At 37.3% G+C, this 71,053-nt stretch overlaps 7 protein-coding genes, 1 long non-coding RNA gene and 1 pseudogene across 25 annotated transcripts in view; 5 read left to right on the top strand and 4 right to left on the bottom strand.

Moving 5' to 3' along the window:
• The window catches only part of LOC103929029 (protein MICRORCHIDIA 7), an 11,567-nt gene extending 10,198 nt beyond the window's left edge, over positions 1-1,369 (bottom strand). The window contains exon 1 of the mRNA XM_018642960.2: positions 1,147-1,369. The gene's annotated coding sequence lies outside the window, so the exon portion shown is untranslated. The remainder of the gene's footprint in view (positions 1-1,146) is intronic.
• An 11,432-nt stretch (positions 1,370-12,801) lies between these two features.
• On the top strand, positions 12,802-13,954 carry LOC103929026 (indole-3-acetic acid-induced protein ARG7). The gene has a single exon (XM_009338172.3). It carries the CDS (start codon positions 13,299-13,301, stop codon positions 13,758-13,760), a length of 462 nt encoding a protein of 153 aa, XP_009336447.1. The 5' UTR covers positions 12,802-13,298; the 3' UTR covers positions 13,761-13,954.
• A 3,440-nt stretch (positions 13,955-17,394) lies between these two features.
• Positions 17,395-28,450, bottom strand: LOC103929025. 18 transcript variants are annotated; one of them, XR_007253691.1, is made up of 14 exons: positions 28,096-28,450; positions 27,758-27,992; positions 27,354-27,563; positions 26,858-27,232; positions 25,765-26,737; positions 25,008-25,074; positions 24,797-24,865; positions 23,540-23,585; positions 22,630-22,698; positions 21,075-21,120; positions 19,127-19,338; positions 18,836-18,905; positions 18,511-18,575; positions 17,395-17,835 (listed from the first exon to the last, which is right to left on the bottom strand). It is a non-coding gene; the product is annotated as an uncharacterized LOC103929025 (long non-coding RNA). The 18 variants fall into 18 exon arrangements; XR_007253685.1 differs by having other exon boundaries at positions 27,354-27,992; XR_007253688.1 differs by having other exon boundaries at positions 26,103-26,737; positions 27,354-27,992.
• A 7,554-nt stretch (positions 28,451-36,004) lies between these two features.
• Positions 36,005-37,443, top strand: LOC125471402 (annotated as a pseudogene).
• Positions 37,444-38,248: 805 nt separating this feature from the next.
• LOC125471588 (BAG family molecular chaperone regulator 6-like) lies at positions 38,249-39,865 on the top strand. The gene has a single exon (XM_048572197.1). The coding sequence runs from the start codon at positions 38,569-38,571 to the stop codon at positions 39,583-39,585; it is 1,017 nt and encodes a 338-aa protein (XP_048428154.1). The 5' UTR covers positions 38,249-38,568; the 3' UTR covers positions 39,586-39,865.
• A 2,153-nt stretch (positions 39,866-42,018) lies between these two features.
• Positions 42,019-48,972, top strand: LOC103935125. The gene is made up of 11 exons (XM_048571724.1): positions 42,019-42,240; positions 42,875-42,937; positions 43,059-43,132; positions 43,421-44,269; positions 44,352-44,445; positions 44,526-44,651; positions 44,756-45,514; positions 45,609-47,783; positions 47,880-47,952; positions 48,058-48,200; positions 48,387-48,972. Exons 1-11 carry the CDS (start codon positions 42,165-42,167, stop codon positions 48,701-48,703), a joined length of 4,749 nt encoding a protein of 1,582 aa, XP_048427681.1. The 5' UTR covers positions 42,019-42,164; the 3' UTR covers positions 48,704-48,972.
• Positions 48,973-49,859: 887 nt separating this feature from the next.
• On the top strand, positions 49,860-52,586 carry LOC103935101 (photosynthetic NDH subunit of lumenal location 5, chloroplastic). The gene is made up of 7 exons (XM_009344851.3): positions 49,860-50,018; positions 50,119-50,340; positions 50,450-50,600; positions 50,711-50,799; positions 51,576-51,630; positions 51,874-51,959; positions 52,195-52,586. Exons 1-7 carry the CDS (start codon positions 49,995-49,997, stop codon positions 52,345-52,347), a joined length of 780 nt encoding a protein of 259 aa, XP_009343126.1. The 5' UTR covers positions 49,860-49,994; the 3' UTR covers positions 52,348-52,586.
• A 3,280-nt stretch (positions 52,587-55,866) lies between these two features.
• On the bottom strand, positions 55,867-58,602 carry LOC103935102 (ACT domain-containing protein ACR4). Its single transcript, XM_009344852.3, has 7 exons — positions 58,312-58,602; positions 58,102-58,147; positions 57,860-57,974; positions 57,680-57,747; positions 56,729-57,325; positions 56,522-56,626; positions 55,867-56,433 (listed from the first exon to the last, which is right to left on the bottom strand). The coding sequence occupies exons 1-7, from the start codon at positions 58,383-58,385 to the stop codon at positions 56,089-56,091; spliced, it is 1,350 nt and encodes a 449-aa protein (XP_009343127.1). The 5' UTR covers positions 58,386-58,602; the 3' UTR covers positions 55,867-56,088.
• Positions 58,603-66,987: 8,385 nt separating this feature from the next.
• LOC103935103 (transcription factor TCP20) lies at positions 66,988-68,480 on the bottom strand. Its single transcript, XM_009344853.3, has 2 exons — positions 67,638-68,480; positions 66,988-67,261 (listed from the first exon to the last, which is right to left on the bottom strand). The coding sequence occupies exon 1, from the start codon at positions 68,478-68,480 to the stop codon at positions 67,731-67,733; it is 750 nt and encodes a 249-aa protein (XP_009343128.1). The 3' UTR covers positions 66,988-67,261; positions 67,638-67,730.
• Between the last annotated feature and the right edge of the window lie 2,573 nt (positions 68,481-71,053).

The following is a 71,053-nucleotide window of genomic DNA, read 5'->3' as shown; positions in this document are numbered from 1 at the left end:
GTGAATTACATTTAATCGGTTACTGTGATGCAGATTGGGCACGTTGCCCCATTACCCGTCGATCAGTGACGGGTTATTGTATCTTCCTTGGAAAGTCACTTGTGTCCTGGAAAAGCAAGAAACAAGTTACAATAGCTCGTTCCTCTGCTGAAGCGGAGTATCGATCCATGGCTGCAACTACTTGTGAATTAAGTTGGCTGCGATATTTGTTGAAAGATTTACGTGTTGAGCATTCCCAACCAGCAAAGTTATTTTGTGACAACCAAGCGGCTTTACACATAGCTGCAAATCCTGTGTATCATGAACGCACAAAGCATATTGAGATCGATTGCCACACTGTTCGTGAGATGGTTGAAAGGGGAGAAATTAAAACTTCCTATGTCGGAACGGGAGAACAAGTCGCAGACTTGTTTACTAAGCCACTGCGTGCGCCTATTTTTCAAACGCATCTAGGCAAGTTAGGCGTCATTGACATTCACACTCCGACTTGAGGGGGAGTGTTAAAGATGCTCCACATGCAGTGCACTGTGCTTTACAGATTCCACTGTGCTTTACAGATTGGAATATGGTTCCCACGTTAAGGATGTATGATTATTCTAAACAACAAGGACACATACATAGTGGACAGCAAGGCCATTGCATGTGTATACTGACTGATGTTTCATAGACAGCAAGGATGCCACTTCCAGTTGTTTTGTTTATTTGCATGCGTGTGTAGTAAACTGTGTATAAAACTCTGCTGCAATTGCAGCAGATCATTATTCAAAAATATAGATTGGATCCAAGTTTAATACCTTTCACCGTCGCGTTTCGCCTTCTTTGCGGCCGGAGCATCATCCCCTCCATCCGCCAAATCGTGATCGTCGCCGTTCAACTTGCTCGTCACAGAATCGAACAAGGAATTGGTCTCAAGGTCTTCGATGTCGGAAGAATTGACGGAACTGGCGCTACTGCTACTGCTACTATCGCTGCTTAATGGGATTGGCAGAAGGTTGGGGATTTGGTAGGGTTTCTCGGAGGGTTCTTGCTTGACGTTAACGGCGCTGGAGGCCATGGTTTGAAGGGCAATGCGGGAAATTTACAGCGAAGGATTGTGGGTTTTTTTGGGTTAGGGTTTGTCTGGGGACTGGGAAAACGCGAGAAAATTTCAGAGGATTTTGAAATTGGAAGGAGAAATCGAAACGACGACGGAGAGGGAAGAAGAAGACGGACGGTTACGTCACTCTCGGAAGTTCGGGAACAAAAGTGGCGTGACTCTGTAGCAGAAGCAGAGATAAAATTAGGATGGAAGTTTTGCACGTGAGAGGCACGTGGATAATAACGGGCATTCACACGGCGTGTTACACCGTTGGTGGTGCATGGCCCTGGCGGTTACTCACTCAATTGGCGCTGCAGTTCGAAGCTAATTCCAGAATGGCTAAAAAAAGCAAAGCAGAAAAGCACTAGGAAAACATGCTCGGAGTTGCTTCTGGAATGACTGAAAGTCTAAAATAATTGTTGGTAGTTCGAGTGGGTGGACTCGATACAAGCCAAGAAGGATGTGAAGAGTAGTCTCACTTCAGAGAAGCACAACAATTATCTATCAAATCTACTCTTAATTGCACTGATATTCGTTTTGATAATATACTCATGAATTAACAGCTTCGATATCTACATTTCAATACAAATTTCTTGTGTTTTATTGCATTGATAAATAAGTACGCATTTTCTTAAAATTAGAGCTCATTAGTCTTGTTAAGGATAAATCTAGCAAGACAAAATTTACAAACTAATGATGTGTCATCAATAAGAAACGAGCATGTTTATTAACACTTAAGCAATAACTCAACTGTTAACTTCCATCTCATTTAATTTCCAAATTTTGTCTACAATTTTAATCTCTCTAGCATTACCCGTCTTGTTAATACTAGTCGGGGCAATTTTAAGATTAATGAAAATTTAACCAAACACATATACTAAATTGTCGTTTTAATTTTTGTTTGTACTTTTATTGAAATTGATTAAAAAAAAATGAAAACTACCTTTTATTGTTTTCAAAATTTGACTTTTAGTTTTTTTAGTTTTTATTTTTTTTAACTGAAAATATTACCAAAGTAGTTTTTTCATAAAATAATTAGATACTAAAAATTAAAAATTAAATATTTATCAAACGACCTCTAAATAAATTTTGAATCAGATCTGCCAATTTTGAATCAGATCTGCCGAACCTTGCTCTGCCAGATCTATCATAGTTTGTCTCTATCTGGAGCTCAATATGAGTCTTTTCTTTGTGCCAGACCTATAAACCTTGCTCAGGAATATTTGAGCTCTACATCAGGACCTCCAATTGTGATTTTTCTTGGCAAGGATTTTGCCAATAAGATATATATTAATTGAGCACTAGCATATGGGCACACATAAAGTGTGTGAGTAATTTTTTTTTTTTTTTTGAAATAGAAGGAGAGATGATGAGAGTGATAGAGAATGTGAGAGTGAGAATTTTATTTATTTATTTTTAATTAGAGATATGTTATGATTATATGCAGGTGAGGCTTAAAAAAAAACAGTAAAATTTGGTTGTGTGAAATTTCATTTCTGCCCCATATTTCTTATTCATGTTCTGTATTAAGTAGAGGAACTGATAATTTCATAGGATTTTGGTAGACAATGAGTGTTTTATTAATTAGTAGAGATATATATCGAAACTACTTATTAATAGAACCATCTTTGTTATCCAAAAGAGAATAAAAAAACTATTTAGTTTTCTATAACAAAAAAGGGCAATAGTGTAATTTCACATATCTAAATTTTACTATTTTTTATTGAAGCATCACCTTCAGTGATATTAAGATATATCTAATATTAAAATAAAATAAAAAACAAAAACCTCCCAGTCTCACCTACGCTCTCTCTCCTTCCCATTTTAAAAACAACAATAAAAAAGTGTTCATACATACAAAGTGTGTAGGCATACGCTAGTGTTAAATAATAAAAACTAAGTATGATATAAATTTAATAATATAAGAAAAAGAAAAAAAAAGAAACAAATTGATGAGGGGGAGTCTAAGCGAGTATTGTTTTCAAAATTTGACTTTTAGTTTTTATTTTTTTTAACTGAAAATATTACCAAAGTAGTTTTTTCATAAAATAATTAGATACTAAAAATTAAAAATAAAATATTTATCAAACGACCTCTAAATAAATTTTGAATCAGATCTGCCGAACCTTGCTCTGCCAGATCTATCATAGTTTGTTTCTATCTGGAGCTCAATGTGAGTCTTTTCTTTGTGCCAGGCCTATAAACCTTGCTCAGGAATATTTGAGTTCTACATCAGGATTCAGGACCTCCAATTGTGATTTTTCTTGGCAAGGATTTTGCAATAAGATATATATTAATTAAGCATTAGCATATGGGCACACACAAAGTGTGTGAGAAATTTTTTTTTTTTGAAATAGAAGGAGAGATGAAGAGAGTGATAGAGAATGTGGGAGTGAGAATTTTATTTATTGATTTTTTGAATTAGAAATATGTTAGGATTACATGTAGGTGAGACTTTAAAAAAAAAGTAAAATTTGGTTTTGTGAAATTACATTTCTGCCCCATATTTCTTATTCATGTTCTGTTTTAAGTAGAGGGTTAAACTGATAATTTCATAGGATTTTGGTAGACAATAAGTGTTTTATTAATTAGTAGAGATATATATCGAAACTACTTATTAATAGAACCATCTTTGTCATCCAAAAGAGGATAAAAAAACTATTTAGTTTTCTATCACAAAAAAAGGCAATAGTGTAATTTCACAGATCTAAATTTTACTGTTTTTTATTAAAGCATCACCTTCAGTGATATTAAGATATATCTAATATTAAAATAAAATAAAAAACAAAAACCTTCCAGTCCCACCCACGTTCTCTCTCCTTCCCATTTTAAAAACAATAATAAAAAAGTGTTCATACATACAAAGTATGTAGGCATACGCTAGTGTTAAATAATAAAAACTAAGTATGATATAAATTTAATAATATAAGAAAAAGAAAAAAAAGAAACAAATTGATGAGGGAGAGTCTAAGTGAGTAGGGTTCGCCAAAGTTCCAACCCGCTTTTATAATTTCCGTTTCTAGCCATCTAAAACAGTGAAATCCGTGCCATTCGAAGGTACTCCTTGAGCCCAATCAAAACCCCATGTTAATTTCACCATTTGTATTCTTGAAAAGATTGTAAAACCAGGCACTGACCTTATACCACCCAGGTTGGTTGGGCTGAGGTGTTTTTGCCACCGCTTTGCCCAAAACATGCCAAGGCTTATCCTAAAACTAGTTTTTTAAAAAAATTGATAATGGCAAAGCTAGAATTTCATCGCAATGAAAGAAAAATAAAAAAATTCTCAAATTTGTATAAATACTATGATTCACAAAGTTTTGCCAATTATATAGCACTTGTAGATTTATGTTTTATATCAAAATTAGTCTTCCATTTATAAATGCAAGGCCAATGTATTCCCAAGCATGTGTAAATCTCAATAAATAAGTTCCATAAACAACACAAGATATGAACCTGTAAATTTGTAATGATCAATACGCAGTAATCAAGCTCTTCCTCACTATTACAAATGGTGACTGCATAATCGTGGTGCGGCTGCTAATGAGAGGACCTCGCTTATATGTGTGTGTGTGTGTGTGTTATATTAGGTTTCCAACCTATTATGGAAAAAAAAAATCTAATTCAGCCCAAGCCCAAATTGTTCGGTTGTCAGACATATTATTGAGATTAATTTCATTCGAATAATTAAATACTTTACGAAAAATAATAAATAAATATATAACATTGTTGTAGCCTATTTTATTTGACAAGAGAAGGGGGTCGGCGGCACAGAGAGAGAAAATAGAGAGATGTGTTTGTAGTGTAGAGGAATGTGTGTGTTATTCCCTCTACGCAGTGCCTTTATTTATAGTAATAAGAGAGAGAAGAAATCCTTATCCTCCAAGCAATACAAGTCCATATAGGAAAGAATAACTATAATCAAGTCTAATCTAGGATTTACACAATCACACTTAAACTAGAAGTTTATAACACTCCCCCTTGAGTGTATAAATGCTCAAGTAGATTCAGCATCATGTAGAGATTAAGGAAGTCGACTCGTAGGCACTTATTCTGGGAACATGTTATTCTAAATAAGGTAGGAACTTGCATAAGGAAGTAAGTCTCATAGAAAACCATATGACTATGGTAAAAACCTGAGTAGGGACAAAACCCATAGTCTAAGAAAACTGCGTGAGAAATGCAAAGTCAAATGAAACGTCTACGAGACGTCATCGGGGATATGATCAACCCAAGGTGGGTGCCTCATTAAAACCTAGTGGGAAAAATGCTCCTAACTGTAGGAAAAAGAGTATATTAAGATCAAGCAAGTATACTTCAGGATACTCCCCTTGAGTTTGACATAATTCCAAAGAGAACTAGCAATGTTACAACTCAGAAAGTTTATGCATACCAATTCCTTGAACAAGCTTCTGAAACATCACCTTAGGTAGTGATTTGGTGAAAAGGTAGGCCAGATTGTCTTGTGAATGGATTTGCGTGACCTCAATCTTTTGATTCTCTTGTTGTTGATGTGAGAAGAAGAACATCGGCGCAATATGCTTGGTGTTGTCTCATTTGATGTAACTTTTCTTAAATTGTTCGATGCATGCTTCGTTGTCTTCATAGATCGTCCTCGGGACATCAACGACGGGGTAAAGATTGCAAGATCATATAAGTATCATGCGTCGGTAAAACCAATAAGGCAAGAATCGACTTGAGATAAGGGGGTGCGGTATCACTCGAGGATCCGTAGGGATAGAACAAGCCCAGATCCGTAGTACCCTTAAGGTAGCGGAAAATGTTTTTAACACCAGTCCAGTGTCTGCATGTTGGTACATTACTGTATCTTGTCAAAAGATTAACAATGAAGGAGATGTCGGGTCTAGTGCATTGAGCTAAGTACAATAAAGCGCTTATCGCACTTAGATAAGGAACTTCAGGCTTCAAAATCTCTTTATCATCCTCTTTTGGATGGAAGGGATCCCATTTTGCATCTAGTAATCGAAAAACCATATGAGTACTCGAAGGCTTCACTTTATCTTCATTAAAGCGGCACAACACATTCTGGGTGTAGTTCATTTGATGTATTAAGATTCCATCTGAACGGTGCTCTATCTCGAGACCGAGACAGTATTGAGTCTTTCCTAAATCTTTCATCTCAAATTCCAACTTTAAGTGTATAGCAATTCTCGCGAGTTCTTCAGGAGTTTCGATATGGTTCATGTCATCGACATATACTGTAACTATAGTAAAACTTGAATGTGACTTCTTAATGAACACACAAGGGCATAGTTCGTTGTTCATATATCCTTGGCTAGTCAAATACTCACTCATACGGTTTTTCAGAAACTACCAAACTGATAAGGTAGCAAAAAGTAATCACATCCATAATGGGTGAATAAGTTTCGTCATAATCAATCATAGGGCCTTGTGAGAAGCCTTGGTAACAAGATGAGCTTTGTAATGCATAATTTCGTTCTTCTCATTACGATTTCCAACGAAAACCTACTTGTAACCAACGAGCTTCATATGTGGAAGAGTAGGATTTACAGGTCCAAACACCTTACGTTTCGCAAACGAATAGAGTTTGACTTGGATTGCTTGTTTCCAGTTTGACCAATCGATTCTACATCGATATTCATCAACGAAACGAGGTTCAATGTCATTGCTCAACATGATCTTAGTAGCTACTGCATATGTTAATGCATCGTCGATGATCATCTCATTTCTACACCAAACATTATTGAAGCTAGCATAATAGATCGAAATCTCACGAATCTCGGGAGGTGGATTCGTCTCTTCAAGGACGCTTCCGTAATCTAGAATTTTCTCATGAGTTGGATAGAATGAGTAATTGATAGTCAGATTCACAATGGGCTCTTCAGGTGCCTGTGTCATGGGTTTCCTCTTCCGGGAGTGTGAATTTTTTGAACCAAGAGATCTGCCACGGTTTTGTGTAGGGGCAAATGATTGGCTAGCCATTAATGTACGTGGATCACCAAAGTTGGCTTCCCGGGCCTCCAGGAATGGAGTCTGTCGTACATTTGGTACATCCATCTTTGCAGGCACATTCACAGCTGGAATATGTGATATTGTCATTCACGCTAGATCAGTGAAAGCATCAGCATGCTTTGAGCTATGCTCTGGAGATCTAATATACGTTGCATTACCATCTCAAACTGAGCGGTGTAGGGATCTAAATGAGACAAAGTGGAAGTCATCCACGATAATTCGCGTAGTTCTTCAGGAATGTTGACGTTCTTATCTCCCTTTAATAACGGAAAGACTATCTCATAGAAGTGACAATCCGTGAAACGAGCAGTAAATAGTGCCTGTCAAAGGTTCTAAGTAACGAACGATCGAAAGAGAATCATATCCGAGGTAGATTCTCATCCTTTGCTGAAGGCCCATTTTTGTACGTAAAGGTGGTGAAATTAGCATATAGATTGCACGACCAAAAATGCGCAGATGCGATATGTCGAATTAGTATCTGGTAACCAACTGAATGGCTCTAGATGGTTAGGTCGCAAAGGCCTCAGGCGGACCTACATGGTTGCTTGCAATATTGCATGGCCCCAAGCAGCAATCGGGATCTTAGTATTATGACCAATGATCGAGCAATCAATTGTAAGCACTTAATGAATGCATCTGCCAGGCCATTTTGGGTGTGAACATGGGGTACAAGATGTTCAACTTAAACCCTAACCGACATGCAATAGTCATCAAAAGTTTTAGATGTGAATTCTCCAACATATCCAATCGAATAGATTTGATCGAATAATCAGGCTGTGAGCCCTGAGCTTGATAACCTGAGTGAACATTTTGGAAAATGCAGTTTTCCTTGTGGACAACAAGCACACGTGTGACCAATGTGTGGAAACGTTAACCAAAACCATAAAATATCTAAATGGTCCGCATAGAGAGTGAATCGGTCCACAAATGTCCCTCTGAATCCTTTGTGGAAAAATAGAAGGATTAGAATGAATCTTGTCATAAGAAGGCTTAAAATAAGTTTTCCCATGGAGCAAGTTTGACATGCGATTCCTTGAATCGAACCTAAACTTCGGGTTAGTGGATGCATGTGTGATGATTTGAGGATACAACGCATCGCTGTTTGTCCAGGGTATCCCAAAAGATCATACCAAAGTGTAATTTCGTGCGCGGTCCTAGAGGTAGGGCCGGCCACATAGTGGCTTTCTATAAGGCGTATAGTCGTAGTATACAGACTACTTGGGATACGCTCCATCTTCTCTAGAATACGATTCTGGCCATATTCGTAGGAAGTTATGCACATAAATTCAACTATGTTTTCTACATAGGCTTCAGTGTGGTAATTATTATCTCTAATGTCCTTGAAACTCAACGTCGTTCTTTCGGAAAGTGGAGAATAAAGTGCCTCATCAATGGTAAAAATTGTACCATTGGACAACATTATATGTGTCTTACTATATCATTCAATCAGGTTGGATGGGCCTGAGAGGATTGTCAGAGGTGCATTCTTAGGTATGAAGTTAGTGAAATAGATGCGTTCACGCAAAACGATGTGCGTGGTTGCACTATCTGCTAGACAACTAACTTCCCCACTAGTCATACCTTGAATGAAATTAATTTGAATCGGTCACATGCATAAAAGTTCTAAAAACAAATATTCATTCAAAATAATTTTAAGTTATCAAATATTTTAAGTATTTGGATCTAAACTAATATAACCTTGTGACTAATATGCATTTGATTCTCACAGGTCCTCAAAACGAGTCTATAGACCTGTTAACTTTATTAAATAATAATTTTACAGTGGAGGCATAAAAATCCAAAGACATGCATGCATCATACTATTAAAATAGTACCTCTACTTAACAGGCATGAATGTAACGTATTACCAAACTTATTCCCCCAAATTTAGGCCCTGCAATCTGTCTCTCAAATTATTTGTTTACTTAATGATAAATCATTTTGAATATGTCTGACTTAGCTAAAATTGAAGACGTAATATACTAGAAGATGTGGCAAGTATTTAATCATCTAACTCAATATGTGGCACTTTATCGTAAACTTATAAACGCGATAATGTTTGATACATTAGTTGTTATGATCACTTCAACAATCGTAATTAATTTGCTATTAAGTTGTCAAATCAATTTTTAAAGACAACAATTTGGCAATTCAGTTTTCAGACCGACAAATATATTTACGTACAAATTAATTTTAAGCTCTTGGTGATGTCGCATGGTAGAAGGATTTTCGACTTATTTTCTTTGGGAATATATTATAGGTACTTGAATCCTCACGGTTTTAAAGTCGACGGATTGACTTTTACTTGTGTTTGGAATTAAAAACCCGTAAGCTAATGGGTGATCCAGTTTGGAACATATTTATTGGTTATATTGGTCGTTTCATTTCTAATTCTTTTTGTTTTGGTGAAAATTCCTTTCTAATTCTAATACAGGTGAGTCTGCCTCTTTGCACGGTTGCTCTTAATGGTAGCTGAAGTAGACGGTGTCACATCCCGGTCCGGGGGGACCGTTTTCCGGGTCCGCTCCACCACCGTAGCACGATATTATCCGTTTTGGGTACCGACCACGCCCTCAGGGTTTTGTTTCTGGGAACTCACACGAGAAATTCCCAGTGGGTCACCCATCATGGGAGTGCTCCCAAAAGGCCTCGTGCTAGGTAGGGATGAGAATATACATATAAGGATCACTACCCTGGGCGATGTGAGATGTCACAAACGGCCCAAGGCCTCCTTTAGAATTTACATACATACATATATATATATATATATATATTAATATTACAAACCTTGTATCCGTTCAAATAAGAAGTCTAATACCTTATTTTTTTGAACAAATGAAGTCTAATACCTCAAGCCTTTGTCTAAATACAACGGCCTATTGGGTTGAGCAGCTGAATCCAACATTTGAAAGATTTAATTGTTTATTCTAATTAATTTAAATAAATAAATAAAAACATGTTTTGTATGTGAAAGGTGAAGCGTTAAGTGACTCAAACATGTTCTTATTGACTTGAAAAACAAACATGTTAATTTACTTCTTATGTCGCACTCCCCAGACCACCAAACATACCAAACTCTAAACGGCAGAATACTTTGGCCTTTTCCGCATATTCTAAGTGGTTCCTTTCTCAATAGAGAAAACACCAAAACTCTCAAGCACCTTTGTATATCTTTCTTATTTTGATATTAATTTTTAATGATATCTGAGGTAGAAATATAATTTTTCATGTATTTAGTGAAATTTTTTTTATATGTATCAATTTACAAAGAGTCGAAGTCAGAGATCAAAAAACTCTAAGATCCCACTTTGAAAACTCTCCTAAGGCTCCCAAATTCTTAAGGTTGGCCTTGCCTCTTTATCAGGGAGTTCATAGCAAAGTGCGATCACTAAATATGTACAAAATACAGTATTATTTAAATAAATTTAACGAGTTAAAGCGATCACATGAAACTTGTCCCAATTATCTATAGCACGAGGAATAAACTAGTATAATACTTGGTTCCTTATTAGTAAAAACATCATATATTTAACCAATGACATGGGCCAATAGTAATAAAATACACGTACTTTGGACAAAGCCACCAAATGACACTTATGATAATTAGATTAGGTATCGAAATTGTAATCTATAAAAGTCAAATTTGAGACTTATAAGTAAAGTTTGTAAAAATATATATCACTAATCTATAATACTAGTGACCACAAGTGTCCAACTATTTTTCGGTAACGATAGCAGAGAGCACACACTTTGTGTGTGTGAACAATTTCTCTTAATAAATACATATTACTGTTTTGTCCTCCTTATGTAAATATTGTGTATCAAAAGTGAGAGTAAAATTGGAAAAATAAGTATATAATTGTCATTTTCTAATAAAAAAGAGGGTAAAATAGGAAAATAGGGATATGATCCTCATTTTGTCAAAAGGTACAAAATTACTATTTTGCCCTCATTTTGTCAATAGTGTGTATCAAAAGTGAGAGCAAAATAAGAAAAAATGGGTAAAAAAGTTGGCAATGAGGGTTCACTTAATAATAGTATAGATAAGGGGTACATCACCCCAAAACTAACTTAATAATTATTACAAACTATTCGAATTCTAGCTTCAGCCTTCAATCATATCATCAAATAAATAAGTTTCAATTCATTTAGGTGAATTCTCAAAATAATAATACTCAAGATTCACATTGTATAAGTAAAAAAAAAAAAAAAAAAGATTCACATTGTAATTCCAATTAACAAGTATCCAATTTTTAGTAGACTGAATGATATATAACTTCTGTTGGGTAACCAATTAGAAAGCGCTGCATACGTATATAGTTCCGCTAAGTCGAGGCTAGGTTTGTATATTTATTTTTCACGTGATATATAGGATAGATTAGGTTCATCGAATGGAAGTGTATATCTTCTGCTCGAGCAAAGTTTATTCAGAGCCGTCATTATATATAGATTTACTAACTCAACTGCTAGCTTTCTTAAGTCAAATGATTATCTGCCATATATTTATTTTCAATACTGAATAGGTCAACCCAATAAGTTCATTGAGAATTAGATATTTAAAATGCAAGAAAAAGTCGACAAACAAACAAATTATTACTATCGTGGGATAGATTTTTCATTATGCCTGAAAACACAGACATATACTATATGTCATTACACAAGTAATGAGATACTTGGAAAACAAAATAGAATATGGTTCTCTCCCTTTGTATTCCCATCATCTTCCCTTCCTTCCTCTCACACATTGTCTTTTGTCTTATTGTCCTTATAAAAAAAATCAATATAAGATATTGATGTGGCTTAACCGTAACCATTCAAGTAGGAGGGGAAGAAAGGGGAGAAAGATTAGGAGGGGAGAGAATTATCTACCAAAAAAATTCCTCCACTTGTATAATAACTTATGACATACCACTTTATATTTCGACTACACTGAAAAATTTCTTTTACCGCAAGCCAATAATGGTATAAACTGTAACTAGCTCACACCCACACAATTTCAAGCGTATTTTGATGTAGACCACCATTAATTATCGAACAATGGAAGAAAGTCAAGAAAGTTGATGTTTCAACTTAACCAATTGGCGATATGATGTATAAGCTCATGGTCATTCCAATGTGGGATTTATTCTAAATATGCCTCCTCACGTGTGGTGAATTTTCATGCCTAACACGTGGACAACACAACTCCGATGACATGAAGCACGTGTGATCATTGGGTTTCACACATGGGATAACCTGCTCTAATACCATAAAGAAAATTGATGTTCCACCATAAAACCAATTGGCAATATAAAGGTAGTCAAATTTACTTATAAGTCCATACAAAGTCTTTCCTCTCATCAACGTGAGACTCATTCTCAAAATCTTAAATTCAAACTAGCCCATTGATATACGGTTACTTCTTTTAAAACAAATATATGTTTGCAACTACTCAAGATTTGCGATCACTTCTACAACTTGAACAATTCTTGTTAATAGTTAGAGATCTAATCTACGTGACAAATTATTATGTGTAACGACAATAATAATACTTTGAGTAAACTAGTATCTCTAAATCTGGATATCACGGGAATGAACTTCAACTTATAATGTCAACAAATTACATCACGCTATTGGCCCAAGATAGTAAATAAGTCCCCCTTTCCAACGTGTAATGATAAAATAATAGTTTTTATGGGCATTATCCTATTTATATACCACCTCCTCCATGCCAAGATTGCCCCATCAGAGACGCAAAGTGCAACCAGAGAGCTTATCTCGTCAGGCTTTTCTCTGCTTCCTATCCCCTTTATATCCTCACTTACCTCCTGGCATTCCTGAAAACCCTTCTCCCCCTCTCTCTCTCTCTCTCTCTCTCTCTCTCTCTCGATCTGATGCCCAACACAACCACCACTACTTGAATCCTTGATTCTTTTCCGAGCCCTTTATCCATATTTTGCATGATCCTTCACTCGTTTGTTCATTGAGAAAGTATGAGTAACACGATGATTCCACGAGTGAAAGTCATGGTTTATTTGGTCTACGACAGGGGTTAATTCCACACACATCTGATCTAATCCTTTCACAAATTTTTCGTGCCCTCTGTTTATCTTGTTCTAATTCTCCTTCAAACTAAATTGATGGAAGGTGGTGTTGTGTTTTGTTTTTAAAACCCATCATCCACAAATAAATCCTTTTTTTCTATCCGTTGTTTAGTTTCAGTAAGTCTTGTACACGAAAAGATAAGATGGGTTTGATAACCAAAACATGGAAGCGGTGCAAATCAATAGGCCGGGGTCGTCCTACTAATTTGCATGGAATGGTGCCTGCTCTGACCACCAAGAGCAAGTCATGCCCACATATCAAACTCGGGATGCTTGAGGAAAAGCGTGCGAGCAAGCGCCAAGTGGCTCCTGAAGGTTGCTTTACAGTCTATGTCGGACCCCAAAAGCAAAGGTTTGTGGTCAAAACGGAACACGCAAACCATCCTCTCTTCAAGATGCTGCTTGAAGAAGCCGAGTCTGAATTTGGGTATGACAGTCGAGGTCCCCTTGTGCTTCCTTGTAACGTTGAGATATTCTACAAGGTTTTGGTGGAAATGGATGATTGTGGCGAGCAAAAGGTTCCTCGAGGGTGGGGCTTGGCTAAGCGTTATGGTTCTTACAGTGTTCTTAGCCCGTCTCGGATAGTTGCTATCAATCAGTTCTAGTTATCATGCATGTGTAAAATTGATATAGCTTGCTTGGTTGATGATGATACATATGGGTTGATGTATAATTTCTGGGATTTAACAATAGCCTTGTTAAATATTAGGATCGGAGAGGATGAGGATGAAAGAAATTCAAGCTATGTTTGTAATATATAATTAGTTCTCATATATATAAATCTTGTTATGTTTTGTAATTTGGGTATCCATCTGTTAAATCATCTCTTGTCGTTCAACTGCTTAATTAGTTGCTTTATCTTAGCTCTTAATCAGCATGTAATCTCTTTGGTATGCTAAAATCTACAAACAACTAGTTTTACAAGTTGTTATCATGGAACTGGTGTAATAAGATCACTAAAAGTACAAACCATGCATCATTGGTGCGTAATATATCTGGTAAATTAATATTAACTAAGAATACTATAATTAGGGTTATAATCCAATGTATCTTGATAATATTGGTAGCAACTTGCAAACAAATTAAGCGGCGAATATGCTATAAAAGAACGTCATCATACATTGTGTGTGTATATATATATGTATGTATGATCTGAAAGGATAAGATGAGAACAACGAATTGAGGGGACCTAGCTACCTGAGTTGAACATCAGAATACTCGATGAACAAACAGAATATAAAACTATGAATAGAACTTTATTAATCGAAAGTAAAGAAACAGTACAGAATTGCTAACAAGGCTACAAAATTTGAAGAAACTACGTAACTAACTTATTACTCTATGAGTTGCAAAGCATCCTATTTATAGAAGTAAACGAAAGCAAACACTAATCTCTAACGGGTAAGAAATTATAAACTTAACAGGTAAAGAATCATAATCCCACGAGAAAACTGAAAAAAAAAAAAAAAAAAACTAATTTTCCAACATGCAAGTGGCCCTTTACTACAGTGGTGGAAATGAGTTGAGCTTTTGCATGACGGCGTGAGTTTGACCCCACCGGTGACTAATCTAGTATTTAATCTAACAGAATCTATCGTTTGAAAGAAAGATAAAAAATAAAAAATAAAAAAACTAATTTTCCAACATGGAGAGAGCTTAACCCTACGTCTTTCACTCCTTATTACCATCCAAATGATCAATTAATTAAATTCTAACTATGTAATACGAAAACAAAAGGCTGTTTTTAAATTTGATTAGCAACCTATGTAGACCGTGATTACAGCGGTTTAACCTCCGTAGATATATATGGGTGGCTTGGCTGACAGTAACATTTCTCTATCTTCTTTGGCTAATAGTCATGATACTATACACATGTGTACGCTTTTGATCACGTAATTAAGTAACAAAACATAATATATACATATATGTACGTAATTAATACTAAACTATGTTTTAAAGCATCAAAATACAAAACCGCATATGTAGTTAAGTAGTGCGTGACTCTTTTTATAGTGGAACCTCAACTTTCTTTGTGAAATTAAAGTCACATGTGAAATCTAACGGCCATACATACGTACTTCACGTTACTCAATTAGTATTAGAGCAGGTCATCCGCGTCAAAATATTAAACCATTTTTTATTAGTTTGTGAAGCGGCAGCTGGGAGAGCACTGAAAGGAAGGAACTGGGTATAGATAGGCAAATCATGTTCTGGTGTGGATGGGAGAAAAAAAAAATGGCCGCTATAAGACCACATAAGCTGCCGCTTTTACTGACCGCGCACCACCTTGTTTGGTTTGGGTACGTGAAACGAATGACAAATGCATGCGGGGATGGCACAAATGGAGTATACATGACTTTGTTCTAGAATTTGACTCAGCTCTCTTTTTTTATTTATTACGGAACTCTTCACCACGCCACAATAGTGTACCCTTTCACGGTTGAGCGATCTCCCGTTGGCCACATGTGCGTTTGCTACAATTCAGAATCATTAGCCACCAGCCCATAACCCATTTTCATCAAAGTTGACATTGGAGTCCTTTTTTCTATTTCCTGCTTCTCATTTTATTAATTCGTCAATGACTTGTTAAACTCGTTTATTATAATGCATTTGAATTAATTTACGGAACGAGATCCTCTCCGAATCTTTTCCTCCAAAACTAAGGGATCAAGTGATACATGCCTTTAAATTTGATCAAACGGTTAAAAATAAAGAAGTTAGTAAAAACTTTTAAAAGTTATAATAAATTTTTGCCGTTAGATCAAATTTTAAAGACACGGATCACTTGATCCCCTAGGCTTTGGAGGGAAATACCTGGAGAGGATCTCTTTCCTTTATTTACTAACTTTGTCAGCCCAGGAAAATAGACAACTGGTTTTGTTCATAAATTCCTTCGCTTGCTGAGCAATGACTGTTGAATTTTTTATGCCCTACCCGAAATGGCGGTGTACATCCGTTGATTATATTGATATTGATATCCAAGTTGAGATATGATAAATTGACACCTTCAGTGCAAAGTTCGTAAGCAACTTATCGACTGCATGCATTCAAGGCCAAGTCCGGAGTCGAATTCTTTGCAAGCCTCTCTCATATTTGTTTGAAGCAAACTTTGTTGCGAATAACATTGCCTCTACTGGTCATCCAAAGCCTGTACACTAATCCAAATCCTACTATTTTTCATTGCCTTGTGGAAAGGACTCCCCAAATAAGTGTAAAACCCTTGTAAAAATAGCTCTACATATTGAAGGTTAGTCACATTCCGGACTCGAAGTCGGTGGAAAAATTAACTCCGCATTTGGTACGCTAATAAATGTATAACAAAAGAAAAGTAAATAAAAAACAAACTTCTCTAATAAAATAAATCTGAAATTCGTTACAGATGTACATAAATAAAATAAAACTACTATCTTTCTCACTAACACAATCTCAGCTTGTCTAGTTCATGTCTTACCAAATAACTCATCTATAAAATAAAAGGGTGAGGGGTGAGCAACAATCACTGTCGTCCAGTACCAAGAAGAATATGCAATATGTTAGTTAAGCGATGGCGTTTTACACACTCTAAAAAATAGGATATTTGTATAAAATTATATATATCACATAGTTTCATATCACATCATCCTTCCCTTTGTGTTCATTATATCTTTCACCAAATTTAACTCACTACATGACCCATAATAGCCTTTCTACCCTAACTAATATCCCCGTGTGAAGTCCCTCAAAATAATGCATTACGTAAATCACTCACCTCAATAACTAGATCTTCACCAAGACACACTGTCTATTAATCTCCACACATCAAACTCCACAAACCCCAAAACTCTTCTTTTTTTCTTTTTTTTTTTCACTCAGTTTCTCTTGTTCTGTACGTGAGCACTATCCTATTTTTCATGCTGCAAAACCAATGGAGCAAACTCCTATTTATAGTGAAGTACGGAGGTTTTGATTTTTTTTTTTTTAAAAAAAAAACAAACGATATTATCTACATTAAAGGGAGTTGTTAGGCTTCGCTTCACAATGAGCTAGCAATAATGTGGTTCAAATTCATCTTTACAGATAATCGAACCTAAAACATCTTATTTACTGATGAAGAATACTGCTATAATAGTAATCACTAGAAAACGTGCCCGCACGTTGTTGCGGGACTTGAATGCATCACCTTGAACTACATGAATAAGATACATTTTACTTTAATAAATTCAACACAATCATAAAGGAAGAAAGGGATAGATGAGTGAATGAGGTCAGTACGATATGCAGCTTCGTTTTTATATACATTCAACTGAGTTGACATGAAAAGACATTGTATAATGAACAGGACGAAACTGAACGTTTTGGTTCCCTAATAAACAGAAGTAACATACAGTTCACACAAATCTTGCCCCTATAGTCAATGTGGCAAAATATATATCCTATAGGTTAGGCAACATAAAAACTGTTTCGTTCTTATTCTAGCATCAAAGTTTTCAAGCACAAACGTGCAAATCAAAAAACATGCAAGACGCCTGTTTCAGTAAGAAACGGAAGTAACATCCAGTCCACACGTATTTTGTCTTGCAGTTAAGATGGTGTTTCGTTCTTGTTCAAGCAGCAAAGTCTCGAAGCAAAAATGTTGAAAGCCAAAAACATGTAGAACGCCCTGCAGCAGTCGTTCTTGTTCAAGCAGCTAAGTCTTCTGCACTATAGCAAAGAATATAAATCATAGTTTAAAAGAATATCTCACGATGGTCCTGTTTAGAATCACAATTTACTCCCTCCCAATTTCCACCTAACTCCGAACAAACAATGTTGATAAATCTTTATCATCACCTTTAACAAAACAGATCACATCGAAAAGAAGCAAAAAAGTTCCTATGCAAACAAATTCTTCTGGATGTCCAACTTAACCCATCTATGGGAAGACAAGCAATCGGACGTGCATTTAGACCAATGAAAATAAATTATACAATTAAAAACATCAACCGATCCTCCTGAAGAGAACACACACACATGCCAACATATTATTCACTAGATTCTAAGCTTTCATTTTCGTTCTATCCCTTTCGTTATCAAAACAGCAAAAGAATCATAGAGCAACCTTCAATCATTTATCAAAACTGAATTAATTAAACTTCTGCTCAGCACTCCGTTAATTTTAATTGCAACTCTCATTCTAAAAATTAAAAATTTTGCAATTGAATAATCAAACTCACTTACACATTACATTCCTTTTATTGGTTTTTGACACAATACATTTTAGGATTTGATGTTACAATAATATCACTGCAAGCATGAATTGCGATAGATATAGAAACCAAACTTGCACACAAATGTTCGACTGAATTCAGAACCACTTAATTCAACACAAAAAATTACCTCACATGCTTGCTCCCCTTCTGCTCTCACATCGTTGGATGCGCTTCTAAACGATTAATGAAGTCCTAAAACCAGAACAACAAAGAACGTTTACCTATCCAACATTTCAACATAAGCATGATATAGAAAGACAGAAATCCACATGTTGCTTTGTTTTTTCAGAACCAACACCCTCTCCTCTCTCCCCCATATCACACACCCCCACCCCGTGAAGGCACTGACACCAGACCACCTCCCTAGAAACCGGCCCTAAAAACCCATACCCATACCTCCCTTACCCATTACCTTTCTCAAAGCAAAAAGTGTTATATATGATAGTACTCACCCCAATCTGGTTAATGACATTCACTGCATAACGCTCACCAGTAGGTATAGTCTCGCTCTTTAAGAAAGGCCTGAGGTCAAAATTGGCAACAACAAATTAACAAAGCAAAATGAAAGATTAAATCTAGTCACCACAAATATTTTCTAAAATGGAAGATAGACCAGAGTCAAACAGGAAAGGGATAGCAGACACGGTGAGCTTTGTCTTAGTTTGAAAAGAAAAAAGAATAGAAAATTGGGTAGTTTCAGGAGCAATAACTATGTTGAGTATAGTGAAGGGGGAAAGCCATACCTTCCTATGAATGAATTTAAAAGAGGAGATTTTTCTGCATTTTTAGGACAAAAAACGAAGCAGCTAACATTTCTTTCTGTTTTTTGCCTTTTATGATCTTCTGATCTTCTAGTAACATGGATAGCTGAAGCAGAACTGCCATTGTATCCAACATATATCAAATTCGCCAAACTTTGGTTTGGATATAACAGTGTCAAGAGGGCCCACTGGATCTGCAGATTCAGAAAAACTTTGTGAGCCATTCACATATACCTGTCAAAGTGCACAACACCATTAAATGCTAGAGTTGACATCTACCTGTTCATCCACAGAACAGATACAGTGAAGGAGACACAGAAAACAAACCAAGCTTCGAGTCCTGATGTCTAATCTAAATTAGAGAACGCTCACCCAGAAGACAAAGTAATACACATTTCTTAGGAAATTGTTTTGCAGTAGAGGCTATATAAGTGATCATTTCAGCAACCTGTTGCTGAACTTGCGTTTATCAAGACATAATAAAGTAAAGCAAACAAAAAAAGGCATTGTTAAATCTTCCTAACTAAAAATTCATAAAGTAACACCACCAAAACAAACAAAAAAATGCGTTGTTAAATCTTCCTCACTTTAAAGCAAAAATTAAGGAATATCCCCACCGTAAAAAGTAACACCACAAAAAAAAAAAAAAAAAAACAAAAAACAAAAAAGGCTTCGTAAAGACAACAATCTTGTTAAGATACCCCAACTAAATCAGTTAGCAGCAAGAGAACAACATGGCAATGGGAGTCTACAAAAAGGAAAAAGAACAGAAGATATAAAATAGTAGACAAATGGTCATAGTTATATTAATTGAAATTGTTCAAAAAAAAAAACAATGATGAATACATACTTCCTTAGAATAAAAAAATTGATTAATTCATTATAATGGTTTCTTGGAACCCAAGTAGAAAAGGATACAACTTAATAACAATGGAAGCCACAAACCTATGTCATTTCTTATTCGGGATCAAATAGAGCATAACATACTTCCAAAAGTATATAAACGATATATTATAGGTTAGAATCGTTGGATATTAATCTACAGTGAAGGAAGCTGTTAAACATATATGCTTAGGTAAATGATTTTCAGGCACCCTTATTTTTTCTTGCCACTGGACTGAACAAAAAAAATGAGAATGAAGGGCTAAATCACTTCCAGTTAGTCTTCTTATTAGGCTGTGACCAATCTACAGTACATGTAACATCATATTTGAAATCGAATTAACAGTTTTGAATCCTATTTGGATCACCAAATCTTATTTATTGATTCAGAATTGATTAACATCATATTTGGATAGATCAAAGTTAATTTAAAACCTAGAAAATATTAAAATATAATGAATGAGTAACCTCATTTTTATTATATTTTTCGATTTTAATTAAACTACCACTACAGAAAACCATAAGTAATATAAAGATCAAAGGATATGTTATATTAAGTCATACTATATCAAGTTGGACTGAATTAGCCTTGATTTATATAGATCCATTTATAATCGGATTATCAAATTGAGATCCTAGCAATTGCATATTCTTTATTCATGGTACTATAAAAATGGGTATATACTAAGTTGGAATCACTACAGCAAAATAAAAAAAAAAAAAAAAAAAAAAAAAAAAAAACAGAGAATGCAGCATTTTCTCATATTTTCGAATCAATTCTAAACCCTAAAATCATTACGGCTAGACCTTTTATTCACACCTCAGTTGCTGTATCCCTACATCTATGAATCCAATTTCATTCAAGAAACAATGCAGAGGATAAAATCGAAAAAGAAGTATGTACCCATGATTAGTTGTCTCGTTTATTCTTTACAAACTAATCACATATTTAAAATCTAAGTACAAAAGCTTTGCAAAGGTAATAAAAAAAAATGGTGTATAACTAATTAGGCTTTTGAACATGTAATCAGTGTGCAGAATTGTATACCTAAAGATGGCAATGCAGTGTATTCTTCCTCCCAGAATCAGGGTTCCTGAAATTTCCAAAGAAAGTAAATCCGTTAGGAAATCCGAGAAATTGGAGGAGCAAATATCATTAAATTTGAGTTAAATGAGGTAACATACAACAATTAAATGAGATAGTAAACAGATTTCAAATCTAGGAAATGTAATGGTTGAAATCCAACCAAACCTAATCCTTAAACCTATTCAAATTAAAACCATATGCCAATTGGCAAATTGGCATATCAGAGTTGAGTGGAAAATGGTTGACTTGACTAATAAGTGAGTGATGAGTTTAAAACTCATCACATTTTCTCACATGCATTCTCCTTGGTCTTGGGATGGCGCAAAACAAAACCACCATCCCACCACCTCCACCTCCACCTCCACCTCCACACCCACCTCTACACTCACACAGAGTCGCTAATACAACCCAACCCATGTGGCAGACACACATTTCAGACTCCCAATTTATTCACTCATAACTTCATAATTCAAATTAACAATGTGAAACCAAAGATGGTTACATCCTTGGCCTTCACAAATTTTGGTTAGAACTATAACGTTGTTTCAATTTTTAAAATTTGATAACAGCAAGCAACAGAGCAGATAGTATTAAGATCAAAAAAGCATTCCAGAAACCGTGGGAAAACTGTAAAAGCTAAAAAACTGTGATGGTGGAACGGATTAAATTTGTGAGAGTGCAACAAACAAAGGGTATATCTCAGAAGGGTTTAACTGACGACCAATCATTTAGACTTGATAATGTTCTGAATTATCAGCCAGATAAAGCTGTTAAGATGTATTTTGGAATCAGTCCTCTCACCGATCAATTAATTCAAATCGTAGTTAAATACTAATAGTGGCTTTAAAGAATGTAGGCTTGGTTTTAAAATAAAATAAATAAATAAATAAACCTAGAGCTTTCAGTTTAAGCACCACCCTCCAATGCCAATAGAAAACACACACAAACAGGACATGATTAACATGAAAATGAAGCTGAAACGAAAGTAAAGTTGAGCCTAAGTTGAAATGGATTAAAAGGATGATTTTTGCAGTTGAAGAACAACATTGTTACCATTCAAATACAAACATATAAGAGAATAACATATGTTTGAACTCTTTGTTCAGCGTTGAAATAGATTTGGATGACTAAGAACTCCCACTGTCAACCCTTTGGTACCACTAAAGAACTGTATATTTATTTGCAGATGATCAATTGAAACACCCCACAGATCAATTAATTCAAATCATAGTTAAATACTAATAGTGGCTTTGAAGAATGTAGGCTTGGTTTTAAAATAAAATAAATAAATAAATAAAGCCAGGAAATTAGTCTTACTCTTCTCAAATTGATGTTTCACACTTTTAGTTGCATGCCAAAAAACCAGGACATGTGTATGCTGGTGTTCTCAAATCCAAATAATACAAAATGATTCTCTCCAAGTTAGAAAAAGGACACTATATACTGTATCAATAAAAAAATAGAAGGAAAAAGTTTTCATGAATAAGGAGATGATAACGAAAGGTTTAGGATATACCTGCTGCTATGAATTACAGATTCCTGTGGATGAGGCTCTTTGTTTCTCAAAAACTTGCAGGTGGTTGAGCTGCAAGGATACATGACATGGTGAGCATCTGCCCCTCAAGTATTCATATCTACAAACCCTCCTCTAAAGAAAAATTCATCCAGAAATTAATCACTGAGTATGCAAGGTTGGCTTGCATATTCACGTTTAATCGTGGCCAGGATGATAGGAATTAAAAAAATACGAAAACAGGATGATGTAACTTTACTTAGATTTCAGGATTCTAAAACCTATTGCTGAGATTTGAGAAACATAGGAAATGTGTTTCATGATTTCAAATTAGATTTGCATAAGAGTTCAGAAACGCAGACATGCCTTCTTTGCATTCCCCTAAATGCTAAATGCTAAACCCTAAACCCTAAGCTTTCAACACCAAAACACCCAAATAGTACCAAAATTTTGCAATGTGCAGGGAATATACTAAAAAAACTTAAGCACCATCTATCTAAACAAAATCAAAGAACCCAAACCATATACAAAATCTCCAAAATCAATTTACCCAACCCCTAAATATATAATAATAATAATAATAATAATGATTCGAGTAGAAATTCCAATCCATTACAACAAAACACAGAATACCAGGTATTGATGGATGTAGATATCTAAAACAGCGGCACCCATCAATTGATCTAATTACGTATCCATTCCCTATCCATGGCATACAAAGTATGTACTCCCTGTTTACATGTTCTAAAACATTTAGTAGACCAGCAATCAAAATTAACAACCCTAATTGTTGAATACACCAAGCTCTCCAACTGAAAATGTTTAATTAAATTTTCCAACTTAAAACCCTAAATTAAATCCTACAAATTGAAATAGCAGAAACAGAATTAGAGAGAAGGAAGAAATCACTGACCTTCGAGTTGTTGAAAGCTCTGACGGGTGTTTCTTTTCATCCAGCCCTAAAAACAGAACCTACAATTGTAATATAATAACCAATCATTGGTCAAGAATCAAATTAACCCAGCCTGTGTATAGAAAAATTGAACAAATTTAAACATTTATATGTATGTATATTCCAGTAAATGCACTGAACCCTAAATTGCAAAACTACGTCAGACTGATTGAAGAAGAGAAACAGAGAGGGAGAGGGAGAGTGAGTGGGACGGAGAGAACCCTAAAAACAGAACCCTCTGGCAACCTAATACAAAATCAAGCCAACAAATTCCATTTCAATTTTGACAAAAGAAATCGAAAAAGAATAATGAAAACCGGAACAAATTACAGAGGAACTGATGGGTTTATGCATCAGCAACGTGATAAAACCCAGAAACACAAAACATAATATGTATCAGCTACAAAAACCCAAATAAATAAATAAAACACTCAAATTTCTATGTAAAAGCAAACATATTTTGACCCCAAAACGAAGATGTCATATATGGAGGAAGAGAGAAGCAATAGAGAGGGAGATACTAACTCAAACCCACCATCTCTTTACAGCCAACACACTTATTCCCTCAACCCTACCCTCAAATCTTGTACCCAATCAACTCTCTCTGTCCCCCTAATTGTGCACCCATCGTCACCTTCTCTCTGCAACCAAGGACATGATTAACATGAAAATGAAGCTGAAACGAAAGTAAAGTTGAGCCTAAGTTGAAATGGATTAAAAGGATGATTTTTGCAGCAGAAGAACAACATTGTTACCATTAAAATACAAATATATAAGAGAATAACATATGTTTGAACTCTTCGTCCAGCGTTGAAATAGATTTGGATGACTAAGAACTCCCACTGTCAACCCTTTGGTACCACTAAAGAGCTGTATATTTATTTGCAGATGATCAATTGAAACACCCCACAGATCAATTAATTCAAATCATAGTTAAATACTAATAGTGGCTTTAAAGAATGTAGGCTTGGTTTTAAAATAAAATAAATAAATAAATAAAGCCAGGAAATTAGTCTTACTCTTCTCAAATTGATGTTTCACACTTTTAGTTGCATGCCAAAAAACCAGGACATGTGTATGCTGGTGTTCTCAAATCCAAATAATACGAAATGATTCTCTCCCAGTTAGAAAAAGGACACTATATACTGTATCAACAAAAAAATAGAAGGAAAAAGTTTTCATGAATAAGGAGATGATAACGAAAGGTTTAGGATATACCTGCTGCTATGAATTACAGATTCCTGTGGATGAGGCTCTTTGTTTCTCAAAAACTTGCAGGTGGTTGAGCTGCAAGGATACATGACATGGCAAAAAATTAGAGGGAAAAAGAGTTTGTATCCAAACACAGTAAGGAGAATTATATTAGAAAATAGTTTGTATAAAAGTTAACAAAAGTTAACAAAAAATTTTTAAATGGATTAAGAAATACCTCAGTAATGGTCTCTTTGGTGGCTGTTGTGTGAATGAGGGGTTTGATGTGTATGCTTTTGCTGGATCTACATGCATATGAAAAATAAAATTTATAAGTGCATCCCAAAAATACAGAAGCAACCAAGAAATGGAAAAACAACCTAGGAACATAGAGATATTCGAATGATGTGTATCCTTTTCTATGTCATTTCATATCAATATAACACCCCTATACGTACACACACATACCAAAACAACCTACATTCAGATTTGCATCATATCCTTGTTTCTAACTCTCTGGGGAATTTTCACAAACACCTAATAGGCAAGATTTGCTTCCATTTAAAAGAAATCTGATTTAATCAGTGATCTCAATTGCATGTATATCTGAACGACCATGCTTGTTAGTCAGTCATGTTATAGGATGTATTTAACACTTACCAAGCGGTTCCAAAACAACATCCTACATACATATTATGTTGCCAAACTATGAATCAAGACCGAACTTTCCTACTTTGGTAATGTAATCTCCTAGTCTAGTTACAATTTGGTTCCTGTATTTTGACCTGAAAACAATTTTGGTCCTCTAGAAGTTGCCAATGGCACCCGAACTGTAACTGGAAAACAACTCAGACACAACTATGAAAAATTAAAACTCCAGGCACCAAAGTGTGAGAACAAAGAAACCAAAATAGTTAAATCTACCCTTTTATATCATACATACCATTAAAAATTTGTTTAGAGATAAAAATGGTAGTCATAGTAGAGAATCCAACCTGACCAAAGAAAGTGGATTTCCTCACTTTCTAGTGCTATTATTACCGTGCTTGAGACTATTCAAAGATGAAAAAAGTGGAAATTTCATGCAATATGAAAACAAATACCTGATAGTTAATACTGCTTACCATAGAAGCTAACAATCTTATTTTGTACGAAAAACATGAAGATCACTAAAAGACACCAGAATATAACTTTCATCAATGACATACTTTATGAGAATTTTGGATCCAAAAGTGGCTCCAATAAAATAAATTTAGGCTTGTATATGCAATATATTAACATGAGAAAAAAAACATGCATCCCTAATGAAATAATGAGGAGAATGGCTTTTGACCATTTGTTGTCTTTGATACAACTCTTTTCATCCATGCCTTCATGTTTGTATCCTTTGGGACATTGACATGAATAATTTCCAGGTGAATTTATGCATGTTTCAATATCTGGAAAGTAAGGAACCATGGACGAACATCAATTAAAATCCCAATTTTTAAATTGGTTGAATTGGGAAAGAACTATTTGTACATTCACATGGTGTTGAGAGAAATAACCTTGAAAATAAAGCACTATACATACACAAAATCTGTTCAGTATAAAAAGTAGCAAGAAACAAATGTAATTTTCAGCTTCTAACTCATCCATTTGATCAACATATTGATGGAACAAATGTAACTTTCAGTTTCTAACTCATTCATTTGATCAATATCATCCAAGTCAGAAAAGATAGAACATAAAAATGATCAGGATATATAAATAGGGGCTTCATCTGAGTCAATATCAGCCACCATTCCCTAAAAAATTGATGTCAGGACTCTGCCAAGCATCTATGAAGCCCCTTCAAAAAAAGACACTTGTTAAGGAACAAAACGGTGAAGAATACAAAAGGTAAGTAGCGACAATCATCAACTCAGCTACAAATCCAGCACAATAGCCAATGTCTTCCTCTCTTTTAGCAATATGCAAATCCCTAATCTGCAAACAATAATTTGGAATCTTGAGATACCAAATCGACTTCAACAGGGTTTGAAGGTTGCATTTTTCATAAAATTTAAAAACTAAAAGCAACAACAATATTAATAAGTGAGCACTCACCAAAAAATAAAGGAATGGAAAGAGCGATGATATTGTCAGTGCTACAAAACGATCATCAAACAATAGATCAAGGTTAAAACATTTATAAAAAAGTTAGAAGATGGTGCAGATATAAACATTACTTAATAAAATTGATAAATGATTTCGAGCATGACAATGCAATCAAATTACAGGATCAGCTCTTCCGCCTTCAAACACACTCATCAACACCATATTAAATTTCACATTTTTAGGCGAGGGTAAACTACCAGAAACGAAAAGGATTTATACCTTTTATTAAAGATCTACAGCCTTGGTTCCTCCGCCATTGCTTGTCTTCTCCTGCCTGGGTTTTACATTCCTGGCAGTCTCCTTCTTCCTTGGTAGTTTTTTGTCCTGCAAAGAGAAAAAAATTAGGATTAAATTCTAAATGCAAGGTTCCTTGATTCTTCTGCTTCAGAAATTTGTTGTCGCATAGCCAAAAATTAGAGAAAATAGGCTTTGGTTCAGAACTTACTCATTCTCTGCAGACACGGGTTCCTCCTCAATTTTTGTCATCCTCCTCTTTCTGCGATCTCTCTCTGTCTCTCTCCTTGTCTCTGTGCAATCGTTCCCTCCCTCTCCCTCTCTCTCTCTCTCTTTCTGCGTTCTTCCCTCTGTGCAAGCCCATACTCACCAACTCCCTTAATCAACTCTCTCCATTCTCTGTCCGTGAAGCATCAATAATCTGAAAACCCAGTTCGATTTTTCATTGCTCGGATGGAGAAAATTAAGGAATGAAAGAACAAATTAGGGTTAGCACTAAAGTTGAGAGCGATGGACAATTGAGACAAAGGAAGAGTCTAAAAGAGAGAGAAACATAAAGGATTAGAGAGAGGTTGAGTGTGACAGAGATGAGGGGAAAACACGGGATGGGATTACCAATCCCTGAAATCAAATCCCTCAAATCACTCATCTGAACGTGCAACAGAGCATGGTCCCATCGACCCCATTCCGGTTCAGAAACAAAGGAAATGAAAGTTCCCCTCTAACCAATGCTCGTTCAATCACCGACAACAACAATTGATTTGGGGATAAAAAATCAACCCTAACCCCCTTTTTGGCAGCCTCACTCCTCCCTCTCCCTTCCCCTCCCTGCCATCCCACGCCTCTCTCCCTGAAATCCGTCCACAAATCCTCCCACATCAAATTTAGATCAAACCCTAATTTCTAGAATAATGATAAAAATCGACAAAAAATATATCCAATTGGCACGTTACCATTGATTCGAGTTCTGGTAAGGAGTGCGGCGGCGAGGTAAGGCGAGGTGTGCGAAGGCGAGGGGAAGGCGAGGTGTGCGACGGTGAGGCGCTGAATCGACTTTGTCGTTGAAGAGCTCTGGAGCAAAATGGGCTTGTCGTCGAAGAGATCTCTGGAACAACATCGGGTTTGCTTCCATCCCCCACCCTTTCTACGATGGTCGACACGTACACGCTGAAGGATGGCAATTTCGTAAATAAATTGAAAATTTCAATCTGAAACTGAAGAGGCGGTGGCAATTTTGTAAATAAACTGAAATGTGATGCAAAACACTGTTCATTTCTACAGTGCAATTTTGCCAGCTTCTTTAGACTAAAGTAATATATACAAATACTTAAACCTCTTATCAGTATTTATCCCTTTTGAAACCTGTCAACACAATACCAAGACCAATGGATAAATAATGCAACTTTCTGCTATTTTGCTGGAATTACAGACGCTGAAACATTTAAGCCACCTACCACTATTTGTTTTCTTATTCATCTCTCTAAAGCCGACGTACTCTTCTCATTCTAGAATACTCCAACTCAAACTTATCTTCCTAACTCTAATTCAAACTTATCTTCCTAACTAATACGTACAACTTGATAAAATGCTTATTAAGCATCAATGATTCATCCAAGTAAAAATAATATAATGTACAACTTTCCATGATTTACTATATTTATACTGAAGTGGCATTTTCAAATACTCAAACCCCCAGAGTTTCATGTGTGCTAACACTTTTATATAATTTTCATGAATCTAATCGTCAATTGATAAAGCTACTTTTATAAGGGTTTTGTTACATTTGATTATTTTGCGCTTTTGAATTGAATAATCAAAATGAAATAGTGTAAGAGAAGAAAAATCTGATAATCATTCTTAAAAGCTTTCGTAAGAGTGATAACTTTGAGACTTTTTAATATTTTTTTTAAGGGTGATTCTTTCTATATTTTTTCAGATTTACGTAGTGCGGGGCATGTTTGTCCATCTATGGACATATTATTCAAGACACGAATGTAGTGTTACCTTAAATCATCGGAGATGGCTTTACCCACGTTCATCGACATGCCAACGGTGTTGCACATCACCTTCCTCGAATTGCACTTCACATAAGAGCAACTCCACCCCTATCCACTTTGCGCCAGCACCCAGCCCATTTATCCACTTAATTGAACAGTAACAAACTCAATGAACAGTAATAGGCCAAAGCATCTCCACCCAAAAAAAAAATGTGCTGGCACCTAGTCTAAAAATGCGCTGGCACAAACGATCTCCACCCCTACAAAATGCGCTGGCACCCAGTCCATTTAAAATATTAAATAATTTTTTTATAAAATAATAAAAAAAAATAGTTTTAATTTCGGATAGGATTTTTAACCAATCTCGTCACGCCACGTGTCATTATCCGAACGTACTATTTTTTGAATAGATTTCCGCTAAGATTTTCAATCAATCCCGACAACCCACGTGTCACTTCCTGTTTACAATTATTTAGGCAAGATTTCGATAAGATTTTTAACCAATCTCGTCACGCCACGTGTCATTATCCGAACGTACTATTTTTTGAATAGATTTCCGCTAAGATTTTCAACCAATCACGTAGTGCCACGTGGCATTGTCCAGAACCTCATCTTCTTCTTTTTTGTCCATATAAACCCTACATCCCTACATTCATTCTCACACTAAACTCAATCCTTTTTTTTAGCTCAGAATTCTTCTTTATCGTTTTCAAATCTTGAGTTCTTACAATGTCTTCTTCAAGGAGAGCGTATAAACAGTTGCAAGAGCGGCAGAAAAGGTTGTTGGCACAACAAGAAGAATTGGTCAATCTTGACCAAGATGGAGGTGGAGATGAGGTCTTCGCAATGGAGGAGGATGAGGATGATCACCATAGAAGGCGGAGGGCCTCACATTCCCGCCGTATCATGCAAGCTATGGGTCAGATAGCCAAACCCGGACGTGCGGCAAACATCGATAGAAGAAGGGAAAGACGAGGTAAAGATCTCTTGGAAGATTATTTTATTCCCAACAGCGTTTACCCTGATCATGTTTTTAGACGTCGTTTTAGAATGCAACGAAGTTTGTTCGCTAAAATCATGAGTGATGTTTGCAACCATGATCCATATTTTGTGCAAAAAGAGGATGCTTTTCATGTGCTAGGTCTTCTTCCTGAGCAAAAAATTACGGCTGCCTTGCGAATGCTTGCATATGGAGCATCTGCAGATCAAGTGGATGAGATCGCAAGGATGGGAAAAACAACAGTTCTGGAGTCCCTGATGCGGTTTTGCTCTGCAATTGAAGCCCTCTACACCAATGAGTACCTTCGGCAACCCACGTCAAGGGACATGCGAAGGCTTCTGAGGAAGGGTGAGATGCGAGGCTTCCCTGGCATGATTGGAAGCATCGACTGCATGCATTGGACATGGAAAAACTATCCAAGTGCGTGGCAAGGAGCTTATGGCGACAGAAAAGGAGCCAAAAGCATCATTTTGGAAGCGGTGGCTTCTTTTGATACATGGATTTGGCATGCTTTTTTTGGTGTTCCAGGAGCTCAGAATGACCTAAATGTCCTTGCCCAATCTCCAGTGTTTGACGAACTGCTACAAGGGCGTGGGCCGAGATGCACATATTGGGTTAATGGTACTAAATACGAGGGACCATACTACCTTGCAGATGGTATTTACCCAAGGTGGTCAACATTTGTCAAAACAGTGCCACACCCGCAGAGTGAAAAAGATAAACACTTCGCAAAGTGTCAAGAAGGGTGTAGGAAGGATGTCGAGGGTTGTTTTGGTATCCTGCAAGCTCGTTGGGCCATTGTCAGGGGTGCAGCTAGAATGTTTGATGTCGAGGCTCTTCGATCCATCATGATGACGTGTATTATTCTCCACAACATGATTGTTGAAGACGAGTATGATTATGATGCCGTCGATGAATACGAGCCGGATCCGATGAACAACTCAAGAACACAAATCTACTATGCTCATGACCGGACCGAAGATCCCGTGCAACACGAGCCGTTGGAACGGGATGGACGTTACAATGAATTGATCGTTCAACGATACACTTCATTGCAAGAGCCATACTGGCACATAGCCCGCCAGAATGACTTGATTGACCATCAGTGGAGATTGCACGAAGGCGAAGATAATTAAAATAAGGCTTGTGGTTGAAGAATAAAGTGTATTGTTTTTTAAGTAATCTTATTTAGTGTGTTTGCTTTTTTTTTTAAGTTTAAATGGTGAGGTTATGTAATTTTATTTGGTGTTTTAAGTTTAAATGGTGAGGTTATGTAATTTTAAGTTTAAATGATGTTTTAAGTTTAAATGGTGTTTTATGTAATTTTATTTGGTGTTTTAAGTTTAAATGGTTTTTTTTTTAAGTTTAAATGGTGAGGTTATGTAATTTTAAGTTTAAATTAAATAAAGTTCTAAAAGTAAATAAGAAATTACATAAGAAATTAAATAAAGTTCTAAAAGTAAATAAGAAATTACATAAGAAATTAAATAAAGTTCTAAAAATAAATAAGAAATTAAATAAAGTTCTAAAAATAAATAAGAAATTACATAAGAAATTAAATAAAGTAGTACAAATAAATGCGAAATTATACAAAGTCTGTGGAGTTAGGATATGTGGTGCTAGGATCTTGGTTGCTAGGATTTCTGTAGCTGGAACCCCCTTGACTTGTTTCGGCATCTCTTGCACGCCTCCTTCGCACGACATCTCTTTTTTCTGATGTCCAAAAATATTTTGAATTCGGAGACAGTCCTACTAGAGACTTGTTCATAGTGTCACGATCTGTTTGAGCCATCCTTTCTTCTCTAAGCATCTCATTCTCTCGATGAAGTGCTTCTCTAATCATCTCGTTCTCTCGATTAACTATTTCTCTTTGTCTCTCAGACGCCGCATCACGAGCCTCAGTAGCTGCAATAATTGCTGCCACAGCAGCAGCTTTTTCCTCATCTCTAGCCTTTTCCCATGCCATGTTCATTTCACCTTGACGAGTAAGTTCCTCCATATATTTAGTGTAGTCATTTCTGGCATCTTTTCCATGTACATCTTTTCCATGTACATCGTTGAACGATTTCGTAATTTTACTCCACATTTCTCACTTATCCATCTCATTACCCGTAATCGGGTCATGAGTAGTGCGTACCCAACATTCACACAACGTAACATCTTCACTGAGCTTCCACGAAGTCATTTTTTTCTCTCAAAGTGTACAAAATATTTAAATGTAGAAAGTGTAGAAAGTGTAGAAAATATTGAAATGTGGTGTAAGGTGGAAGATGAGGGTTAGGTATTTATAGAAAAAAAATTTAATTTTTTAAAATTTTTCTGTATTTTTTAAAAAAATTTTGACATTTTTTAATTAATTTTTAATAAATTTTAATGTTGTAATTAATCGGGACCGTTGGATTTGAAAAATAATCAAATCCAACAGCACTCATTACGCCACGTGGCCAACGGTCAAATTTCTGACCGTTGGGCCTTTTTTTTTTTTTTTAATTTTTGGTGAAATAAACGTGGACCGTTGATCTGTGATCGGACGGTCCAATTTAAAATTTAAATTTAAATTTTTTTTACCGTTGGAAATCCAACGGCCTAAAAAACTAGCCGTTGGAAATCCAACGGCTCTGAGGAGGGCCACGTAGCCCTCAGCCGGATGACTGCAAGTTGCCCTGCCACGCGGGCCCCACCGCCTGCAAAGCTGTCGGCTACTCGCCTGGCCTCCCGCGTGTTGTGCACGCGCCAGAAACAGACCGGGGAATGGGTCTGTCCATTTTGGGCTGGGCTCTTGACTGGCACGGGCTGGGTGTCAGTCAATTTTGCGGGCTGGAGCTTATTTCATGCAAGCCGGACCATTTTCTTCACTTGGTGCCAGTCAATTCTGTCCGGGCTGGACTTGCTCTAAGACTATAAAATATGATTTGAAGAGCCTCTTGCTTTTATTTATAATATATTGTTTGTGTGGATTGTAATTCACGAGGACGACGTGGCGTTGAGTCTAATACTGTCCAATTGTACCAAACTACTTTTTGATATAATAAAATAGTATCACTTTGAGTAAAAAAATAAGAACATAGAATCATTATCAAGTGGAAGCATTTTACGTTCAAAACTCTGAAAATGCTCGATTTCATGAATAATAATGACGTGACAGTGACATCGTCCAACCGAAATAAGGGCCGAACAGATGGGACTTGGATCGTTTGCCCTTCTCATTCCATATCCTTTCCACCCCTTCCTATATTCTGTAATTATAGTTAAGACACGTTAATATTTTATATTCTTATTGATTTTTGTTTTATTATTTTTATAAAAAAAATTAATATAAAATGTTGACGTACTTTAATTATAACCACATAAATAAATAAAAGATAAGAAGGATATGGAATGGGAATGACAGACAATTCAAGTCTGATCAGAAAGTAGCCCAACTAAAAACCCTGACTAACAATGACGTGACAGTGACATCATCCAACTGAAAACCCCGCCAACCAGCAACAAGTTAACAGCTGTGACATCGAATTCATTAAAAAAAAAATCAATTAAAAAACGTGTTTTTCAGAGAAAAAGAAAATAATGTAATCTTTATCCAATCCGTTTCGGTTTTCAGCAATCGGGAAGAAATGGTGCAAATTTTCAGATTACTGATCCGATTCAACGAATTCAAAAGCGACGGCGGAGAAGATTGAGAAACACCGATGCCGGCTCCGACGAGCTCACAGTCAGCAGCAATGACTATACTTCACAATGCCACCATCGTCACCATGGATACCGACCGCCGCGTCTTCCGCAACGGGGGGATCGTCATCGAGCGAGATGCAATCAGAGCCGTCGGTCAGTCTTCGCAACTTCTCCCTCGCCGGTCGGGTTTTCGATCTCAACGGCCAAATCGTCCTCCCTGGGCTGGTAGGCCGGTCCACTAATGACATAACTTGCGTTCTAAGTTACATTTAAGGGCAGAGTCTCAGCTTTACAAGGCACCATAACACGGGGGACGGGCGCATCAGAGTTTGGCTAGGAATTAGGCAGATTATGAAAGCAACTGATGATTTGCTGCTTGCAACAAAGAGACACTGCCATGGAACTTAAAACTGGAATCCACATTGTATAATACTTGAACCATATGTGGGTCTGCACATTGGAACAATGATGGTTGGACCTGGAAATTCATGGATAGTTTACTTCCTTGCAGTTGATGAGATGTGCCTGGCTTCTCTGATTAACAAAGGACGGGAAGTTCATACAAATGGAACTACTGATCCTACTGCTCTTGTTGCTGAAACAGTACTCTCGAGTTGGCGACTACAAATGGTGCAAAATCAGTACTTTGAGATGATGAAATAGGATCCATTGAGGTCGGGAAAAAGGTTGAACTTTTGGCTAGCTCGATTAGTTTCTCTTGTCCTTCTGCTTCATATCTCTCATATAACGTTCTCTTTAATTAAGGTCATAACCACATATGTGCATATACCAGCGGATTTTAAACACGAGGCTGATTAGCTTCCTTCTTCAATGTTTTGGCGGGCTGACTTGGTTGTTATCAATCCTTCCTCTTGGACTATGGTTCCTCTCCATGACAGGGAAGGACCATCCCCAAAGTAATCATCTGCCGTAATTTTATTTCTACCCAACACCCTTAAACTTTACAGATGAATAAGGATCAACTAGATTTGCATCCATGCCACATTTTGTTATGAAAAAGGCATGCTCATGTTCTTTTACAGACTTTGACAGTTTCCATTAGCAATGGCATAGATATTGATTTATAAATGTATGGCCATCTGTCGGAACTATGATTTTTCTAAGTAAGTTTTTGGCTTTTCAGCGGATCTGGTTCCAATCTAATCTGTATAAAAAAAATCTACGTCTTGTTTGCCTGCAACACAACCCTTTGTTCAGGTAGATTAATCAAAATGTAGCTTCTGTAATGTGTAATGGCCTATGGATTATGAAGGATAAGAAGATTTGGAACGTGGATGAGGTATTCTGTCATACTTTTTGCTTATTAGACATACAAATAAAGATTAATGGCAGATAGCCAGGCCCCAAATTTCATTGTTTACTTACGGGTTCCAATTATAACCGGACAGGAAGAAGTTCTTGCAAAGGCAAAGCAAGCTTCCGCAGAACTTTCGAAGTGGGCAGGGATCAAAATAGCAATTGCCAAGAAGAATGAATTTTCTTTAGGCTGAAGAAACGCCACACGTGACTCATGAGGCAATGGATGAAGGGATCGCTTCGTGACAGTATGCTACTATGCTTGAAGTAGCAGATGTTGGTTTATTGAACATAGGAGGGAAGAGAGACGAGAGACACGAATGCCATAAATGATATCAGTTTGTCCCTCAGTGAAAGAGGTTTGAAACTTTAAAAGGGTTGTGAAGAAGTGCCTGTTGATAGAATGGATACTTTAGGATGTAGTGCCCATAGCTCATGAAAATATATAGGATAAATTACACAAAACTACCTCAATTATTGTTCTCATGACACTATCATACCTCATATTTTAAAATTGACAATGTCATACCTCATCTTTAGAATTTGGTCTAATGTTATACCTTCCGTTAGCTTGGCCATGAATTTCTCAATTAAATGCTGACATGGCTTGATTCGGGCCCCATTTTCTATTAAAAAAATAATAATTTACCTTTAAAAAAATAATAAATAAATAACCAAACCCAAACACCCATATTCCCTGACCCCTTCCCCTTCCCCCATTTCTCTCACTTAAATCAAGTTCTCACTCCCTTCTTCTATCACTTTGAATATGATTTCTTCTTCCTCCTCCTTAACCCCCCACCCTTCTCTCCCCTTCTTCCCCACTACCACCGGCGCCACCGTTACGCCTACCACCGTTGAAAACCCACCTCAAAAATGGGCAAGGGTGGCTCCCTGAGCGAGAGTGTGATAAAAAAGATCTTCCTCTCCTACACCTATGTCGCCATATGGATCTTCCTTTCCTTTAGTGTCATTGTCTACAACAAATACATCCTCGACAAGAAGATGTACAATTGGCCATTTCCCATCTCCCTCACCATGATCCATATGTCCTTCTATGCCTCCCTCGCCTTCCTCCTCGTCGAAGTCTTCCACCTCATCAAGCCATCACCATGTCCTGCGACCTTTACCTCTCCTCTGTCGTCCCCATTGACGCCCTCTACTCCCTATCCCTCTGGCTCTCCAACTCGGCCTTCCGAATGCTCAAGGCCCTTATGCCCGTCGCTGTCTACTCCATCGGCGTCTCCTTAAAAAAAAAGTCATTCAAGACCGACACCATGGTCAACATGATCTTCATCTCCATCAGTGTTGCCATCGTCGCCTACGGTGAGGCCCGATTCGACACCTGGGGCGTCATCCTCCAGCTGGTGCTGTCACATTCGAGGCCACCCGCCTTGTCTTAATCCAGATCCTCCTCATATCCAAAGGCATTACCCTTACCCCATCACATCTCCTTACTATGTTACGCCTTGCTGCTTGGCTTTCTTTTTCGCCCCCTGGATCTTTGTCGAGTATCCAGTTCCGCGTGATTCGTCGAGCTTCCGTTTCGATTTCTTGATTTTGGGACCAATTCTATATGCGCATTTGCTCTGAATCTCGCTGTGTTCTTGCTCATCGAAAAGACCTCGGCATGGGTGGGGAAGGGGTCAGGGGTTGTAGGAAAGGGGAAGGGATATGGGTTGTAGGGAAGGGAAAGATAGGCGTTTGGGTTTTTTTTTTTTTAAGAATAAATTATTATTTTTTAATATTTTATTAATTTTTTAATAGAAAGTGAGCTCCGAATCAAGCCACTTCAGCACTTAACTGAGAGATTCAAGGTCAAGCTAACGGAAGGTATAATATTAGACCAAATTTTAGATGAGGTATAACATTGTCAATTTTAAAAGATAAGCTATGATAATATCGTGAGACCAATAGTTTAAGTAGTTTTGTGTAATTTACCCAACTATATAATTGGCACTTGAAAGGAGAAACATGGATTTGTAATACGAGAAGCGATTTATGGACACTCTTTTTATCTTCTGTATATCCTTAATTTTACTCCTCACATCCAAAGGCATTACCTTTACCCTATCACATCTCTCTACTATGTTGCGTCTTGCTACTTGGCTTTCCTCTTCGTCCCCTGGATCTTTGTCGAGTATCCAGTTTTGCGCGATTCGTCGAGCTTCCATTTCGATTTCTTGATTTTTGGGACCAATTCTATCTACGCATTTGCTCTGAATCTTGTCGTGTTATTGCTCGTTGGAAAGACCTCGGCATGGGTGGGGAAGGGGTCGGGGGTTGCAGGGAAGGGGAAGAGATCTAGGTTGTAGGGAAGGGGAAGATTTTTTTTTAAGGATAAATTATTATTTTTTAATATTTTATTAAATTTTTAATAGAAATTGGGCTTCAAATCAAGTCATGTCAGCACTTAACTGAGAGATTCAAGGCCAAACTAATGGAAGGTATAACATTAGACCAAATTCCAAAGATGAGGTATAACATTGTCAATTTTAAAAGATGAGGTATAACAAAGTCGTGAGACCAATAGTTGAAGTAGTTTTGTGTAATTTACCCAAATATATAATTGGCACTTGAAAGGAGAAACATGGATTTGTAATACGAGAAGCGATTTATGGACATGCTTTTTATCTTCTGTATATCCTTAAATTTAGCCCTCGACTCTAGAAAAAAGGGGAGGGGGATGCTGCAAGTGAAACATAGTGTCAAAAATCATATATGCCATATGTTTTATGTTTGTAATTGACTGCTATCAAACCAGGATAGTGTATCCATTTTTTTACACCTAAGTTCAATTAGAGTTTTTTCATTTTAATACGAGCGATATATTTACACTTAAAGAATGACATATTAAACTGTCACACAATAGGTTGAACATTGGCATTTGGTTACAAACTCGGCATTAACAGGTGTCGACTTAAGATGAATGTTACTAAATCGTAATGCTAAGTGACAAATTCAATTAGAATTACATTAAAACTTTCATAAGTTCGATTAGGATTAAAATAACACGTTTACTTGTCAGGAATGAATATACATTTTTCTTATTCCTAACTTCTCCAACTCCTACTACGTAAACATGCCCTAATTGAAATTTGATTAGGATTGGGAATCCACGTGGGATTAGGATCGGCTGGACTTCTAATCAAAGTGGCGCTGATAGCCTAATCTCATGCTTTATAGGCTAAACGGCAGCGTTTCCGTCTCTGTAAACAGAGATACGTCAGCATCTACAAGTTTATATACTTGAAACTTCTGGAACTTTCGCGCTCTTCCTCGACGCCGATCAAATTTCCCCTTTTCAGTATAAATATCCCAAACCCTTCGTTTCTCAACCAACAAATTAGAAAAAATTCCTGAGAAAAAAAAATCTTCGTCTTCGTCTAAGCTCTCATCAAATCGTCGTTGATTCAAGGTTTTCCAGATTCTCGTCACCAATGGATCCATTCTTCAGAAGGCATTGGCACAATTTCGCCCCACAACATCAGTACCAGCAGACCAATTTCGCGTCACAACATCAGTACCCGCAGAAGGCGAGGGAAGTCCCAGTTCAGCGCCGAGCGGACCCGTCGCCGAAGGTGGTCTCGATCCCGGTTCAGTACGTCGGGTTGGAGCGCAGGCGGTCCGATTCGGCGCTGAAAATCCAGAAGGCGTTCAGAGGGTTCCTGGTGAGGAAAAGCGTGAGGAAGATCGCGGCGATCAGAGTCGAGGTCGGCGAGATCGAGAAGCGGATTTCTAAGCGTGAGGCGGTGGAATTGATGAGGAGGGACGCCAAGGAGCGGCTGAAGGTGAACGAGACGCTGATGAACTTGCTGTTGAAGTTGGATTCGGTGAAGGGCGTCGATTCCGGGGTTAGGGATGTCAGGAGGGCCGTGATAAAAAAGGCGATTGCTTTGCAGGAGAAGGTGGACAGCGCTGTTGCTGAAAATCCCCAAATCGACCAAACCCTAGAATTGCAATCCGAATCCCCTTTAAATTCGGATGAGACTCAGAATTCGCAGTCTCTGGAATTGGAATCGGCAGCCGAGCCCCAAATCGAAACTGTCCCACACGGCAATGCGTGGGGGTGCAGAGAGGAAGAAGACTCTGTGAGTGATAGCGAGTCCTCTGGATCGTCTTGTGAGGATTCGCCGAACCCGATGGAGGATGGGGTGGAGGATGTTAAGGTGGTGGAACGAGAGGAGGCGGCGGAGGAGGAGGGAGCTGGGGAGATTGTGAAGGATGATGAGAACAAAAGGAGCAGTAGCAGAGAGCTGCTGGAGAGGGTGGCGGAGGACAACGCGAAGATGATGGGAATGATGGAGGAGCTGTTTGAGAAGAACCAGATGCAGACGCGGATGCTGAGCTCGCTGTCGCAGAGGGTGGAGCAGCTGGAGAGGGCGCTTGTGTGTGAGAGGTTGAGGAGAAGGAAGAGGAGGCATGCTGCTGCAACTGCAGATTTCGTGTCCAAGTAACAAGTTATTTCTTTTTGCTAATTACATTTTGGCAAGGATTTCGCGTTCTATAATTCATATGGCGGATCTTATTAGTGGGAAAAAGTTTTATCGTTATTTGTTGTAAAGGATTTGAAACGTGCATTGTATGATGGATGAAATTTGATGCTTTTGGTGTATTAGCTACTTGCGGAATCGATGTGATTACCTAGGAAAACAGCGTCCTCTTGTAAATGTGGCACATTTGGCCCGATTGATGAGATGACATGTGGAGGGCGCATATAAAATTTAATTTGGTCAATTAGGGTGCATAGTGCATATAAAATCTGCAGATGTTCGTATTTGCACTAGGAAAGTTGTATCATCAATGATTGTGTCATTGTGTGTAGTTGACATTGGTTATCTTAAACCAACAAGACGTGTTGTGTTGTAGAATCAGGAAAGATGTCATCTCTTAATCTCTTCTACTTAGGCTACACAATCAAGTGATTTAGACTCTTGAAATTTGATTTAACGGTTAAAAATAGGATTTTTTTAAAAGTTATAATAACTTTAGCTGTTGGATCAAATTTCAAGGGTTTGGATCACTTAATTAGGTGGCTTGGATCAAATTTCAAAGGTTCGGATTACTTGATTAGGTGGCCTAGGTGGAAGAGATTAGTAGATGATCTATTTTTGTAGAATCACTATTTCAAGGGTCTGGATCACTTAATTAGGTGGTTTGGATCAAATTTCAAAGGTTCAGATTACTTGATTAGGTGGCCTAGGTGGAAGAGATTAGTAGATGATCTATTTTTGTAGAATCACTATGGGTGGTCTAATAGTCGAGACGAATTTTAGGTTGTACTTCACACGGCACGTCCTAATTTTGATTCTTGACGTTGCTAATTCGTACAATGTTGGGTAGGAAGAGGTTGAAAATTTTTCCTGACTCTCGAAAAGATAAATTATTGTGACGAAACTACTGTCTGGTTTCATTTAAAAAAAAAAAATTAAAAAAAAAAAAAAAAAAAAAAGAAGAAGAAAAAACTAACAAACAAACGCGTTGTAGAGACTGCTTTATTGGTGGGTCATACAATCCCGCGAATCCACTTAAAATATCTGCCTGGGATTTGAGAAGCTCAAAATGTTGAAACGGACTGTCCAGACCCAACAATAACAGGGTGGTTGTCTACTTTTATTGTTGCACACTTTTGAACTTTTGATTAGTTAGCTGATGAAAATTATTGGCTTTGAGTTTTGTCGTTTCTTTTTTCTTCCAACATTAAAAACTGAAAAGTCGTCACAAGCTTTAAAAAATGCTTTTAATTTTTGTGTATTGAAAAACAAAATTTAACTGTGATCAGAAGTAGACTAAAATGATTTTAGTCATTTCGAGTCTCGCAATTTTTTGGGGTGCGAAATACCTCAAGCTTTGACCTAAAAAAAAAAAAAAGTTGTTGGCTTTAAATTTGGCTTGCAATTTGTAGAGAGGTCCATCGATTCTATTTTATTTTGGGAGAGGGAATCCTGATTTGAGGAATCTACTAGCATAAAGAAGAGAAATATTACTGAAGTGAAAAAATAATTAAAATTGTGAGAGATTTGTTGTTTAAATAATTAGATTTATTTTTCTTTAGAATTGTGAATAACATTATGTGATAAAACGATATTTTTTTTATTCAAATCGGCCAAAGTTAAAGGGAAAATATAAGTTACATTTTCCAATTCACATGTATGCAGTATGTAATACACTCGCATTTAAACACATTAATATTTTGAAAACACAAGTTCTCTCTTTCCAAATTTACCATACTACAATTTATAATGAAACACAATTTCAAAAGCGAGAGTTAATGTTTCAATATAATTGATTTAGAGCGGCCTTTTTTTTTGTTGCTTTTTGGGTCGTCACCTAATCAAGAGAATGTTTTTGGTGTTAGACTTTTTTTTTTTCTTCGTCTAAGTTGAAATATCCGACAAAATTTTTATAGAACCCGTTTATATACACCTTATACTTTATTAATGAATACCGTATCTTTCTTAAAAAATTTACTTGTAACTGGGTCACATGTGACGCAACATGAACAATGAATTAGAGTTCGTGGGCCCCATAGGGCTGGTTTTGGGTTTGGATAAGTACGCAAGACTCGAACCACCCCCGATGGACTTAACGACATTGCGTTCAATCCAGTTTGACGGCCATTGCTCAAAAACAAAAACAATAAATAAAAAACAAAAAATATCGTGAGGTTTTTTGTCATGAAACCTTTTTCCCAGAAGCTGAAAAACAAAAAAATTAAATAAAAAAGTTCAATATTATTAAATTCAAAACTTTGGTTAATTTCAAATTAACTTTTATTTATTCAACTAATCAAGCAACCTGAAATCTTTACTTCTGACCACAACCCAAATCCTCACCCTTTTCTTCTCCCACCTCTCTCTCTCTCTCTACTCTCAGTGTTGTTGTACAAAACTCTTCTGCGAAACCCTAGATTCTCTGAAATTCAAAATTCAGTCCTGACCTCGCCATCTCCCTCTCTCTATTGGAGCTCCAATCCACTGCGCGCTTCTTCTCCCTCTCTCCTTCTCCCCTCCCCCTCCGACTCCCTCACTTTTCGATGGCGGAAGGCAAGCTCGATCTTCCCGACGATCTCCTCTCCTCTAAGCCGTCCGATCAGTCCTGGACCTCCAAGGGTACTTTGCCGTTTCATTTTTTATTTTTGCTATTCTATTTCTTTAGCAGTTCATTTTCTTTAGATTTGTGTATTCGTTGGGTTTGGTCGATGTGAAGCTAATGTAAGGTGGATGGTTACTGATCTGTAGCGTTTAAGTATGTATTGTACCAGTTCATTTTTTATTTTTTTCGGCTTCCTGCATCTTGTGCTAGTCGGGTTTTTATGTTTTGATTGAATGTTTCCGTCTTTCGGATTTTGCTCCGATCGGTTTTTCTTTTCTCTCAATTTTTATTTGTAATTTTTGCATTCGAACTCGGTCTTTAACACTAATGTATTGTAATTGTAATCCTTCCGTTGTTTTACCATCGGCATGTTGGATGATACTACTGTTATTGAGCTATCACGGTTTTGATTGTTTTGTTGGAATTCACTAACAGCTGCTATTATTAGTTTTTTCCTCGCCTGAAACGCTATTTGAGTTGCAGTTCCAGTGTTAAATCTTTATTTGTAGTTAACAAATATGTACAGTTCCTTCGTCTAGTGTTTACGGGGTCAGCGACTTTAGTACCGGGTTAGTGTGGGGCATTGAGTGGACGTTATAATGAGAGGATAAACATAGATTTGTGTTTTAATTTGTGTTCATGTTTTGGCAGTTGAAGCCTCTGGAGGAAATGATGGAAAAAAGGTGCTTATCGGGTCATCTGATGACTCAAAAGGTGAGCTTTGTTGTTCAAGTTTTTAGCATTAATTTCATGAACTGTGGAATCATTAAGTAATTTATATTCTGTTCGTCTCACGCTCATCTGATTTTGTATTGCTAATTTACAAATTCTGCAGATCCAGCTGCCTCAGAGAGCAGCATACCTTTGTCCCCCCAGTGGCTTTATGCCAAACCCAGTGAGTCTAAGTTGGTATGTGCTCTATGGATTGGATTTCTTTTAGTATTAATCAACTTTTTATTTGGTATATGTGCTTCTGTTATCTCCCTGAATCAGGATTAGTTGTAGTTAATTCAATCATCAAGACCTATTAAAAGACTTTGTACCTGGAATTGTTCAGATGCTTTGTTTCATACTGGATTTTATCCGCTTATAGTGAAAACTCAACTCACTACATAATTAATCTACAGCTATTTAACCCTGGATTACTTGGAAATTTACAACTTAGTTGACTAGTCATAAATTGGCTGTATATTACAGGAAATGCGTGGCCCAAGTTCCCTTGGAAACTCCACTGATAGCAACCAGAAGGAAGGTTGGCGTTTGGAAGGATCTGATGACAAAAAAGATTGGAGGCGGCCTGCCACTGAAAGTGAAAATAGCCGCCGTTGGCGCGAAGAGGAAAGAGAAACTAGCTTGCTTGGTGGTAGAAGAGACCGAAGGAAACCAGAACGCCGTGTCGACAGTGTTCCAGTGAGAGACACAACTGACAATAGGGCACTGCCTGCATCTGAAAGGTGGCATGATGGCCGTACCTCTGCACATGAAGCACGACGTGATAGCAAATGGTCATCGAGGTGGGGTCCTGAAGACAAAGAAAAGGAGTCTCGAACTGAAAAGAAAACAGATGTGGAGAAGGAAGATAATCACATTAACACTGACAACCAATCCCTTGGAGGTAATAACCGTTCAGCTTCTGAGCGCGAGTCAGATACTCGGGATAAATGGAGGCCACGCCATAGGGATGTTCACACTGGTGGGTCAAATTCTTACCGTGCTGCACCTGGATTTGGAACTGAAAAAGGAAGGGTAGAGGGTTCAAATTTGGGATTTACCCTTGGAAGAGGGAAGGCATCTGGCGTTGGGAGATCATCTGCAGGTGTTATTGGCTCTGCTACTTCTGGAAAGATTGGAAGTATCCCTGGGAAACCTAGGCACTCAGCTGATAGTTTTTGTTACCCAAGGGGAAAACTTCTTGACATTTATCGTCAGCGAAAGCTTGATCTATCATTTGCTACCATGCCAGATGAGATGGAAGAATCGCCCCCTACAACTGAAGTAGGCTATATGGAACCATTAGCTTTTCTTGCCCCAGATGGCGAAGAGGAGGTAAGAAATAGGAATGTGGATTATATTTCTTTTATGTACTGATTCTTTTATGCTTTCTAACTGGTTCATGTATTGCTAATAGGCCATCCTTAGTGATATATGGAAGGGAAAGATTACAAGTAGCGGGGTAGCATACAATTCATTTAGAAAGGGAAGATCAACTGAAAACAGTACAGGTATTTTCAACTCAATAGTTCCCAATTTGTGTCCTTTTTTGGAACTGGGATGTCTAATTACTAAAACACTCATTCTTTAGGTGGGGGAGACTTGGAAGCTGTTGATGGAGTTCTGGGTATTTTACCCAATATCTTGCAGGAGGCTGCAAATGCTGATGATTATGGGTCTTCACAGAATTCTGGTGCACAAAGGAATGTGCTAGATGGTGAGTTTCAGTTTGTTTCTAATTCTGCATGTTGTCTGTTATATTGAACTATATGCTGGTATTGTTGACTGGAATATCTGAACAATCTACTTACTTTATTGCAGACAAAGATGCCAATCATAAAGAATGGGAAACAAAATCTAGTCCAGGAAAGGACCGTGATGGATTGTCTTTAACATTTCAGAAAACTAATGGTATCTGCAGTGATGTTGAGACGGAAGGTGGCAGTAGGCAAATTGCAGATTCTTCTTTTTCCGGCCATTCTTTGTCTAATGACATTGAGTTTGGCACTTCTGACATAATATCAAAACTTCCTGATGATTCAAATACTCTATATGCTTTTGGCTCATCTGAGCAGAATCTGAATAACAACTGTCAGGTGAAAGAGTTAGAAAGGGATGTCCCTCCTGAGGATTTATGTTTGTATTACCTTGATCCTCAAGGGGTGGTTCAAGGACCATATTTGGGGGTAGACATTATTTCATGGTTTGAACAAGGGTTTTTTGGGACAAACTTGCTTGTTCGCTTGGCAGATACTCCTGAAGGAACACCTTTCAAAGAATTGGGGGAGGTCATGCCACATCTGAAAGCTTGGGATGGGCATAGGAGTATTGTAAATCCAACTTCTAATATAGAAGAATCAAGTAGCTCCTTAGGGAACATAGAGTCTAGCTTACCTTCTTCCGCTCCAGTTTCAGAAATGACTACTACATCTGTATGGAATGACTTACGGCGGCCGTTGCCTGAACTAAACAGCCTTTCAGCTCAGCATATTCAACTTAGAAATTCTGAGCCTGAAGCTCCAATACAACTGCCACATTCCAGGGGTCAAGGCTTTAATGATTTTGATGCAGAAGATGAAGGTTTGTCTTTAACGATAAATTCTTTTTGGTCTGTTTATTGTGCTGACAGATGGTTTTTCTCTCATCTCATCCTATTGCATTTTTTATTTTCCAGATATTGTGTTTCCAGGAATACCTGGAACCACCGGCTATTCTACTGCAAGATCTTTTGGAACCATTCATGATTCTATTGCAAATTCTAGTAGCCACCTTCATCCAACTGAGTTGACGGAATCCGGTGTGCCTATTCAGAATGATAACAAGTTGCACCCCCTTGGCTTGCTTTGGTCTGAGCTAGAAGGCAGTCAAACAAATCATGTCAAGCCAGCCAATATGCCTTCTAGCATGGGGAGGGCTGTTCCATTTGGTGCAATTTCTGATCCAGCGGTTCTTGCTGATGCATGGTCTGATGTTCATAGAAAAAATTCAGCCTCTGATACAGACCTCTATCAGGACATGGTAGCTCCTCGGCAATTGGCACAGATGAAACAGGAACCCAATCATTTTGATTTAGCTGAGCTGCTTACGCCACAGCAAAATCGACAGCAGCAACTCCAACAGCGAAATATTTTGTCTAGTTTTGGACACTTGAATGATGCGGTATTAGAGCATTTGCCAGGTCAGAATCTCATCCACCAACAGTTAGCCAACCATTCTTCAGCAAATCCGGATCACCTTTTGGCACTTCAGATGCAACAGCACCGGGAGGCTCAGCTCCAGCAACATCACCAACTGCAACAGCAGCAGTTTCATCAACAGCAGAAGCTTTTACAGGAGCAACAGTCCCAAGTACAACTGGTGCTACTGGAACAACTACTGCGTGGTCAAATGCATGATCCTGCGCTTAGGCAGCCACACGTTGATCCTGTCAGAGCAAACAACGTTCTTGAACAGGTTCTATTAGAGCAGCGCCGTCTGCATGAACTCCAACAACGGTCTCACCATTTTCCAAGGCATGTTGATCCATCTTTGGAGCAGCTTATCCAAGCGAAGTTTGGTCAGTCACCACCACAAGGACATCAAGCAGATTTTATTGATCTACTGTCTCGTGCGCAGCATGAACAGATTCAATCATTGGAAGATCAGATGCAAGCCAGGCAGTTACCAGTGGGAATGAGGCAGAGGGTGGAAGAAGAGAGACACGGTGGTTCCGTCTGGCCAGCAGATGAATCAAATCAGTTTCTGAGGACCCATGGTGGTGCTCAGCGAGCTCACTCTTCCGGATTTAGTCCTTTAGATTTTTATCAGAGGCAACAGCGGCCATCCCATGAGGAGCAGCTTAGTCAAATTGACCGTAATCTTTCATTGCAGGATCGACTTCAGCAAGGGTTTTATGAGCCTGGCTCTCATCCATTTGAGCGGTCTATGTCACTGCCTGCTGGGGCTCAAGGGATGAATTTGGATGCTGTAAATGCTATGGCTCGTGCTCAGGGTTTGGATATGCATGATTCCCTTGGACGAATGCCATCGGGTGGTCAATTGGGAACATTTTCATCCGGCATCCATTCTCATAATCCTCATCACCCTCTTCCTAACCAATTTCATGCTTCACAGTTGGATGCAATTGAGGGTCACAGGACCGAGAAGAATGAACAGCTAGAAAATGATTGGATGGACTCTCGGTTTCAGCAGTTGCATATTAATGCTGAGCGGCAGAAAAGGGAGTCAGAAATCAAAATTCCTTCTCAAGATCGAGCTTTATGGATGTCAGATGGATTGAATGAAGAGCATTCAAAGAGACTATTGATGGAGTTACTCCATAAAAAATCAGGCCATCAACCTGCCGAGTCATTGAATGTCAATAATGGCATGTTCTCTGATAAAAGGCCGTCATCTGGCATGTACTCTGGTTCAAGCTCTTCTAATCAGCCATTTAGCCTTCATGCAGACCATGAAGCAGGTCTAAATAATTCATTTCGAGTAGGATCCTATGGTTCAGATCATATGGAAATTCCACAGGAAGAGCGGGCCAGCAGCGTGGAAAGCAATGAAAAGCTGATGCACAGATCTGATTCTGGAGCATTGGTTGAGAGAGAGTCATTCTTGGATGGCATTAATGCTACGAGTCAGCCAATTTATACAAATTCTAACATGATTATTAAGTCTTCTATCAATAAAGAGGTTTTGGAGTTGGATGGGTGGAAGCGTGGAACGAAGAGTGAGGGGATCATTAGGGGCCAAGCGTTTGATATTCGAGAACGAATGGTCGAACAAGCAGGGTTGGGTGCTCCAGATTATGAGGAGAGGTCAGCAATTGCCCTTAACATGCGTTCGTCATCTGGTGTTTCAGGTATTTCTTGTTGCTTCTTTTCAAAGTTGATTCACTGCATAGTGCTCAAAATTGTTCATGTAAGAGTTGTGGTTTTCTAAATTTGCTTGTCCCCAGGTGGTAATGTAGGCTTTCATAGCGACAAGATTGGCCGAAGTAATTCCTTTGCGGAAGAAACGAACAGGGAACGGTACATATATGACCTTGTTTTTATCATCCAAATTCTTGTGAAAATTCCTCAGAGCATGTATAGAAGTAATTCCTTTTCTTTCTCTTTTCCGGTACAATGCCACAGGGTTCCAGCCCCATCCAAAAGTCAAGATAATATTCTGCTGAGACGACCTCCTGTCTCAAGTGCTTCAGCATCCCAAGAAGGATTGTCAGAACTGCTCCCTAATCCAGTCTTCCGTGGAAAAAGTGCAAGTGCTGCTCCAGATGGTATGTACATCTAACTCTCTAGTAGTTTCTTATCTTGGTAAGACCATTTTGTCGGTCCACTCGCTTGTTTCAAAGGTTTAACAACTTTATAGCTACACCTACTTCTTGCCAACCTTTTGTGGTAATGTGGGGGGAATTCTGAATTTACATTCAGATTGACAAATACTTGTTTTATGAAATATTCAGGGGGCAGGCAAGATCCAGTAAACCACGGTTCTGATGCCTTGCCGCCATCTTCAAAGAAAGAAATGCATTTTCACCGTACTTCATCCACCGGCGATGCTGATGTGTCAGAGGCATCGTTTATGGATATGCTTAAGAGTAATACCAAGAAGATAGCTCCGATGGATGCCCATGCGGCAGCAGGAGAAGATGCAATGCAAGGGAACCGAAGTGGCAAAAAGAAGGGGAAGAAAGGGAGGCAAATTGATCCCGCTCTCCTCGGTTTTAAAGTTACCAGCAATCGGATAATGAGAGGCGAAATCCAACGCATGGATGATTAGCCCCAATTGTTCTGTAAGTTCCTTGTAAATCTCGATTTCATGATAGTTAGTCTCGCATAGGTTTAGAACACTCGATGTACAGCATCTGCGGGTGAAAATTCTTTTATTCTTTTCTCCCCTTCTAGATCTTAGCGGTTTTGGTAAAGATTGCTTGATCAGCGATCTGAGTGTGCAGCAACGGCGAATGGGATTGAAATTTTGTACCGGACTAACAGGGTTTTCAAGGATAGTGATCCGATGATATATGTGTATATATTTTCAGAAACGTATTCCTTGTGCTGTTTTATACTCACTTTTTTCAAAGCCAATCCTGTAATTTCTCTCTAATGGAGTACATATTTGATGAGTATTAGAGAGAAAAAAGTGTTGGAGCTTTTTAAGGAAAAAAAAGGAAAAGGATAGGATCCTTTTCCCGGAGATCCAGGGATCTCGTGATCATGTTTTTTCATCGTACATTATGCGGTTAACAATAATTTGAAATTTAAAATTTAAAATTAAATATAAATAGTACTTAACAAAAATTGACCGCATGATGTACGATGAACGATCATAATTACAGGATCCCCGCTTGATCCTTTTCAGAAAAAAAAAAGGCCGCATGTCACAAGTTTCGCCGCAAGAAAATGTACGTTAGGATCAAATAACAGGTTTCAATACCTATTCGAATATCCAAGTACTTGACAAAAATAACCCTTAAAAGAGATCCTAACGAAGAGCACGGTTTCCAAATTGCAACACAAGGCTTGAGTGAATGTTGTAAAACAATACAGTTGTCATGTGCTAGTAAGAGTTGGCTCAGTGGGTAAGGTTTTTGTTTTGTGTGTCGCTTTATCAAGATTCCAGTCCTGTTGCCAGCTGTCTTTGTGAATACATTATTTATAAATTCCTACGTAAATTTATATCAGCGACAGTTAAGTGTCACGCGTAAATTCATCTGGCTCAAGGTTGTGTATGTGATGACGCTAGTGGTGAGCGTAACCAATCTCTTTCTAAAGTTTTTGTTTAAGAATATATATATAGTTATTGCTCAAATAAAAATTGAAAATTTTGAAGTTATGCAAATGTCAAAAGGATGCAATTGGTATTTCGGAAAAGTTGGCATTACATTGGTAATTTCACGCGCATTGCATTGGTGTTGGTTGTGGGTTGGTGTACACACTCGAATTCATCGCTTCTTTGCAAGGAAGAAGGGAATATGCGATATCCATAAAATTAGAACAACAACCGCACTGAGCCTTATCACCACACTGCACAGAAAAGCTTCCGCAGCAGCAGCAGCAAGGTAGCTTCAATGGCGGCTCCGTTGACCACCCTGGTACAAACCCATCTTCTCTCTTCCTCTGTTTGCTTCCCGAGAAAACCCGATGGGAAAATTAAGTAAAAAGTTTCTCTCTTTTGCGCTTTTTCTTTCGCAGTCAAATGTTGGTTCGCTTCCGGCTTCTCGCAGCGTGTCTCAGATCAGAGTTCTGACCCCTACCAGTTCTTCCATCACAGTCCCATCGTCATCTAACAAAACGGCGTCGTTGTCCTCCAGCTTCTTCTCCAGGTCGTCGCGTTTGTCCCCTCTGCCATTCCCTTCGAACCCTAGTTCCGGGAAAAGGACCAGTCTTGCTAGCTCAGTCCGCGCCAGTGCTGAGGTTAGCATCGGAAAACTCCGACTTTACCCTTTTAATTTAGTAAAAATTCAAATTTACCGCGTTCAGTGAGCTTATAACTTAATTTTGAGTTTCTTTTGGTGATTTGTAGGAAGTAACTTTACAATCAAAAGTGACCCATAAGGTGTATTTTGATATTAGCATTGGGAACCCAGTTGGGAAGCTTGCTGGAAGGATTGTGATTGGATTGTATGGCGATGATGTGCCCCAAACCGTGGAGAATTTCCGTGCTCTTTGCACAGGTTTTACGATTTTTCTGGGTTTTGTTTATGGCTTTATCGAGTGTCATTAATATAATTGACATCTTGATTGAATGTGTTCTGATTTCATATGAATTGTGTGTGTTTATTAGGTGATAAAGGCTTTGGATTCAAGGGTTCCGCGTTCCATCGTGTGATCAAGGATTTCATGATTCAAGGAGGGGACTTTGACAAAGGCAATGTGGGTGTTCTTTCCAGTCTTTTATGCTCATAGTTTCTAGTTAATTGTTGAGTTGCAGCCTTGGTTGACTATACACTTGACATTGATATTTGCTATAGTTATTCTAGCTCATGATTCATTTGACATCAAGGTTTGATAGATTACTTTAAGCAAACAATGTTTGGAAGGTCAAATATATGAAAGCAGAAAAACAATCGGCATTTGTTAAAATTCTAATGATAGTGTGAGTAGGTCAATTCTACCCCAAACTTTTCATTTTACATAAAAACTTATGAGTCTAAAAGTTTGCAGTGGACATTTCTACTGAATCATAAAAACAGCTGTGAAATCGCCTCCCACATATGTTGTTGGTTGACCATATTAATTATCCAGTATTAGTTATAGCAAATTCTTCCTGTATATATTTACTCTCGTTCTCAAAGGTACAGAGGTTAGATAAATGCTGGTAATGAAGGTTACTTTCTCCCTGCTAGTAAAAAAGAGCTTGAATTATTGACAATTGGACGCAGTTGACTAATCTACGGAAGTGGCTAGACAGGGGTTGTTTGAAGTACCCAGTTTGGCCTTTCATTAGTATCTAATAGCCTCACTTGCATTTCCAAAGACTTGCCCTGCACTTTTTATTGGCCATTTCATTTCTTTTTAACTGTGTACTTGTAACATTTTCTCATGCTTTTCTTTTTAATTATTTGGAAGGTTTTCATAGTTTGTTTTTCTTTGAGGTTATCCCTTTGGTTTGACATGACAGTGAAATTACAATCTGGAATATATTGCAGGGCACCGGAGGTAAAAGCATTTACGGACGTACTTTCAAGGATGAGAACTTCAAGTGTAAGTTATTCTTGACTTCTCATGCCTCATAGTAGGTTATTAATGGTCATTGATGTATTTCTCGAACTTTTGCATCAAGGAACACTCCAGCATTCTAAGAACTGCCTTTTATTGGCATGAGATTTTGTTTCTGATGTAATATTAGATATTGAATATGGTAGCGTCCACTTCTGACATTATATATAGATTATATATTTTTTAAATGTCATTGCAATCATAATTCTTGAATGCGTGATTTTGCAGTGTCTCATACTGGCCCCGGAGTTGTTAGCATGGCCAATGCAGGGCCCAATACCAATGGTAGCCAGTTCTTCATATGCACGGTCAAGGTACGAGCCATTCATTCTCTATATCATAGAATCGATTTGTCTGAGAAAGCTATGGCATGATTGTTTGAAGCCTCATAACATTGCGGTCCAAAGCAAAAACGTCTAAACTTTAATTTTCCCTTGCTTGGAAAGTTGGATGTCTTAGTTTCTTCTCAGAAGGTGGTTAAAGGCTTAGAAGAGGGGGCATTTTGTCACTTGATTATGTTTATATGTAATTTTTGTTTGTTTGTTTCAGACACCATGGCTCGACAACAGGCATGTTGTTTTTGGGCAAGTGGTGGAAGGCCTGGATGTTGTTAAACTAATCGAGTCTCAAGAGACAGACAGAGGTGATCGCCCTACAAAGAAAGTGGTCATCGCCGACTGTGGAGAGCTGCCAGTGGCCTAATGCGGATTTTTATCGGTTTTAGTTACTAGTGTTTCCCTTGAATCCCTTCTCCGTTTTGGAAATGTGGCCTTTAGTATTATGTACCCCATTCAGAGGCTTTTAGTTTGTTTGGCGGATTAGTCCTGCAGCACGAAACGTTATCATTTTTTCATGTATCTCTGTACTCCTTAACAGTAGAGTTTGATTACCGGGAATGACGGCCAATTGGAACAATAATATTTTCTTATTGAATGTCTGAACTATGAAGGATTGAACTTCTTTTTACTCTAACAATATTAGGTTTGGCGTTCAAACTCCGATGGATGTATTTCTTGGGCTCACCATTTTTGTTTTTGCGTACCGTTTGACTCAGGAGGTCAAAAGTTTACCGCTATCCCATGGGGTAGGTGTCATCCAAGCCTGCCTTGAATTTTTTTTTTCCCAATGTTGTAGATATGATTCAAGTTTAGTTTCGTATACAAAAATTGCATAATTCACAAACTAGTTTGCTTCCGCCGATATTTTCTTGCTTTTTGACATGTTTCAGTATTTTGATCTACATTATACATAATATCTTAAATAAAAAAGAATAATATATTTGATTTTGGCAGAAGGCATCCCGACAAAAAAGCATGTAACTATCGTTAAAGATTGCATAAATTTTAGATAAAAAGAAGCCTAAAGCTAACACGGGGCTAGATGCGCAGGCATGCCTACAAGCTAGCTAGCTATGGTGGCTGGTGAGTGATTGAGACCTGGTTTGGTATTGAGGTGATTCTGAAAAAAGCTGCTATAAAAAAAAGCTGGGAGCTGTTTTTGTGTTTGGTAAACACTCAGCTTCAGCTTTTTTTCACAGTTTTGGATGAAAAAAAGCCAAAAACAAGAAGTTGCAAAACCCAGCTTTGAAAAACCGACTTTTTTTGACATCTGTTTTACATAAAAGTTTATCAAACACTCTAATATTGCTTTTTTTTTTTTTTCAAAAGCACTTTTACAAAAAAGTTTACCAAACACTCTGCTGCTTTATTTCACAGCTGCTTATTCTCACAGCACAACAGAAGCAGCTTTTTTTCAAAGCACAGCAATACCAAACCAGCCCTGAGGCCTACTTGTTGTTGGCATTTGTTTCGGGAGAGATTTTTCTGTATTCTGTTAACACGGAACGAAATACCACATGTCATAATACAGTTAGAAGGACATTTCATAAAATTCTTTTAATTATATAATAACATATGATATTTCGTTTTGTATTTTGGCACGTTGAAAAATCTATCTCGTTTCGGAATTGAACACGTGGAAGGGGAGACCAAGGTAGCTCTATTCTTTAAAGCAAATTCCCATTGCAACGATGATTGATGTATGGTAGGCTGAAACTGATTGCTAAAAAATGAAAAATAAAAAAAGAATCTGTTCATGATAACTTGTTGCCTTCTGAATTCTACTGATTGTTTCGCTTTGGGCCTCAATTTTTGCTTTCATTTTAGTTGGTCCGTAAACTTCTTAAGAATGTATGAAATAAGGACTAAGTAACGTCAGTTATAAAAGTTGATAACGTTGGTGATGAGTGTAGTTAAATTTGATTGATTTTTTAGTAGTACAAACCAAAGTGCTGACTACGTCAACAAAAAAAACATTTCAGATTGGCACCAAAAATGTCACAACTTTTGTAGACTGTGAAAATGGATGAGAGAGTGAGAGACAGCTCGAAATAATGTGTGCGCATAACGAGAGAGAGAAAAAGAATGGACTAATGTTCTATGTTAATAATGTGTTTTGAAAACTTTTAAAACGCTTAAGTAAGATATATTTAAATGTACACCCATGTATTAAGGGCATTTTGATTAAAGTAGATGTGTTATCGAAATGTCTTTAAAAAGTAATCACGTGTTATTCTATTAATTTTGCAGACAAAACCGCTTTAAACCTTTATTAAGCACACTCTTTTTTCTATTACGTTTTAGACGATCATGAACATACCCTAACATTAACCCGTTATCCAACGCTCTCTCACACTTTTAAAACACCAACTTAAAAACGTTGAAGGTCCAAAGTAGAAAAACCAAAAACATCTGGAGGTAACAAAGAAATTAACCATAATTCATAAACAAATAATATTAATAAAAGGTGTCTCTCTATGCAAAAATGGTCATAAATTTTTTTTAATGTGCCGAAAACAAGAAGATGTACGTCATAATAACGAATTTTTCTAAGTATTCTTTTATTTGTATAAAGATATGCCGTAAACAACTTGTTTTGAACATACTAAAACTTTTATCTAATACACACCTTGTCGCACGCGCGTCGAGGTGGATTCGATACGATCCGGACCACGTGACCCTTTGTGGTGGATCATCTCCGTCCATCAACTCCCAAAAAATCTCTCCGTCCCAAACTCCGTTTCGATTCAGGGCCCACTCCCTGCATGCATGGCAGCCCCGGGCAGTGGTCCACTGCCATCAAATGCAGCAACGGGGTCCCACATGTACTGGCGGCTGTGTGTCGGCCAGGATCGCGCCACGTGGCGGGTAGAGTCCGAAACCATCACCAGCAAAAACAGCTATAAAAAGAGCCTAAAAAACAACAGTAAAATCGGAAAGCGACGGATCATGTGGGCGTGGAGATTCGTGACGCCCCCCCCCTCTGCTCCGTTGAGATCCTGTCGGAGTTGGACTTTTGATTCATTGAATTAAACTAACTCCCATGACAGAATCATTGTGCTTATCTTAATCATAATCCACATCAATCAGTCACTCTTAATTGCGTGTTAATTACCATAACGATGTTTGATTTCCCTCATCATTTGCTTGTCCCTCTTTTCATAAATATTCACAATTTCCTTTTCAATGGCATTTATTCCCCAATTTTCTTCTTTAAACATTATTGTGCAGCATATTATAATTGCAGAATGGTACAAACTATATAAAGTAAAGTGGGATTTAGCTACTTCAATAATAAACTCCAACCAGGGTTCAAGAAAACGGAATCACATTGCATCAATGGCTAATGAACGGCAGCTTATTCATATACAATTAAAGTTCAAACAAAAGAAACTTCAATAAAGTTGTAGGATATGAAGATTTTCACAACAAATGACGCAGTCGAAAACCCTAATCCAATTTTTTTTTTTTTTTTTTAGGTGGGATAGTAGTTAGTAGTGAATGATGCCTTTTAGGCCAGATATTGGTTGATTCTTGAAAAGGATAATGTTCCCATAGTGACCTTACCGACTCCCCAGGACTTCCAAGCACACCTGCCACGGCAGCAATTAACTAAAAATCCCCTGTTCGTTCAAGCTGAATTACCAACCATGTCCAAATGTGCAGTGTCACAAAAAGCACTTCTTGCAGTGTCACAAAAGCACTTCTTTAATCATATTTGCAACAGCAGGTCAATCTTGGCGCTTACTCAAACCCTCAAAAAGAAAATTGATTTTACAGTTTTGCTTTTACTTTCAGTCATTCCAGATTACCCAATATACCAGGTTTGAGATTCTGTAGCAGTAGAATATATGTATTTACCAAACCTTTAGAAGGCAAAGGATGAAGAGCAGGGGAAATGTATGTACAGTTATACACTAAACCGTAAACGTCGGAATTCTGATTTACAAGTTCCAGGCCGGACTCGAGATCAACGATGGGATTGACCGGAAGCTTTGCATTGCATTACAGTTTCAGAGAGCACGATGAACAACTAACCGAAAAGCATCCTAACACACGTAGACATTAGACAGAGACAACGGACCTAGTTTACCTAATGACACGCTCAAGAACATGACTTTATCAAACCCAGGTTGTAAAGGAACTTCTCCGACCTAGTGCGAAAGAGATTGCCCAAAGAGAATCTCCCACTCTCCTGCGGTGGAGATTTTGAACAGAAGTCGTCTTGCAGACTCAGTAATGCCAAGCCAATCTCTTGCCGAACCGCTTCAATTGTCTCGCTCTTGACTTGATTTCCAGATGCATCGGTCACATAGAATACATTCACAGCTTGGGAGCCCCTGGTTGTAACCTCAGCTCGGGTGACTGAAAGACCGTTTTCTCTAAATATGCGTGTCACATCAGAAAGAAGGCCGGCTCTGTCATCACCACAAAGCTCTAGTCTTATACCCTGCATTAGAAATGATACATTAACTTCAAAACGCTATGTGAAACTGGGAAAAGTATATTTCGAAATAGAAATTCCAGCGTGCCCATACCTCAGAAGTCCGTCTTCTAATAGCAGCTTCCAAGCAATGGATAACCCTCTGCCTTTCTCCTTCAGAACTAATAGGGCAGCCGTCGGTATGTCGTATATAGTATTCCTATCACACAAATTTACAACGTTAAAAGCATTAGATGTGTTGATTCCAATAATCAAATTAAGCTAACTAAACCAACCACAACTTGAGGGAAATAAGGAAAACCTGATAAGCCTCTGGACCTTCGGCAATCACAGTTGCATGATATACCACATACTCCATATCTGTTAAAGTGCACACCGTGTCAAAGAGCAACTTAGGACGGTCTGGACACCTCAAGTTCACAACAGTATATCCTTTATCGACACAATTTTCAACGGTTACAAGTGGTTTGCTACGATCACTGGCTCCACAGTCCGCAGCATCCATGTCATAATCACGATCAGCGTACATCATCTGGTGAAGCCTCCTCTCCTTATGTGTGGAACCAACAGAAACAGCGGTGTTGGCACTGCGCTTATCTCTGTCCCCCTTGAGCACATAAAGGAGAAGCTGTTTGATCTTGGTAAGATGTTCAGGATCATCAATGGGCCTCCCAGTTTCCTCGTCGGTGATGTACACAACTGATGCCATTCTTGAATTGTGAGTCCAGACTTCTCCGGTAACCACATTGCATTTGAGGTTCGAAAGAACAGCAAAAACTTCAGAAAGCAAGCCTGGCCTGTCCCTTCCAGTCAATTCAATAGTAGTGTGTTCTGCGGCGGCTTGGACACCCACAGACCTTCTCAAGGATCGGAAGCTTCGTGCTCTTGGTCCCAGTGACTGCAAAATTTGAATTCAATAATCAAAATGACTTAGAACTTACATGGATTCACAGATAATTTTGCAAATTATTTCAAGCACAAACCCAAAAACCAAGCACTTTTCTTCTTTGTCATCCGCCAACAAAGAAAATGCGAACATATGCAAATGGATACTAATACTTAGTTAATAAATGCAACAAGACTTGGGCAAATTCTACCATGATAAAGCTAGAAGACGCAGCGATTAATCAAGTTTGCTGTAAATTCCACCTATTAAATATCAGTCTAAAACCCATTCTCAATTTCGCCATTACACAGGAATTCCATATTTGGTAAACTAGAAGAAACAGAGCTATTAGTTTCTGGGATCTACCTGTTGAATGCGTTCCGCGATTCCGTCATCAGAGAGCTTATTCCCCTGTTGGTCAGTGACATGAAAAACTGCAAAAAATTCATTAAAAACAAGAAATTCAATCATAAATATTACGAATTTGGGATAACACAGTACCTGAAAAACTCAAATTATAAAAAAAATTTAAAAAAAAAAGCTCACCATCCATGAACCATTCGCCATCAGAAGAAATATAAGCCCTTCTTATAATGAGATTCAAATCATTCAGAATCTGAACCACCTCCAGCAAACTCCCACGCTTATTCGCACTGTCTACCTACAAATTTATCAAAAACAAACAAAAAACCATTGTTTAAAATTATATAAAATAAAAAAAAAATTAAGAAAATAGTGACCCTTTTGGATTCCTTGCAGAATACAATTCAAGAAATTCAGTCAGATACCTTAATCAGAGTGGCTTTACTGCTTGATGCATTATCAACTGTAACCCTACAATTCCCATATCAGCAAGAAAACAAATCAGAAAACAGTGCAAAATGGAGAATTTCAGCTCAAGAAACATTGATATTTCAAGAAAACAAGCAAAACCCAATTTTTTACAGCAGACAATTCGACCCCGAAAATCCCAGAAACGAATAGGAGAGTGAATTTACATCGGGGGGTTGATTCTCATGGCGAGCTTCTCGAACTCGTCGTCGACGGCGAGAGAAGGGGACCAACAATCCATTGGGGAGAAGGAAATGAGAGAGGTAATTCAGTTATTGGGATTCCAGAACGGTAAAAAATGAGAGAAAGGGTTGGAGCTTTTGTTCTTTCTTCTCTCAGTCTCTGGGTAGCTTCATAAAAATGTAATGGGAGGGGAGGGGGAGGCGGTGGTTTTATGTGTGGCTGTGTGTTAAGTGTTGGTAGGGTGGTGGTGGCTCTTGAGCTGGACCAAGAGTTTTGGAGGGACAAAACAACAAAATATAATTAACAAAAACATTATAATAATTTATATTAGCCATAGCACAGATACTATGTCTGATTATCAACATTATAAAAACAAAAATTACATCGAGAGAGAATATAAAATGGTCGTTAAGATTTTCATGATATTCAAACGATTTTTTTGTCACTGAAGCGGTGGTAAAAAAGTTTCTGAATAACTGTTTTGTTCTTAAAAGTGTATGTTATTTGGGAAAAAATGTGAAAGAGAAGATGCGGGCAACTGATATAGTTCTCTTTTTGTTATATTTTTTAGCTTTGTTGACAGGGTTAATTTGTTATTCTCATCTTCTTTTAGTTGACAAATTTTTTTTTTTTTTTTTTTAATAAGTGATCTAAAATACTATTTTTACTATCTATTTGTACCACCTCTGATAAAAATGGAACTCATTTGTATTGGTAACTTACTGCGGTTAGAAAAAATGTACAAATAGATGATAAGTATGGCCGTATTCCAGGTGATTTAGATATGATTCATTGAAATTATTATAAAATTGAAAAATATCGAAATGGAAACAACATATTAAAAAATAAAAAAATTAGAGGCGCATGCAAGTATTAAGTGAGTCAGTGCCAAGTGGGGCCAATCTCACCCTCATAAACTTGGTCTTTCCCTGTTATTCTCCCTCGTTCATTCTCAAGAAAAGAAGGCGGCTAAAATTTCTCTTTCTTATTTTGATTTTTACTATTTCTTGACGTTATATGATTCTCTAATATAAGGGAAGACGGATTCAAACTTGGATTGTCAACGAGAAGGAGATTGAGAATCAAAATTGAGCACAAAGTGAGAAAAATAGTGTAATGTCAATCGATCTAATTCGTATCACCTTTTCTATTTTTTTTAAATTGATCTTTTTAGCCGCCAATAAACTGGTCGTACAAATTAGACTAGTACTAATGACGTGTTTTAAATGATTCGGGTTAGGCTCGTTTGGTTTTAGTGTATGGATTAGATTAATCTACTATTTTATCCTTTTGTCTTTATTTTTTGGGGTCAAACCTTATCCTTTTGTGTTTTGTCTATGCACACACACTCTCTCTCTAATAAGATGGAAATCTAGTAGGATTATGCTGTGCTTTTCAGCTTTAGGGGATCCGTCGTCCCTCCGAGTTAGGGAACCCTACCCTTATTTCTTAATTATTCGAAATCTAGGAGGATTTTTTGTTGGGATTTTTTGGATTTATTTTTCATTTTTCCAATCTAGATGAATTTTGTTGGCCTTTATTTATTTTAAGGAAACCTCAGCACGTCTCATCTCTCTCATTCATTGTATTATTGTCCCAAAATCCTGAGGGGAAGTTAAAAAAAAAAAAAAAAAGAATTAAATAAAGAGCCTTTTGCTTCTAGCAGGGCTGTCCCAAGCTGGATGGATCCCCTTTTGTACCTCAATTTGCCCTTTTCGGATTTGATTTGCTTGCCTACCCATCTCACAACCCAATTTGACCTTTAGTATAAGAAAGAACATAGGTTTAATATGTCGTTGTATTGGAAAACGTTTGTCATGTGATAGATTGAGTGATAGGTATTGTCGAGTTAAAATGTCTAGTGTACTTTACAGTTCTTGATATAAACAAAATTTACAACACATCATGACTTTTTTAGTTTCTTACCACTATGTTCCTTTATGAATTTCTGAAATATCTTAAAATGCTTCTTTGATTTAATTTCTTTCTTAATTTTGTAACGGACAAATCACTGACAACGTTGGCATTGAATAAAGCCAACACCAGTGCAAGAGTCGAGACAACAAGCACCCATGTGTGAGCAAACGCACAAGTGATAGTCAAGGTGGCATGAAGGTCAACGTCAGCTGTTGGTATCCAAAATCTTAATGTAGTCATAGTTCTTCACAGTTTAAGTGATTAACAGACAAGTACAGTAATCCAATATCTTTTCTGCAAATGGGGACTGAAACTCAAGAAATAGAATAGTACACCAAAATAGCACGAGACTTAGCAACCTTAACTAATAGCTCATTTGACACTTTTTGTTGAAATGACCTGAAACGCTTCCAACAACATTTGAAGAAAAAACAATATAAGTACTTTAATATTCAAGATGATTTTATTGTAGGTAACAAAATCGCTTTTAGAAAACTTTGGTATAAGAAATGTATTTCTTTTAATATTACCCGAACTTATGGGCATCCTTCCCCACCCCCACAACTTTGGCATATTGTACATCAAGTCTATAATTCGACAACATGTTTACTGGAAAATACTTGCCAAACTTGTTCATATTCTTGCAGTATGCACCGTCGGATCAAATTCCACCCCGGACCCCTTGACGGCTAGGAACTTCAGCTGCCTACGAGGAGTAGAGGGCCCGATCCTTAATTTAATGGCGATAGAATAAAATATGGATTATTTGAACCAACCCACCATATCTATGATTCTATATAGTTGCATTGCAAGTGCATGATATTAGGCTCGTTCGTAAATGATTTTAAAATGATAAATAATATTTTTTATAATATTAATATTGGATTTCAAAACCACTTAAGTGTTTTCACAAGAAACACCAAATATGTGCTTCTTTTGATGTTTTTTGCAAGAAGCACTTAAAGTGTTTTTTTTTCTTCTTCAGAATCTACTTGAATTTTTACTCAGAATTGGTTTAAAAAACAAAAAAAAAAAAAATTCACCAAAAGCTCTTTCAACTATTTTAAAAGCACCTCAAAACAAATCCATTAATTTTTTGGTCACCTATTTTTACTTTTCACACTCTTATTATTTTTTAACCAGTAATTATCTTCAATTCATTCGATCAAAGAACAAAAAAACTAAATAAGTGTGAATATCATTGCGTATTATTTTGGGTTGGCAAAGACATTAAACTAGTCAAACAAATGAAAATCACATGGACGCACTAAAAGGGAGAGCAGGGCCATACAGAAACATACCACTTCCCATAACCACTATTCTGCAGGACCTGCACATGATACACACATGGAAAAAGCACAACCAGAGGAGGCATTTAAATAAACCAAGTGGGCCTAAACCCTCTTTACTTGTGCAATTTTCCACACAAGAAACTTTTGAGTGTAACGATCACACTGTGTTGTATATGAGTGTCACCAAAATTATCGTTAAAGTTTGTGGTGTGCTTTTCCTATTAGAAAGGTAATCAAGTTGTTAATGTTTTAGCTTCCAGCGGTGAGCTGCTAGTGCTTATTACTTGTGATTCACACCCTGCTTGTAAAAGAGTTGATAGAGAGGAAGCTGCGGTGGCAGTATCGGCAGGGGATCGGCCATTTTTCCAAGACATGAGCAAGATTTAAAGAAGCATGGCATTGCCAATTTTGTATGCAATTAAATTAAACAAATAGATTAGCTGCGAATAAGTTAGTACTGATTTGGTACTGAAGTACTTTTATAAAAAAAAAATGGGTATAAAAAAAAGTTAAGTTCAAAAAGGTACTTGGTAAATATTTTAAAACAACTTATTTTCATAGTTTTGGACAAAAAAAAACTGAAAATGTGAAGTAGCAAAAATGAACTTATTCTCATAGTACAGCAGAAACAGTTTTTTTTTTCAAAGCACAGTAATACTAAATCAGCCCTTAATCATACCATTTGTAGCGTTGATTTCACCACGGCGTGACACATCATATGGGGGATCTTCGTATGCGACATGGGGCACCCGCCGCACCAAATATTATTAGATAATTACCTCCCAATAAAATACAACAATCAAGCAAACTCCATTTTAAATGCAAAACATTCTTTAAAATGTTAATCATACTTAATAAAAAAAACAATCATCATCTATTGAATTGAGTGCAACTTTTTCTTTTTTATGTTTTTAGAGTTTGGAGCATTAAGTGGCGTTTGGTTTTCGATTTTTTATTTTTATTTCTTCTTTGAGGAAATTGATATTTTTATATTAAGGGGAGGGTGAGTTCAACTAAACCGTCTAATGAGCAGTCTAATTTGGTATCGAATTCGCTATTCACGAGATTTGAACCTATGATCTTTTATTTCTAAGCGAATAGGAATATCACCAGACTGTAGTTTTGCTTCCGAATTAAGTTTTGTTGGAATGAAATTCTTGTCTATTTATAAAGCAAGTTTACTTATTTTACTTAATAGAAGTCAGAAAGAGAATGATACCTAACTATTCGTATATGAGATAAGCAACTTTTTTGGTGATCCCGTATCTAGTTGTTTTGGTAAGACTATCTCTAACCAAGAGTGAAATTCTAAAATATATTTTCGTGTTTTTTACACTTCATATATACATATAAGGTTAGCCATTTTTTTTCCTCCAAGGGCAATGACCTATATTACCCGTCCCAACGTGTTATAATTTGTTAAACTTCTGTATTTCTTTAATTTTTTATGTCTGCTAACGATTTTGGAATTAGGTTTTGTATCATCTATCTTGTTTTATTTTACGAATATTTTGATGTAAAAAAAATCAAATTGCAGAATTTTTTTTTTTTATAATCTTTATGGATTATTGACCAATGGAGGGGTATTTATAGAGTTTTGGTGTCGGCTCTAATTTGTATTAATTAATAATATTATTTTGACCGTTAGATTTAAAGCTGTAGGATTTTTTTATTACCGTTAAAATTAATTAAATTGGATTTGAGCCATCAGACTTTAAAAAGTAACTCAAGAGGAGCGACAACCGATGGATGCGGTTATAAAATCACATTTGCACACTTTCATCCATCATTCGTGTTAGTAAAACTGACGCACGAGCTCTGTTGTCCCTCTATTTCACATGGGTTCACTGCCACAATGGTTCCCAGTTCCATCCAAAATCTTATCCACTCTGGATGGATACAAGACCCAAATACCCACCCCAATTCCAAAATTTGTTTTCCCCACCCTCAAAATACACCCCTCGGAGAAGAAGTAGACCCAAATTCTGAGAATTTTTTTTTCCCACCCAGAGTTGGAGACAGTCTAGCATGCTTAATTTTAACCTGGGACTGAACTACTTTTTCATTCATTGAGTGTTAGTAAATTTAGGACTTAATATTCCCTAAATCCTACATAATGACCTACTCTATTAAAATCAAAATATAAATGTGAGAATGTGAGGACAAAGTCCCATCACATTGGTAAGAGACCAAACCATCGAATGACTTATGAGAGGTTGTGTTACTCCCCAGATCGTCAATTGATTTATGGTGAAACCTCAACTTCTTTATGGTATTAGAGCAAGTTGAGTCATGTGTAAAGTCCAACGGTCACGTGTGCTCCACATCAAATAGATAATGTCCCCTGGACTGATTGGGTTGTAATTGTTGGATATATGTCAACAATATATGATAAATTTATATATGCTAATAAATAATAAATGTGAACAACTAATTAACAATGTATGAACAATGAAATAATATTAAACAGAAATATTGAAGATCGAGGCTTGAGTACCACAATGTCCTTGAAACAGAAATTTCATCCCTACTGAGTGCTTGTAGTTCTACGGACGTCTGCTTCACCAGGATTCAACGATCAAGTTAGAATTCCAGCACCAGAAAATTGACTTTTGGTGAATTTATGTGTGGTTCTCTCAGTAAGAAGGTTTAAGAATGTAGAAGAAGAATTTGATATTTTCTCTGTGAATTTCCAACAATACCCCACAGTAATCATATGGCTTTTCAAGTGAATTTAGCAAATGGTTGATGATACCATATTCAAGTGAATTATTAGTACTGGTATCATCCATACATTTACACGGCATAAACACGTACATGCATCACAAGGACAAAAGCTCATCCAACCGCGCGCAGTGGCCCTGGCCGGGTTGTGCACGCCCACTCAGCAGACTAGTTAAACCCTAATTCCTTTCGGTCCTCTCTCATATCTCAGTGCTCCACTTGCATTGCATGCATCTTCCACAAGTCCGAGACTCCGGGCGGGTGCTTACCAACAACAAAACAATTTAGCGGAAAAGCAAATGATGATGCTACTCATAACATTGACTTATGCTTAATTATATTTTATAGTTACACCCTTTTTCTTTAGTATATAACAAACAAAAATTTATATGATGGGACTACATTAATTACTCAATAATTTTAAAGGTCTGTTTAGTAGGCTGGTTGGGATAGGGTGTGACAATTAAAATGGACTTGAGCCTAGTCCTTTATTTGTTATGTTAATATGTGAGATGGATAAGACTGTACATGATAAGTTATGAATCCACAATAGAATGAGTTATCTAATTTATCCTTATACATGGGTTACTAGTCATGTCTCACATGTTCTTGTCAATAAAATCTTATCACTAAAACTCAATCGCATCTAGCCCACCGAACGAGTCCCAAGTGCACTAGAATACTATTGGGCTGGATAAAGGTGACAAAAAGTATAAAATTTGTTTCTTTAACCCTACCTTTTTAGTATGTAGCATTGAATAATACGAGAAATCAATGACTAAGAGAGAAAATATAAAATCTCAACAGTTGTAAAAATCAAATCTAATTACTAAAACACTCATAACATTGAGTGATACGTAACATTTAAGTCACATATTTTTTATTTCAGCCAACGAAATTATAGAAAAGGTGAATGTGCGTATGACGAGCATCTATTTATTGAGAAATGCTACGGAGACTCTCAAAATATGACTCTCTATTGACTCTCCGTCATCTCATATTTTTGGCACAATGTTTTATAATGTTGGCGTGAGAATTGTGTCAAAAACAAAAGGTGGCGGAGAGTCCATAAAAATTCTGACGAGCATCTAGTTATTGAGAAATGCTAAGGAGACTATCTCAAAATGAGACTCTTAATTGACTTTCTATCACATCATATTTTTGGCACAATATTTTATAATGTTGGATTATGTCAAAAACATAAGGCGACAAAGAATTCATAAAATTTTTCATTTTTAAGAAAATCTCCTTAACATTTCTCATATTTATTTCGTTTTATGGATTGTGAATGGATTACTTTTATAGTCCGTACAGTTTTACATGGCTCCCAAATTTGGTTGGAGGCTTTTTGAGCACAGGCTGCAGCTGGAACCACACCCAATATTTGATTTGGATGCTGGGGTGGTCCAATAAGTCACTTGGAGTGGACCATCTAAACTTTGTCTATTAAATTAATTAAGCTCACTGCCACAATTGCAACGTATCGTCCGTACTTGTGAAACTTTTACACGTCAATGTGTGCTGTAAAACATTAGTAGCTAAGAGTGTCCGATCATGTTCCTCGAATACGTTTCACAAAAATATGAATCTCCGTATTTTAGTTTCATCCGTCCTTACTCGGCGTGAAAACTGTCCTAAATAAGCAACTATACCAAAATTTCTCCATTTGAGCATGAGAAACAGCGTCATGCTGCCAAGGAGGGATTTTTTTTTGTTTTTTTGGCAACGTTATGCTCAATGTCTGAGATGGGTTTGGGTCCGTTTAGCATCTTATGCTTCACTCTTTGGGCTGAAAGGAGGAAACGGGACCCTAACTTGGGTTGACGGCCCTGCTGCTGTTTGTTTCAAAATGTAGTTAGAAATTTGCGTATTAAACATATATGTACATAATTTTTTAAAAATATTTATATTTTTCGTAGATGTCTTATCGATTTGTAAATTACATGTTTTTAAAACTCCAACATACCATACACGAATGTACTTGATCGATATCCTTGCGTTACGAAAAATTGTGTTTGAAAAATAACATTTAACCTAAACACTCCAATGTTTAGGGAGATCTGTTAACAATGGTTTTATTATCCTGTGACTAATTTCCAAACTAATGCTGATTACTGACTTCACTTCGGCTATCAACAAATCCAAGACTAAGACCTATTATGTAACAATAAAAAAAGACACCAAAACTTCCAAGCAAGTGTAAAACCATTGCCAAGTTTACAGATTAGGGTTTAAGCTATGCTGGCTACAACAATGTGCTCCACCATCTACACTGAAGTTCGAAATTTCACTCCGTAAATTTAAATGAATTCAGTGTAATTATTCTATCATTTGTCTAGAAGAAAAAACACCATTGCCAAGTTCACAGTAAAATAACTCTTTTAACTTGCAAAATGAAATTGCAAAAAGTTGCAGCGTGGTATTCAGAAACTCATCCAGACGCAGAAAGAAAAAAGGACGACCCAAGCCAGTAAGGCTCTCCGCTTTGAGAGAGTCGAGGGAGAACGTCTAGAGTAAAAAAACCCTCTTCAGTGTAATTACTATATCATTTGTCAAGAAGAAAAAACACCATTGCCAAGTTTGCAGTAAAATAACTCTTTTAACTTACAAAATGAAATTGCAAAAAGCTGCAGCGTGGTATTCAGAAACTCATCCAGACGCAGAAAGAAAAAAGGACAACCCAAGCCAATAAGGCTCTCCGCTTTGAGAGAGTAGGGGGAGAACGTCTAGAGTAAAAAAGCTCCCTATTTAGTAGATAATGCTCAGCATGGGATATTATATGGGACACATATAGAAAAAGCTCTCTATAAATACAAAATCCAGATCATGATATCTAAATGAAATTGCATACCTGCACGAAATCCATTTACTATATAATTGCTCAGCATTCTACAACTTTTTGTTGTTTGATGCAAGCCAGCAGCACACATAATTCTAAACAAATCAACAAGAAATAGAAAGCAAACCCAATCTCCAAGCCATTTTCTTCTCCATAGTTATCCTGCATGTCACAAAATTAAACATTCAAACCTAAATTCGAATAAAGAACTCGAGGAGAGGAAGACTCGAGGCCACGTTTGGTAACTAAGATTAGATTTTAAGTCGAAGTACGTTGAATGAATGCTCGATTTCCGAATTTTATTCAAGTTGAAGAGACAAAATGGATTAGTCATGGACGAAACTTATCCTTCCAGTATGCATAAAATGGTAAGATAGCAGAACCTTATGACTAATCCGTCTAATTCGTTCAACCTGGACAAAATTTGGAAGCAGACTTTCATTTCTCGCTTCAACGTACCTTGAAACTAGCGAATTAGCTAATCGTGTTAGATCCTACATGCTAAATGTAGCCTGGAAGAACGAGATAAGTACAGTACCTGATAAAATGAAGAATGTTGAAAGAAGGGTAACCCTGCAAAGCCAGTATCTTAGCTATTTTGAACTTCTCTACTGTCTCCGTTCCTCGAAAATCATTCGTTCGTATTCGATTGTTGTTGCTGCTGCTGCTGATTGAAGGAACCAACACCCCTAGGCCTCTGCACCTTGTTCTGAAGAAATTGGGTCAAACTCAAAGCTTGAGAATTCACCAACCCAATGTGACCATCCTGAGAAAGTCCAAGCTCCAGACCTGGAACTTGCTGATTGCTTCCACTCAGAGTTGTGGGAAAACTCATTGATCCCAAATTACTAGGAGCATCAAATCCTTGGAAACCAAACTTATGCATGAAATTCAAGTTCTCACCCCCAAAATTCAACGTTTGCTGACCAGAATTGTGATCAAAACTTGACCTAATCCCACTGACGAAAGGCCAAATCCCAGTTGCTGCATTAGATCTCCCCAGATGGCCAAAGCTCATTAATCCAGAGGAAACAGAGTTCCCCTGTTCAGAAACAGAGGACTCTGCAGCCGCTGCCAGAGCTGACGCCGGCATGGTCCCGGAGCCAGTAGCAGCAACAATTGACGGTTCTGCTTGCTGTAAAAGCCACTGGATTGTCTCACCGTCGGACTTGTGACCCAATTCTCTGGTGAGCTGAAAAACCCTCGCCGCGCAGAGCGCTGGCATCCTTATTCTTCTCCCCCTGCCATCCACTTTCTTGTGCCTGTCCTTGGTGGAGCTCCTCTTTGGTGCTAACTGCTTCTTGCTTTCATCCTTCTCTTTGTTTGCAATCATAATCTGTAGGTCTTTGATTTGTGCTGGAGCCTTGTTGTTCTCTGCCATGTCTGCTTTTGTGGGATCAGTGCTGAGGACCCAAAAATGGTGGGTACCTCTTTGTGGATGGTGATGTAATGATAAGCCCTAAGCTCTTAGGGTTTAGTGGAAACTTTGGGGGTGATTGAGTTTTGGGTTTTGAAGGTGGGGTTGTATTTTTATTGGCACGCCTAGATTTGTCAATGGAAATATTTTCAACTTCAATTATTGAAGCCATAAAGTTTCCAAGTAAAGTTCATGCTACTTGTAATGCCACATCTCACAATGTCGTAATTTGCAGCTGTAGATCAACAACTAGATTCTGGTGATTTGTAAGTCTTATAGTCCATTGTCACACCGTCTTCTAGTTGAATTTTTGGCAACGATAATAGGTTGTCCAGAAAAGTTTTTGAGTGTGATAGTTATACTATCAAGTTATATGTTACGATTGGAATACATGACATAGTGGGATATATCAGACCTAATTTATCGCGAGCGCACTTGCCGTGATCGTTTACACATTAATTGAGTATGTGAATTCAGAAATATTTATGGCAAGATCAACTTTGTTGTTAATGAGCTGGCCAACTTGAGTTTATCAGGTAATCTTGATCCAATTTATTTTGATCATGCTTCTTATATAAGCATCTCTTATTTTTGTAATAGAACTTTACGTATTATAACATGAATAAATTAATGAAAACACGTACCAGCGGCGATCAGACCAAAAAATCACTCCGTCTGTTGTGCCTGAAAACTAGTAACTGATTGGCTTGGCATGCTAGTAAATGCAAATGTACGGTCAGTCGCTCAGTCTACATGAATGAAACATCAGAGTTCCGACTATTCCAGACTGACAATACCTAACTCAACACAATGGTTCCAGAATGGTCAAAGTGTTTGGTGCAAATAATAATTAAGTAGGCCATGCCTTCTTCAATGAGGCATTATTGTCCCTATTTTCTTTTACTAATCGACAAATCAATCTTCAAAAAATGGGAGATACAGCCAAGGCCAAAGCTCCATTGATCTAAATGGGTGCATTTTTGCTCAAAACTCTAATTAGGGGCGGATACATATATGGACCCGAGTTGTCTCGGGCCCACCTAAAAGTTCGAAGAAGCACAAGTGAGGACCTTCGAAGACCATTTAACGGTTTGAGCAGATGGTGGAAGAGAGAAGACCATCATGATTGTGCAAATACTGTGCAATAGAAGCTTTGAACCAAGAAGAAATATTTACTTTCAAACGAAGAGGAACACAGAGACGACCACTATGACTTTGATGTTCTTGAACCTTGGTTCCAACTAAGAAGAAAGACTCTCTCTACGTTTTCCACGTGACCAATTTCCTATTTTTCTTAATGATTGTCCAATCAAGTTATGCCACCTAGCATTTTAATTAATAAAAAAAATAGTGTATTACTTAACCAGCACTTTTTGTACTATATGTTTCACACCGTTATTTATATAAATTTACTATAAATTCATACAATCTCTAGAAAATATTTTGAAAGTACTCGAACTCGTAATCACTTGAGTATTCATCTCATACCATAAAATTCACTAAAATACTAGGTGTATAGGGGCTAGGTCCTAGGTCCTAACTCGCCGCTCGACTAGCGCTTATCGTACCATAATTAGACCAACCAATGTTAGAATTATGTATCCTCTACGGGTGGTAATGCTCATCATTCTATTTATCATTGTTGGATGAGTTTAAATATTGAGATTTATGTTTATCCACTACACAAGTCTTAAAATTTAAACTTATCTAATAGTGATAAATAAGATGATGATCATCGTCATCACTTGATAATAGTGAACAAAAATATTTCCGATAATGAGTAGATGACGTGACTTTATAATCATAGCAGATAGTGTGAAAATTTGCTTGGTGTTCAATTGCAAATAATTGAAACCCCAAAATTTTATTGTTATAATACTATAGTAAATTTCATTACTTTATCATTGCTGCCAAAAAGTTTAAATTGTGCTAAAATATAATTTAGGAATTTTTACAATATATCGTTGCATTCCGGTGCATTTGAACATATCTTATACTTCATCACCTCCATCTACGTAATTTATATTTCAAACGCATTTAAATCACAACATATATATATATATTTATATATAAATGTAGTATGCTTTTGCAATTTTTGTTTAGCAGTATATAACAGTAAGTGGTATGGAGAATAACGCTTAAGACTGAAAATAAAAGATTAACAAATGTGCAAATCAAACCTAACTGCTAAAACATCCGTACCACTCTATAACACTAAGTACTATGTAACAATAAAGCCCCATCCTATGTTTGAGGAAAATTAATAATTTCTAGCGTAAGTAAAGCACATGAGCTCCGCAAGATGATTTTAGTTTAATGAAATGAATGGGTAGGTTGTACAAGAAATGTGTCCGATTCTTGTGTTGTTTTCTCGTGTGTTGGCCATGGAGGAGACAAAAGCGATCTTTGATAATATCGGCATTGACAAATCACCCAAAAAAGTCACACAAATTCTAAAGTTGATGGTAATCTTCTTACGCTTTAGATATGAGTAGGTTTAAAGATAAATCCGTTGTCATTGTCCCACTAATTTTCTT

The sequence above is a fragment of a genome, unplaced genomic scaffold (assembly GCF_019419815.1).
Source record: "Pyrus x bretschneideri cultivar Hongxiangsu unplaced genomic scaffold, Pyrus_bretschneideri_v1 Contig6, whole genome shotgun sequence".
In the NCBI taxonomy this organism is placed as follows: domain Eukaryota; kingdom Viridiplantae; phylum Streptophyta; class Magnoliopsida; order Rosales; family Rosaceae; genus Pyrus; species Pyrus x bretschneideri.
Note: the sequence above shows the minus strand (reverse complement) of the source record. Positions and strands in the feature narration are given on the sequence as shown.

What these genes read in the sequence shown, in the direction of transcription:
- LOC103929026 (XM_009338172.3), top strand. Translation starts at nt 13,299, where the DNA reads ATGGGTTTGATAACCAAAACATGGAAGCGGTGCAAATCAATAGGCCGG.
- LOC125471588 (XM_048572197.1), top strand. Translation starts at nt 38,569, where the DNA reads ATGGATCCATTCTTCAGAAGGCATTGGCACAATTTCGCCCCACAACAT.
- LOC103935125 (XM_048571724.1), top strand. Translation starts at nt 42,165, where the DNA reads ATGGCGGAAGGCAAGCTCGATCTTCCCGACGATCTCCTCTCCTCTAAG. An exon ending in TCAGTCCTGGACCTCCAAGG is followed by an intron (nt 42,241 to 42,874) that starts GTACTTTGCCGT and finishes ATGTTTTGGCAG; the next exon opens with TTGAAGCCTCTGGAGGAAAT. An exon ending in GAAGAAACGAACAGGGAACG is followed by an intron (nt 47,953 to 48,057) that starts GTACATATATGA and finishes ACAATGCCACAG; the next exon opens with GGTTCCAGCCCCATCCAAAA.
- LOC103935101 (XM_009344851.3), top strand. Translation starts at nt 49,995, where the DNA reads ATGGCGGCTCCGTTGACCACCCTG. An exon ending in CAGTCCGCGCCAGTGCTGAG is followed by an intron (nt 50,341 to 50,449) that starts GTTAGCATCGGA and finishes GGTGATTTGTAG; the next exon opens with GAAGTAACTTTACAATCAAA. An exon ending in TCTTCATATGCACGGTCAAG is followed by an intron (nt 51,960 to 52,194) that starts GTACGAGCCATT and finishes TGTTTGTTTCAG; the next exon opens with ACACCATGGCTCGACAACAG.
- LOC103935102 (XM_009344852.3), bottom strand. Translation starts at nt 58,385, where the DNA reads ATGGATTGTTGGTCCCCTTCTCTCGCCGTCGACGACGAGTTCGAGAAG. An exon ending in GTAAAGCCACTCTGATTAAG is followed by an intron (nt 57,975 to 58,101) that starts GTATCTGACTGA and finishes ATAAATTTGTAG; the next exon opens with GTAGACAGTGCGAATAAGCG. An exon ending in TCGCGGAACGCATTCAACAG is followed by an intron (nt 57,326 to 57,679) that starts GTAGATCCCAGA and finishes CAAATTTTGCAG; the next exon opens with TCACTGGGACCAAGAGCACG.
- LOC103935103 (XM_009344853.3), bottom strand. Translation starts at nt 68,480, where the DNA reads ATGGCAGAGAACAACAAGGCTCCAGCACAAATCAAAGACCTACAGATT.